The 72,089-nt window shown below is 44.9% G+C and overlaps 2 protein-coding genes across 2 annotated transcripts in view; one reads left to right on the top strand and one right to left on the bottom strand.

The window, feature by feature from the left end:
* The first annotated feature begins 24,965 nt into the window (after positions 1-24,965).
* LOC106566152 (protein phosphatase 1 regulatory subunit 1A) lies at positions 24,966-67,850 on the top strand. Its single transcript, XM_014134008.2, has 7 exons — positions 24,966-25,420; positions 39,549-39,609; positions 58,749-58,786; positions 59,345-59,408; positions 61,012-61,074; positions 62,941-63,102; positions 64,942-67,850. Exons 1-7 carry the CDS (start codon positions 25,340-25,342, stop codon positions 65,040-65,042), a joined length of 570 nt encoding a protein of 189 aa, XP_013989483.1. The 5' UTR covers positions 24,966-25,339; the 3' UTR covers positions 65,043-67,850.
* A 3,007-nt stretch (positions 67,851-70,857) lies between these two features.
* The window catches only part of LOC106566161 (calcium/calmodulin-dependent 3',5'-cyclic nucleotide phosphodiesterase 1B), a 26,921-nt gene continuing 25,689 nt past the window's right edge, over positions 70,858-72,089 (bottom strand). The window contains exon 14 of the mRNA XM_014134022.2: positions 70,858-71,504. Coding sequence (XP_013989497.2) covers positions 71,446-71,504 — 59 coding nt within the window. The 3' untranslated portion in view covers positions 70,858-71,445. The remainder of the gene's footprint in view (positions 71,505-72,089) is intronic.

Raw genomic sequence — 72,089 nt, 5'->3', positions numbered from 1 at the left:
GTGAAGGTTTTCACATAACAAAATGCAAATTCAACAAGTGCTGTGAAAACATGTCCTTTTCCTCACATGTGAAAAGGTGGTGTTAACATGTGAAGTCTATATTTAATACCTGTGAACATATGGTTTCACATGTGAACAGTTGACCTCAACTTGTGAAAACAGTTATTTCACATTTGAAAATGCAATTTCACATGTTGTTTTTGTAAGGGAAGAAATGAAATGGTATGGGGATTTTAAAGTACCGCTGTTCAGCTCAAATAGTGTGAAATCTTTAATCGTTGACAATATGATTACACTTGACATGATCACTTAGTACTGACTTCTCAATATGACCTCACTGGATTTGAACTCACAATCTCTGGATTTGAGATACATTGATCTTTCAGCTGCGCCACAAAGTCTGAAACCTAGGTGAAAAACCTGTCGATCTGCACTTGAGCACGGCACATTGCCCATTTAAGTCAATAAGAGCGTGTGCTAAATGACTAAAATGTAAAAAAAATATGTAAATATTATCGTTGCACTGCTATTTTAGTTATTAGTTAATCTGACTATTCTCTCATAATTTATTTAATTGACTTATTTCAGCAATTTTCTGTATAGTTGTCTAATGTTTGTGGGAAATATTATTCTGTTTTAATATTACTCCTGAATCACAATGATAAATATAATATTTTTTCTTGAACGTATTATACAAAGCTGAGATTTACTTTGAAGTGCTGAATGTAGGAACAGGCATAAAGGTGAAATGAGTCATAGACTTTGTTGAGTAGCAGTATGATGCCACGAACGTAGAGGTTGTGAGTTCTAATCCCAGATGAGCACTTGTTGAATAATAATTACTGTAAAAATAAACATACACTATATAGCTGTATCAGATATGCAAGTTGACAGCCCTGCAGCTATTTTGTTATGTTCCGGGGACATCCTAATGCCTCATTTTTGGTTTGCAGGGCATCATGTGAAAATGTGAAATTCACATGTGAAAGGTGATGTGATCACATGTGAAAATCTACATGTGAAATATCATCACATGCGAAGTGTTCCAAAAACATGTGATTTTCCACATGTGAAATCATGTGGTTTTTCCATAAAGGTTTGACATCAGTGGACATGTGATGGTTTGCTTGCAAGTGACATATGTTATGAAAAAAAATTGGTCGGAGCAGGGTGGGAGTTTTGGGGACTCAGGGAGTGTTCAGCTCCCCCAAATGAGAAGTTAGCAACAAAAGTTAAACTTTGAGTGGGGTCTCTAAATAATGCTAATTTAACCATTCTCTTATCTATTTAAAATGTAGTGGTAAATATGTTTTACAGTGGTAAATATGAAAATAAAACTTTCCAAATGAAACAAACACCCCCACCTCTCTGTCATGGCTTAAACCATTTATTTATATGTAGTGCTGTCCACTCAGTTGTATTTGGGACAAACCATTCCACCATATTTGGGACAAACCATTCCACCATATTTGGGACAAACCATTCCACCATATTTGGGACAAACCATTCCACCATATTTGGGACAAACCTTTCCACCATATTTGGGACAAACCATTCCACCATATTTGGGACAAACCATTCCACCATATTTGGGACAAACCATTCCACCATATTTGGGACAAACCATTCCACCATATTTGGGACAAACCTTTCCACCATATTTGGGACAAACCATTCCACCATATTTGGTACAAACCATTCCACCATATTTGGGACAAACCTTTCCACCATATTTGGGACAAACCATTCACTCAACAAAATCTAAACCTCAACAAAATCTTGTAATAAATAATGTGGAAATTGAGCAAGTTGAGGAGACTAAACTGCTAGAGTAACCCTGGATTGGTCCAAACATACTGATGCAATGGTACAGTAGCTAAGATTGGGATTAGTCTGTCTGTAATAAAGGGCTGATTTCTTGATATTGCTGTAAACAAAAGAATCCCTACAAGCCCTAATTTTGTCGCACCTGGACTACTGCCCAGTCATATGGTCAAGTGCCACAAAGAGGGATATAGGCAAATTACAGCTGGCCCAGAACAGAGCAGTATGGCTGGCCCTTAAATGTACACGGAAAGCTAACATCAATGACATGCATGTCAATCTCTCCTGGCTCAAAGTGGAGGAGAGATTGACTGCATTACTACTTGTCTTTGTGAGAGGTATTGACATGTTGAATGCACCGAGTTGTCTGTTTAAACTACTAGCACACAGCTCAGACACCCATTCATACCCCACAAGGCATGCCATCAGAGGTCTCTTCACAGTCCCCAAGTCCAGAACAGACTATGGGAGGTGCACAGTACTACATAGAGCCATGACTACATGGAACTCTATTCCACATCAAGTAACTCATGCAGCAGTAGAATCAGATTTAAAAAACAGATAAAAATACAGCTTATGGAACAGTGGGGACTGTGAAGAGACACACACACAGGTACAGACACACGCATACACACACAAATGCTAGCACACGCACTCTACACACGTACATTCTAATATTGTTGTATGGTGGTATTTTACATTTTGTATTGTAGATATGTAGTGGTGTAATAATGTTATATGATGTACTGTTTTATCTTTTGTTTTATGTGTAATGTAAGTGCCTTAATGTGTTTGGACCCCAGGAAGAGTAGCTGCTGCCTTGGCAGGAACTAATGGGGATCTATAATAAATCCCAGGAAGAGTAGCTGCTGCCTTGGCAGGAACTAATAGGGATCCATAATAAACCCCAGGAAGAGTAGCTGCTGCCTTGGCAGGAACTGATGGGGATCCTTAATAAACCCCAGGAAGAGTAGCTGCTGCCTTGACAGGAACTAATGGGGATCTATAATAAATCCCAGGAAGAGTAGCTGCTGCCTTGGCAGGAACTGATGGGGATCCTGTAACGACGGTTGAAAGGAGAGGACCAAGGTGCAGCGCGGTGAGTGTACATATTCTCTTTATTGGAAAGACGCCGAACAAAACAATAAACTCTACCCAACAAACCGTAAAGCTAAAGGTAATGTGCCTTAAACAAAGTCAACTTCCCACAACCCAAGGAGGGAAAAAGGGCTACCTAAGTATGGTTCCCAATCAGAGACAACGATAGACAGCTGTCCCTGATTGAGAACCATACCCGGCCAAAACATAGAAAATAAAGAACATAGAAAAAGGACATAGAATGCCCACCCTAGTCACACCCTGGCCTAACCAAAATAGAGAACAAAAACCTCTCTATGGCCAGGGCGTGACAAATCCCAAATAAATACAAATATAAAAATACAATTACAATCTGGACAGATGCAGGTAAATAAAAGTCACGTATCTTCTAATGAAGATAAAAAAAACTATCTTAATTCTGAAATGCCATATGACACTTAGAATACCATCAAACTTGATTTGCCCTAACAGAAAATGTGTATCAGACCTTACAAAAATATCCATTAATTATAATCCACACAATAATTCACATTTCCTGTCGCTGCAGGATTATTTTCCTGCTTTGATAAACTGGTCAAATTAAGATCTAACATCTGTATAGACTGTTTACATATCGTAGCTTCCACACAAAGAGGAGGAGGAGGAGGAGGAAGAGGAGGAGAGGGAGGTATGATCAAATTTCCCCTCTACCAGACAGGTTGTATAAACAAGGATTTTGAAATGAATTGGCCACACTGAGTTATTCTGCTAGTCTTTTCACCGATATTATTACAATTCCCATCAGGGAGCACAGGTTGCATATTAAAACAGTCTTTGGGACATCATTTTATGTTATTTTCCCCTTCATTTAATCCAACATCACTCAGTGTAGTAGATAAATACTTTCAACTATGTCTTGTAATACAGTTAAATTGCATTAGCATGAGGTGAAATGTAATTATAAAACTCATAAAACAATACAAAACAACGAGACAAGAGGTAATTAGCTTCATGAGTTTCATACCGGTTGCTACATTATATATTCAGTCCCTGAAAGGAACTAATATGCAATATCCCGCTGTGGAACACCCTCTTTCTCATTATGTCCACCGCATGTATATTTATCATGAATGTTTTTGAATGTCATAAATATTTAGTTAAGGCTGGTTTACTATACACTTACAAAAGCTTAAAGCAGTTTAAAGTACCCATTGATCCTGTATGAAGACTGATCCTTAGAAAACCTGAGACAGACATTGTCCTGCAGACCCATACAACTGTGTTTTTCTTTCTGTGGTGAAGGAGAGAGAGAGAGAAAAGGTGAAGGATGAGAGAGAATAGGGCTGCTAACGAAATAAAATGGGTTACCAAGGTAGAGAAAGTAAGAGAGAGAGAGACAGAGAGAGACAGCGAGAGAGAGAGACAGAGAAAGAGTGAAAGAGAGAGAGTGAGAGGGAGAGAGAGAGAACGAGTGAGAGAGGAGAGACAGAGACACAGAGATACAGAGCGCGAGAGAGAGAGAGAGAGAGAGAGTGAGAGATAGAGAGAGAAAATCTCTTAGTAAGACAAAAAATAATGGTGCTCCAAAAAAGGTCCAGTTGCCAGGACCATAAATACAAATTCCATCTAGACACCATTACCCTAAAACATACAAAACACTATACATACCTCGGTCTAAACATCAGCACCACAGGAAACATCCACAAGGCTATGAACGATCTGAGAGACAAGGCAAGAAGGGCCTTGTAATTCATCAAAAGGAACATAAAAATCGACATACCAATTAGGATCTGGCAAAAAATACTTCAATCAGTTATAGAACCCATTACCCTTTATGGGTGTCAGGTCTGGGGTCAGCTCACCAACCAAAAATTCACAACATGGTACAAACCCCAAATTGAGACTCTGAATTGCACAATTCTGCAAAAATATCCTCTGTGAACAACGTAAAACACCAAATAATGCATGCAGAGCAGAATTAGGCCGATACCCGCTAATGATCAAAAGCCAGGAAAGAGCCATTAAATTCTTCAACCACCTAAAAGGAAGCGATTCCCAAACCTTCCATAACAAAGCCATCACCTACAGAGAGATGAACCTGGAGAAGAGTCCACTAAGCAATCTGATCCTAGGGCTCTGTTCACAAACACAAACAGAGCCACCGAACAGCAACACAACTAGACCCAACCAAATTATGAGAAAACAAAAAGAGAATTACTTTGGAAAGAATTAACAAAAAAACAGAGCAAACTAGAATGCTATTTGGCCCTAAACAGAGAGTACACAGTGGCAGAATACCTGACCACTGTGACTGACCCCAAATTAAGGAAAGCTTTGACTATGTAGATTCAGTGAGCATAGCCTTAGAAACTGTAGAAACTGAGATTCACTTCCTAACCTCTTCCCAAATGTATGACCATATTAAAGACACATATTCCCTCAGATAACACAGAATTTGAAAACAAATCCAATTTTGATAAACTCCCATATCTACTGGGTGAAATACCCCAGTGTGCCATCACAGCAGCAAGATTTGTGACCTGTTGCCACAAGAAAAGGGCAACCAGTGAAGAACAAACACCATTGTAAATACAACCCATATTTATTTATTTTCCTATTTGCACATTGTTACAATACCATATATAGACATAATATGACATTTAAAATTAATCTATACCTTTGAAACTTTTGTGAGTGTAATGTTTACTGTTAATTTTATTTATTATCTATTTCACTTGCTTTGGCAATGTAAACATATGTTTCCCATGCCAATAAAGTCATTTGAATTGAATTGACTTGAGAAAGAGGAGAGAGAGAGAGAAACCTTTGTGAGTGCAATGTTCACTGTTCATGTCTAATTGTTTTTATGTTGTTTTGTGTCTCCTCACATTTGTTTATTGTTAATTTCACTTGCTTTGGCAATGTAAACATGGTTCCTAAGCCAATAAAGCCCCTTCAAATTGAATTAAGAGAGAGAGAGTGAGACAGAGAGAGAGAGAGAGAGAGAGAGAGAGAGAGACAGAGAGAGACAGAGAGAGAGAGACAGACTTCCTGTTGAGGAAAGGCTGTGCAACCACTGCACATCAGCAGAACCTGAGACGGAGCTGCATTTCCTGACAAAATGTCAAAAATATAAAACAATTAGAGAGTGTCATTTCCCCAAATGTGAAACCCTTATTCAAGGTTTCAAAGACCTCTCTGATGAGGATAGGCTACCCGTCCTGTTGGGGGAGGACGCAGAGAGCTGTGTGTTGGCAGCGCACTACATTGCTGCCTGCCATAAGTTGAGGGACAGTGTCTGACAGACCAATCAACCTGCACATGTACTCTACTGTATGATTATTGTTATTGTTGAATATATGGTTATTTTGACCCTTGGTTATTGTTGTTACTGTTGTCCCGTTGACAATTTTGATTCTCATTTTTATTTTATTTTTTATATTGTAAATATACAAAATAAGCTTTGGCAATATGTACATTGTTACGTCATGCCAATAAAGCAAATTGAATTGAATTGACAGACAGAGACAGAGACAGAGACAGAGACAGAGAGAGTGAGAGAGAGAGAGAGAGAGAGAGAGAGAGAGACAGAGAGAGAGAGAGAGACACAGAGAGAGAGAGAGAGAGAGAGAGAGAGAGAGAGAGAGAGAGAGAGAGAGAGAGAGAGAGAGAGAGAGAGACCAGGCTGAGTGACCACCGATTGGCAATAGAAACCGGCAGACATTTAACATTTACATTTAAGTCATTTAGCAGACGCTCTTATCCAGAGCGACTTACAAATTGGTGCATTCACCTTATAATATCCAGTGGAACAACCACTTTACAATAGTGCATCTAAATCTTTTAAGGGGGGGTTAGAAGGATTACTTTATCCTATCCCAGGTATTCCTTGAAGAGGTGGGGTTTCAGGTGTCTCCGGAAGGTGGTGATTGACTCCGCTGTCCTGGCGTCGTGAGGGAGCTTGTTCCACCATTGGGGTGCCAGAGCAGCGAACAGTTTTGACTGGGCTGAGCGGGAACTGTGCTTCCTCAGCGGTAGGGAGGCGAGCAGGCCAGAGGTGGATGAACGGAGTGCCCTTGTTTGGGTGTAGGGCCTGATCAGAGCCTGAAGGTACGGAGGTGCCGTTCCCCTCACAGCTCCGTAGGCAAGCACCATGGTCTTGTAGCGGATGCGAGCTTCGACTGGAAGCCAGTGGAGAGAGCGGAGGAGCGGGACGTGAGAGAACTTGGGAAGGTTGAACACCAGACGGGCTGCGGCGTTCTGGATGAGTTGTAGGGGTTTAATGGCACAGGCAGGGAGCCCAGCCAACAGCGAGTTGCAATAATCCAGACGGGAGATGACAAGTGCCTGGATTAGGACCTGCGCCGCTTCCTGTGTGAGGCAGGGTCGTACTCTGCGAATGTTGTAGAGCATGAACCTACAGGATCGGGTCACCGCCTTGATGTTGGTGGAGAACGACAGGGTGTTGTCCAGGGTCACGCCAAGGCTCTTAGCACTCTGGGAGGAGGACATAAGGGAGTTGTCAACCGTGATGGCGAGATCATGGAACGGGCAGTCCTTCCCCGGGAGGAAGAGCAGCTCCGTCTTGCCGAGGTTCAGCTTGAGGTGGTGATCCGTCATCCACACTGATATGTCTGCCAGACATGCAGAGATGCGATTCGCCACCTGGTTGTTAGAGGGGGGAAAGGAGAAGATTAATTGTGTGTCATCTGCATAGCAATGATATGAGAGACCATGTGAGGATATGACAGAGCCAAGTGACTTGGTGTATAGCGAGAATAGGAGTGGGCCAAGAACAGAGCCCTGGGGGACACCAGTGGTGAGAGCACGTGGTGCGGAGACAGATTCTCGCCACGCCACCTGGTAGGAGCAACCTGTCAGGTAGGACGCAATCCAAGCGTGGGCGGCGCCGGAGATGCCCAGCTCGGAGAGGGTGGAGAGGAGGATCTGATGGTTCACGGTATCAAAGGCAGCAGATAGGTCTAGAAGGATGAGAGCAGAGGAGAGAGAGTTAGCTTTAGCAGTGCGGAGAGCCTCCGTGACACAGAGAAGAGCAGTCTCAGTTGAATGCCCAGTCTTGAAACCTGACTGATTAGGATCAAGAAGGTCATTCTGAGAGAGATAGCAAGAGAGCTGGCCAAGGACGGAGCTGGCCAAGACATGGCTACCCAAAGAGGAGCGTGTATGTGGTCACTGCACGACAGGGGAGACAGAGACAGAGACAGAGACAGAGACAGAGAGAGAGAGAGAGAGAGCGACAGAGACAGAAAGAGAGAGAGAGACAGAGTGAGAGAGAGAGAGAGAGCGAGAGAGAGAGAGAGCAGAGAGAGAGAGAGAGAGAGAGAGAGAGAGAGAGCGAGAGAGAGAGCGAGAGAGAGAGAGAGAGAGAGACAGAGTGTGTGAGAGAGAGAGAGAGAGAGAGAGAGAGAGAGAGAGAGAGAGAGAGAGAGAGAGAGAGCTGTGGCTACATAATGAAATACAAACACCTCTGAATGTAGTTTTTAATGCAGCAAAACATGTTTTTGTTATCAGCAACCGCTCTCTACTCTCTGTTGTTGTGTTAGCCCCAGGGCGCAGCGCAAATGGCATCCTATTCCCTAAGGGCCCTCGTCAAAAGTAGTGTACTATATAGGGAATAGAGTGCCACATGGGACTCAGGCCCACTCTGAGCAGCTGTCACTGCTTTGATGACAAAGTCTTACTCCTCAGGAGGAATCCTGACCTGTTGTCACAGTGATAGCTCTTAATTCATTAGTTCTTTGAACCACCGCAAGGTACGACAAGAACAACAGTGTTCAAAATCGACATAAAATGCTTATGCTTTATTCCTGAACCAACATGCCCCAGTACCTCTGGAGAAACCTACACATTCACACAGACATTCTACCAAAGATACATTTCATTGACAGAGGGGTCATATTAGTGTGTAGCCCAAACTGTTTGGGCGATACAGACAGAAGTTAGAGGATGGGCTGTACTGACTTCAGCTGTGTCCCAAGACGCTTGTGGGGGTTGTAAGGCTTGTAGAACAAAATGGAGAACACCATCATGAGAGTCTCATCTTTCTCATCATAGGGGGGGTCATAATAGTTTGTAGGCCAAACCGTTTGGACACTACAGACACTTCCTCCTCCATGCTTCACGGTGGGGACCACACGCGTGGAGATCATCCGTTCACCTAGTCTTCATCTCACAAAGACACAACGTTTGCAACCAAAAATCTCAAATTTGGACTCATCAGACCAAGGGACAGATTTCCACCAGTCTAATGTCCATTGCTCGTGTTTCTTGGCCAAAGCAAGTCTCTTCTTCTGATTAGTGTTCATTACCGTGAAGGCCTGATTCTGGACTCTATCCGCACTGGACTCTAAACCCACACTGGACTCTAAACCCACACTGGACTCAATCAACACACTGGACTCTACACCCACACACTAGACTCTACACCCACACACTAGACTCTAACCACACACTTGACTCTAACCACACACTGGACTCTACCCACACACTGGACTCTACCCACACACCGGACTCTACAACCACACCGGACTCTACAACCACACTGGACTCTACCCACACACTGGACTCTACCCACACTGGACTCTAAACCCACACTGGACTCTACCCACACACTAGAATCTACACCCCCACACTGGACTCTACACCCACATTGGACTCTAAACCCACACTGGACTCTAAACCCACACTGGACTCAAAACCCACACTGGACTCTAAACCCACACTGGACTCTACACCCACACTGGACTCTACACCCACACTGGACTCTACACCCACACTGGACTCTATCCACACTGGACTCTATCCACACTGGACTCTATCCACACACTGGACTCTAAACCCACACTGGATTCTACAAACACACTGGACTCTACCCACACACTGGACTCTAAACCCACACTGGACTCTAAACCCACACACTAGACTCTACACCCACACACTGGAATCTACACCCACACACTGGACTCAATCCACACACTGGACTCAACCCACAAACTGGACTCTACCCAGACACTGGACTCTATGCACACACTGGACTAAACCCACACTGGACTCTACCCACACACTGGACTCTACGCCCACACTGGACTCTACCCACACACTAGACTCTACACCCAGACATAGGACTCTACACCCACACTGGACTCTACACCCACACTGGACTCTACCCACACACTAGAATCTACACACCCACACTGGACTCTACACCCACACTGGACTCTACCCACACATTGGACTCTACACCCAAACTGGACTCTACACCCACACTGGACTCTATACCCACACTGGACTCTACACCCACACACTGGACTCTACACCCACACACTGGACTCTACACTCACACACTGGACTCTACACACAGACATTGGACTCTACACCAACACTGGACTCCACACCCAAACTGGACTCTACACACACACTGGACTCTACACCCACATTGGACTCTACACCCACACACTGGACTCTACACACAGACATTGGACTCTACACCAACACTGGACTCCACACCCAAACTGGACTCTACACACACACTGGACTCTACACCCACATTGGACTCTACCCACACACTGGACTCTAAACCCACACTGGACTCTAAACCCACACACTAGACTCTACACCCACACACTGGAATCTACACCCACACACTGGACTCAATCCACACACTGGACTCAACCCACAAACTGGACTCTACCCAGACACTGGACTCTATGCACACACTGGACTAAACCCACACTGGACTCTACCCACACACTGGACTCTACGCCCACACTGGACTCTACCCACACACTAGACTCTACACCCAGACATAGGACTCTACACCCACACTGGACTCTACACCCACACTGGACTCTACCCACACACTAGAATCTACACACCCACACTGGACTCTACACCCACACTGGACTCTACCCACACATTGGACTCTACACCCACACTGGACTCTACACCCACACTGGACTCTATACCCACACTGGACTCTACACCCACACACTGGACTCTACACCCACACACTGGACTCTACACTCACACACTGGACTCTACACACAGACATTGGACTCTACACCAACACTGGACTCCACACCCAAACTGGACTCTACACACACACTGGACTCTACACCCACATTGGACTCTACACCCACACACTGGACTCTACACACAGACATTGGACTCTACACCAACACTGGACTCCACACCCAAACTGGACTCTACACACACACTGGACTCTACACCCACATTGGACTCTACACCCACACACTGGACTCTACACACAGACATTGGACTCTACACCAACACTGGACTCCAAACCCAAACTGGACTCTACACCCACACTGGACTCTACACCCACACTGGACTCTACCCAGTCACTGGACTCTACCCAGACACTGGACTCTACCCAGACACTGGACTCTAAACACACACTGGACTCTAAACACACACTGGACTCTACCCAGACACTGGACTCTACCCAGACACTGGACTCTACACACACACTGGACTCTACACCCACACACTGGACTCTACACCCACACACTGGACTCTACCCACACACTGGACTCTACACCCACACTGGACTCTAAACCCACACTGGACTCTACCCAGACAGTGGACTCTACACCCAAACTGGACTCTACACCCACACTGGATTCTACAAACACACTGGACTCTACCCACACACTAGAATCTACACCCCCACACTGGACTACACCCACACTGGCCTCTAAACCCACACTGGACTCTAAACCCACACTGGACTCTACACCCACACTGGCCTCTAAACCCACACTGGACTCTAAACCCACACTGGACTCTACACCCACACTCGCCTCTAAACCCACACTGGACTCTACCCACACACTAGAATCTACACCCCCACACTGGACTCTACACCCACACTGGCCACTAAACCCACACTGGACTCTACCCACACACTAGAATCTACACCCCCACACTGGACTCTACCCAGACACTGGACTCTAAACACACACTGGACTCTAAACACACACTGGACTCTACCCAGACACTGGACTCTACCCAGACACTGGACTCTACACACACACTGGACTCTACACCCACACACTGGACTCTACACCCACACACTGGACTCTACCCACACACTGGACTCTACACCCACACTGGACTCTAAACCCACACTGGACTCTACCCAGACATTGGACTCTACACCCAAACTGGACTCTACACCCACACTGGATTCTACAAACACACTGGACTCTACCCACACACTAGAATCTACACCCCCACACTGGACTCTACACCCACACTGGCCTCTAAACCCACACTGGACTCTAAACCCACACTGGACTCTACACCCACACTGGCCTCTAAACCCACACTGGACTCTAAACCCACACTGGACTCTACACCCACACTGGCCTCTAAACCCACACTGGACTCTACCCACACACTAGAATCTACACCCCCACACTGGACTCTACACCCACACTGGCCACTAAACCCACACTGGACTCTACCGACACACTAGAATCTACACCCCCACACTGGACTCTACACCCACACTGGACTCTATACCCACACTGGACTCTAAACCCACACTGGAATCTACCCAGACACTGGACTCTACCCAGACACTGGACTCTACACACACACTGGACTCTACATCCACACACTGGACTCTACACCCACACACTGGACTCTACCCACACACTGGACTCTAAACCCACACTGGACTCTAAACCCACACATTGGACTCTACCCAGACATTGGACTCTACACCCAAACTGGACTCTACACCCACACTGGATTCTACAAACACACTGGACTCTACCCACACACTAGAATCTACACCCCCACACTGGACTCTACACCCACACTGGCCTCTAAACCCACACTGGACTCTAAACCCACACTGGACTCTACACCCACACTGGCCTCTAAACCCACACTGGACTCTAAACCCACACTGGACTCTACACCCACACTGGCCTCTAAACCCACACTGGACTCTACCCACACACTAGAATCTACACCCCCACACTGGACTCTACACCCACACTGGCCTCTAAACCCACACTGGACTCTACCCACACACTAGAATCTACACCCCCACACTGGACTCTACACCCACACTGGACTCTATACCCACACTGGACTCTAAACCCACACTGGAATCTACCCAGACACTGGACTCAACCCACACACTGGACTCTACACACACACTGGACTCTACACCCACACACTGGACTCTACACCCACACACTGGACTCTACCCACACACTGGACTCTACACCCACACTGGACTCTAAACCCACACTGGACTCTACCCACACACTAGAATCTACACCCCCACACTGGACTCTACACCCACACTGGACTCTATACCCACACTGGACTCTAAACCCACACTGGACTCTATACACACACTGGACTCTACATCCACACACTGGACTCTACACCCACACACTGGACTCTACCCACACACTGGACTCTACACCCACACTGGACTCTAAACCCACACTGGACTCTACCCAGACATTGGACTCTACACCCAAACTGGACTCTACACCCACACTGGATTCTACAAACACACTGGACTCTACCCACACACTAGAATCTACACCCCCACACTGGACTCTACACCCACACTGGACTCTAAACCCACACTGGACTCTACACCCACACTGGCCTCTAAACCCACACTGGACTCTAAACCCACACTGGACTCTACACCCACACTGGCCTCTAAACCCACACTGGACTCTACCCACACACTAGAATCTACACCCCCACACTGGACTCTACACCCACACTGGCCTCTAAACCCACACTGGACTCTACCCACACACTAGAATCTACACCCCCACACTGGACTATACACCCACACTGGACTCTATACCCACACTGGACTCTAAACCCACACTGGAATCTACCCAGACACTGGACTCTACCCAGACACTGGACTCTACACACACACTGGACTCTACACCCACACACTGGACTCTACACCCACTCACTGGACTCTACCCACACACTGGACTCTACCCACACACTGGACTCTACACCCACACTGGACTCTAAACCCACACTGGACTCTACTCAGACATTGGACTCTACACCCAAACTGGACTCTACACCCACACTGGATTCTACAAACACACTGGACTCTACCCACACACTAGAATCTACACCCCCACACTGGACTCTACACCCACACTGGCCTCTAAACCCACACTGGACTCTAAACCCACACTGGACTCTACACCCACACTGGCCTCTAAACCCACACTGGACTCTAAACCCACACTGGACTCTACACCCACACTGGCCTCTAAACCCACACTGGACTCTACCCACACACTAGAATCTACACCCCCACACTGGACTCTACACCCACACTGGCCTCTAAACCCACACTGGACTCTACCCACACACTAGAATCTACACCCCCACACTGGACTCTACACCCACACTGGACTCTAAACCCACACTGGAATCTACACCCACACACTGAACTCAACCCACACACTGGACTCAACCCACAAACTGGACTCTACCCACACACTGGACTCTAAACCCACACTGGACTCTAAACCCACACTGGACTCTAAACCCACACTGGACTCTAAACCCACACATTGGACTCTACACCCACAATGGACTCTAAACCCACACTGGACTCTACCCACACACTGGACTCTACACAGACACTGGACTCTACACCCACACACTGGACTCTACACCCACACACTGGACTCTACACCCACACTGGACTCTGCCCACACACTGGACTCTAAACCCACACTGGACTCTACACCCAGACATTGGACCCTTCACCCACACTGGACTCTAAAAACACACTGGACTCTACACCCACACTGGCCTCTAAACCCACACTGGACTCTACCCACACACTAGAATCTACACCCCCACACTGGACTCTACACCCACACTGGCCTCTAAACCCACACTGGACTCTAAACCCACACTGGACTCTACTCACACCCTGGACTCTACCCAGACACTGGACTCTACCCAGACACTGGACTCTACCCAGACACTGGACTTTACACCCACATTGGACTTTAGACCCACACTGGACTCTACACCCACACACTGGACTCTACACCCACACACTGGACTCTAATCCCACACTGGACTCTACCCATACACTGGACTCTATAAACACACTGGACTAAACCCACACACTGGACTCTACCCACATACTGGACTCTACGCCCACACTGGACTCAACAACCACACTGGACTCTAAACACACACTGGACTCTACACACACACTGGACTCTACACCCACACACTGGACTCTACACCCACACACTGGACTCTACCCACACACTGGACTCTACACCCACACTGGACTCTAAACCCACAATGGACTCTACCCAGACATTGGACTCTACACCCAAACTGGACTCTACACCCACACTGGATTCTACAAACACACTGGACTCTACCCACACACTAGAATCTACACCCCCACACTGGACTCTACACCCACACTGGCCTCTAAACCCACACTGGACTCTAAACCCACACTGGACTCTAGACCCACACTGGACTCTAAACCCACACTGGACTCTACACCCACACTGGCCTCTAAACCCACACTGGACTCTACCCACACACTAGAATCTACACCCCCACACTGGACTCTACACCCACACTGGCCTCTAAACCCACACTGGACTCTACCCACACACTAGAATCTACACCCCCACACTGGACTCTACACCCACACTGGACTCTATACCCACACTGGACTCTAAACCCACACTGGAATCTACACCCACACACTGAACTCAACCCACACACGGGACTAAACCCACACTGGACTCTAAACCCACACTGGACTCTAAACCCACACATTGGACTCTGCACCCACAATGGACTCTAAACCCACACTGGACTCTAAACCCACACTGGACTCTACCCACACACTGGACTCTACACAGACACTGGACTCTACACCCACACTGGACTCTGCCCACACACTGGACTCTAAACCCACACTGGACTCTACCCACACACTAGACTCTACACCCAGACATTGGACCCTACACCCACACTGGACTCTAAAAACACACTGGACTCTACACCCACACTGGCCTCTAAACCCACACTGGACTCTACCCACACACTAGAATCGACACCCCCACACTGGACTCTACACCCACACTGGCCTCTAAACCCACACTGGACTCTAAACCCACACTGGACTCTACTCACACCCTGGACTCTACCCAGACACTGGACTCTACCCAGACACTGGACTCAACCCAGACACTGGACTTTACACCCACATTGGACTTTAGACCCACGCACTGGACTCTACACCCACACACTGGACTCTAATCCCACACTGGACTCTACCCATACACTGGACTCTATAAACACACTGGACTTAACCCACACACTGGACTCTACCCACATAATGGACTCTACGCCCACACTGGACTCAACAACCACACTGGACTCTAAACACACAATGGACTCTAAACACACACTGGACTCTACACACACACTGGACTCTACACCCACACACTGGACTCTACACCCACACACTGGACTCTACCCACACACTGGACTCTACACCCAAACTGGACTCTACACCCACACTGGATTCTACAAACACACTGGACTCTACCCACACACTAGAATCTACACCCCCACACTGGACTCTACACCCACACTGGCCTCTAAACCCACACTGGACTCTAAACCCACACTGGACTCTAAACCCACACTGGACTCTAAACCCACACTGGACTCTAAACCCACACTGTACTCTACACCCACACTGGCCTCTAAACCCACACTGGACTCTACCCACACACTAGAATCTACACCCCCACACTGGACTCTACACCCACACTGGCCTCTAAACCCACACTGGACTCTACCCACACACTAGAATCTACACCCCCACACTGGACTCTACACCCACACTGGACTCTATACCCACACTGGACTCTAAACCCACACTGGAATCTACACCCAAACACTGAACTCAACCCACACACGGGACTCAACCCACAAACTGGACTCTACCCACACCCTGGACTCTACCCAGACACTGGACTCTACCCAGACACGGACTCTACCCAGACACTGGACTTTACACCCACACTGGACTTTAGACCCACACTGGACTCTACACCCACACACTGGACTCTACACCCACACACTGGACTCTAATCCCACACTGGACTCTACCCATACACTGGATTCTATAAACACACTGGACTAAACCCACACACTGGACTCTACCCACATACTGGACTCTACGCCCACACTGGACTCAACAACCACACTGGACTCTAAACACACACTGGACTCTACACCCACACTGGACTCTACACCCACACTGGACTCACACCCACACACTGGACTCTACACCCACACACTGGACTCTACACCCACACACTGGACTCTACAACCAGACATTGGACTCTACACCAACACTGGACTCTACACCCACACTGGACTCTACACCCACACTGGACTCTACCCACACACTAGAATCTACACCCCCACACTGGACTCTACCCACACATTGGACTCTACAACCACACTGGACTCTAACCCCACACTGGACTCTATCCACACACTGGACTCTACCCAGACACTGGACTCTACCCAGACACTGGACTCTACACCCACACTGGCCTCTAAACCCACACTGGACTCTACCCACACACTAGAATCTACACCCCCACACTGGACTCTACACCCACACTGGACTTTAAACCCACACTGGACTCTAAACCCACACTGGACTCTACCCACACACTGGACTGTACCCACACACTGGACTCTACCCAGACACTGGACTCTACCCAGACACTGGACTTTACACCCACACTGGACTTTAGACCCACACTGGACTCTACACCCACACACTGGACTCTACACCCACACACTGGACTCTAATCCCACACTGGACTCTACCCATACACTGGACTCTATAAACACACTGGACTAAACCCACACACTGGACTCTACCCACACACTGGACTCTACGCCCACACTGGACTCAACAACCACACTGGACTCTAAACACACACTGGACTCTACCCACTCAAGACTCTACACCCAGACATTGGACTCTACACCCACACTGGACTCTACACCCACACTGGACTCTAAACACACACTGGACTCCTAAACCCACACTGGACTCTACACCCACACTGGACTCTACACCCACACTAGACTCTACACCCAGACATTGGACTCTACACCCACACTGGATTCTACACCCACACACTGGACTCTACACCCACACTGGACTCTACACCCACACACTGGACTCTACACCCACACACTGGACTCTACACCCACACTGGACTCTACCCACACTGGACTCTACCCACACTGGACTCTACACCCACACTAGACTCTACACCCAGACATTGGACTCTATACCCACACTGGACTCTAAACCCACACTGGACTCTACCCAGACACTGGACTCTACACCCCCACTAGACTCTACACCCAGACACTGGACTCTACACCCACACTGGACTCTAAACACACACTGGACTCTAAACCCACACTGGACTCTACACCCACACTGGACTCTACACCCACACTAGAATCTACACCCCCACACTGGACTCTACACCCACACTGGACTCTACATCCACACTGGACTCTAAACCCACACTGGACTCTACCCACACACTGGACTCTACCCAGACACTGGACTCTACCCAGACACTGGACTCTACCCACACACTGGACTCTACCCCCAGACATTGGACTCTACCCCCACACTGGACTCTACCCCCACACTGGACTCTAATCCCACACTGGACTCTACCCATACACTGGACTCTATAAACACACTGGACTTAACCCACACACTGGACTCTACCCACATAATGGACTCTACGCCCACACTGGACTCAACAACCACACTGGACTCTAAACACACAATGGACTCTAAACACACACTGGACTCTACACACACACTGGACTCTACACCCACACACTGGACTCTACACCCACACACTGGACTCTACCCACACACTGGACTCTACACCCAAACTGGACTCTACACCCACACTGGATTCTACAAACACACTGGACTCTACCCACACACTAGACTCTACACCCCCACACTGGACTCTACACCCACACTGGCCTCTAAACCCACACTGGACTCTAAACCCACACTGGACTCTAAACCCACACTGGACTCTAAACCCACACTGGACTCTAAACCCACACTGTACTCTACACCCACACTGGCCTCTAAACCCACACTGGACTCTACCCACACACTAGAATCTACACCCCCACACTGGACTCTACACCCACACTGGCCTCTAAACCCACACTGGACTCTACCCACACACTAGAATCTACACCCCCACACTGGACTCTACACCCACACTGGACTCTATACCCACACTGGACTCTAAACCCACACTGGAATCTACACCCAAACACTGAACTCAACCCACACACGGGACTCAACCCACAAACTGGACTCTACCCACACCCTGGACTCTACCCAGACACTGGACTCTACCCAGACACGGACTCTACCCAGACACTGGACTTTACACCCACACTGGACTTTAGACCCACACTGGACTCTACACCCACACACTGGACTCTACACCCACACACTGGACTCTAATCCCACACTGGACTCTACCCATACACTGGATTCTATAAACACACTGGACTAAACCCACACACTGGACTCTACCCACATACTGGACTCTACGCCCACACTGGACTCAACAACCACACTGGACTCTAAACACACACTGGACTCTACACCCACACTGGACTCTACACCCACACTGGACTCACACCCACACACTGGACTCTACACCCACACACTGGACTCTACACCCACACACTGGACTCTACAACCAGACATTGGACTCTACACCAACACTGGACTCTACACCCACACTGGACTCTACACCCACACTGGACTCTACCCACACACTAGAATCTACACCCCCACACTGGACTCTACCCACACATTGGACTCTACAACCACACTGGACTCTAACCCCACACTGGACTCTATCCACACACTGGACTCTACCCAGACACTGGACTCTACCCAGACACTGGACTCTACACCCACACTGGCCTCTAAACCCACACTGGACTCTACCCACACACTAGAATCTACACCCCCACACTGGACTCTACACCCACACTGGACTTTAAACCCACACTGGACTCTAAACCCACACTGGACTCTACCCACACACTGGACTGTACCCACACACTGGACTCTACCCAGACACTGGACTCTACCCAGACACTGGACTTTACACCCACACTGGACTTTAGACCCACACTGGACTCTACACCCACACACTGGACTCTACACCCACACACTGGACTCTAATCCCACACTGGACTCTACCCATACACTGGACTCTATAAACACACTGGACTAAACCCACACACTGGACTCTACCCACACACTGGACTCTACGCCCACACTGGACTCAACAACCACACTGGACTCTAAACACACACTGGACTCTACCCACTCAAGACTCTACACCCAGACATTGGACTCTACACCCACACTGGACTCTACACCCACACTGGACTCTAAACACACACTGGACTCTAAACCCACACTGGACTCTACACCCACACTGGACTCTACACCCACACTAGACTCTACACCCAGACATTGGACTCTACACCCACACTGGATTCTACACCCACACACTGGACTCTACACCCACACTGGACTCTACACCCACACACTGGACTCTACACCCACACACTGGACTCTACACCCACACTGGACTCTACCCACACTGGACTCTACCCACACTGGACTCTACACCCACACTAGACTCTACACCCAGACATTGGACTCTATACCCACACTGGACTCTAAACCCACACTGGACTCTACCCAGACACTGGACTCTACACCCCCACTAGACTCTACACCCAGACACTGGACTCTACACCCACACTGGACTCTAAACACACACTGGACTCTAAACCCACACTGGACTCTACACCCACACTGGACTCTACACCCACACTAGAATCTACACCCCCACACTGGACTCTACACCCACACTGGACTCTACATCCACACTGGACTCTAAACCCACACTGGACTCTACCCACACACTGGACTCTACCCAGACACTGGACTCTACCCAGACACTGGACTCTACCCACACACTGGACTCTACCCCCAGACATTGGACTCTACCCCCACACTGGACTCTACCCCCACACTGGACTCTACCCACACACTGGACTCTACCCCCAGACATTGGACTCTACCCCCACACTGGACTCCACCCCCACACTGGAGTCTACACACACACTGGACTCCACCCGCACACTCACACATAATTACACTGACATCCCAACACACACACACACACACTACATACGACCACACACAAACAACATGAACACACATGCATACTGATGTCACACCCACACTTTCACACTCACCACATGTGCTGCTGTTACTGTCTATTATCTATCCTTTATCCCTACCTACAGTATACTGCTGTTACTGTCTATTATCTATCCTTTACCCCTACCTACAGTATACTGCTGTTACTGTCTATTATCTATTCCTTACCCCTACTTACAGTATACTGCTGTTACTATCTATCTATCTATCCTTTACCCCTACCTACAGTATACTGCTGTTACTGTCTATTATCTATCCTTTACCCCTACCTACAGTATACTGCTGTTACTGTCTATTATCTATCCTTTACCCCTACCTACAGTATACTGCTGTTACTGTCTATTATCTATCCTGTTGTCTAGTCACTTTACCCCTACCTTCAGTATACTGCAGTTACTGTCTATTATCTATCCTTTACCCCTACCTACAGTATACTGCTGTTACTGTCTATTATCTATCCTTTACCCCTACCTACAGTATACTGCTGTTACTGTCTATTATCTATGCTGTTGCCTAGTCACTTTATCCCTACCTACAGTATACTGCTGTTACTGTCTATTATCTATCCTTTACCTCTACCTACAGTATACTGCTGATACTGTCTATTATCTATCCTTTACCCCTACCTACAGTATACTGCTGTTACTATCTATCTATCCTTTACCCCTACCTACAGTATACTGCTGTTACTGTCTATTATCTATCCTTTACCCCTACCTACAGTATACTGCTGTTACTGTCTATTATCTATTCCTTACCCCTACTTACAGTATACTGCTGTTACTATCTATCTATCTATCTTTCCTTTACCCCTACCTACAGTATACTGCTGTTACTGTCTATTATCTATCCTTTACCCCTACCTACAGTATACTGCTGTTACTGTCTATTATCTGTCCTTTACCCCTACCTACAGTATACTGCTGTTACTGTCTATTATCTATCCTTTACCCCTACCTACAGTATACTGCTGTTACTATCTATCTATCCATTACCCCTACCTACAGTATACTGATGCTACTGTCTATTATCTATCCTGTTGTCTAGTCACTTTATCCCTACCTATATGTACATATCTACCTCAATGACCTCGTACGCCTGCACATGGACTCGGTACCTGTACTGCCTGCGTAGAGCCATGTTATATTTTTACTCCTTATTGTTATTTATTCCTGATTCGATTTTTCATTTTACAACGAGAAACATGTCTCCGCGTTATCAGGTATTAGACCTTATGACTTTAGGGAATATCTGTCTGCTGACAGATCAATAATACTATGATGTGCTGTGAGGGATGGAGGCTATGCTGCAGGATGTGACTGATCAGAGTGGAGGCTATGCTGCAGGACGTGACTGATCAGAGTGGAGGCTATGCTGCAGGATGTGACTGATCAGAGTGGAGGCTATGCTGCAGGACGTGACTGATCAGAGTGGAGGCTATGCTGCAGGACGTGACTGATCAGAGTGGAGGCTATGCTGCAGGACACGCCTGATCAGAGTGGAGGCTATGCTGCAGGACGTGACTGATCAGAGTGGAGGCTATGCTGCAGGACGTGACTGATCAGAGTGGAGGCTATGCTGCAGGACGTGACTGATCAGAGTGGAGGCTATGCTGCAGGACATGACTGATCAGAGTGGAGGCTATGCTGCAGGACACGCCTGATCAGAGTGGAGGCTATGCTGCAGGACGTGACTGATCAGAGTGGAGGCTATGCTGCAGGACACGCCTGATCAGAGTGGAGGCTATGCTGCAGGACGTGACTGATCAGAGTGGAGGCTATGCTGCAGGACGTGACTGATCAGAGTGGAGGCTATGCTGCAGGACGTGACTGATCAGAGTGGAGGCTATGCTGCAGGACATGACTGATCAGAGTGGAGGCTATGCTGCAGGACGTGACTGATCAGAGTGGAGGCTATGCTGCAGGACGTGACTGATCAGATTGGAGGCTATGCTGCAGGACGTGACTGATCAGAGTGGAGGCTATGCTGCAGGACGTGACTGATCAGAGTGGAGGCTATGCTGCAGGACGTGACTGATCAGATTGGAGGCTATGCTGCAGGACATGACTGATCAGAGTGGAGGCTATGCTGCAGGACGTGACTGATCAGAGTGGAGGCTATGCTGCAGGACGTGACTGATCAGAGTGGAGGCTATGCTGCAGGACGTGATCTATACTCGGCCCTGTCTTAGGACGGTAAGTTGGTGGTTGGAGACATCCCTCTAGTGGTGTGGGGGCTGTGCTTTGGCAAAGTGGGTGGGGTTATATCCTGCCTGTTTGGCCCTGTCCGCGGGTATCATCGGATGGGGCCACAGTGTCTTCTGATCCCTCCTGTCTCAGCCTCCAGTATTTATGCTGCAGTAGTTTATGTGTCGGGGGGCTAGGGTCAGTCTGTTACATCTGGAGTATTTCTCTTGTCTTATCCGGTGTCCTGTGTGAATTTAAATATGCTCTCTCTAATTCTCTCTTTCTCTCTTTCTGTCTTTCTCTCGGAGGACCTGAGCCCTAGGACCATGCATCAGGACTACCTGGTATGATGACTCCTTGCTGTCCCCAGTCCACCTGGCCGTGCTGCTGCTCCAGTTTCAACTGTTCTGCCTGCGGCTATGGAACCCTGACCTGTTCACCGGACGTGCTTGTTGCACCCTCGACAACTACTGTGATTATTATTATTTGACCATGCTGGTCATTTATGAACATTTTAACATCTTGACCATGTTCTGTTATAATATCCACCCTGCACAGCCAGAAGAGGACTGGCCACCCCTCATAGCCTGGTTCCTCTCTAGGTTTCTTCCTAGGTTTTTGGCCTTTCTAGGGAGTTTTTCCTAGGGAGTTTTTCCTAGCCACCGTGCTTCTTTCACATGCATTGCTTGCTGTTTGGGGTTTTAGGCTGGGTTTCTGTACAGCACTTTGAGATATCAGCTGATGTACGAAGGGCTATATAAATACATTTGATTTGATTTTGATTTGATTTTGGATCAGAGTGGAGGCTATGCTGCAGGACGTGACGGATCAGAGTGGAGGCTATGCTGCAGGACGTGACTGCTCAGAGTGGAGGCTGTGCTGCAGGACGTGACTGATCAGAGTGAATACAGCAGAGACTCTATCTGTCACAGCTTAATTTTATCATGACTTACGATGATCTAGATATGATATCTAATCTGACATGATTTATCACAGTCTCATCACGACTGAAAACATCTCTGTCTAATGTCTTGGCTATAAATGTAAAAAAAAAATACATCATGTATAACATTATATGTGTTATATATATATATTATATATGTTGAGAGTGACATTTAGTGTTTTATATGTTATGCAGTTAAGTGGAAGTATGTAGTGTTTGAGTGTAATGTGTAGGTGTGTGACTTTAAAAATATCCCACCTTTTAAAATATGTTTACTAAGCCTGGTGGTGTGATGTATTTGGCTGCTTCTAGGAGTTAGGAGAGCCTATGCCTCCGGCATGGTTGGATTCTGCAGATAAGCCCCAGTGCACGACCAGCCAATAGAAAGAGAGAGAGTGGAGAGGGGGCGGGGTCGTGTAGAGGGAGCCAGACTCAGCAAATGAGAGAGAGAGAGAGAGAGAGAGAGAGAGAGAGAGAGAGAGAGAGAGAGAGAGAGCACAGTATGCCCTTGCCTCCCTCCTTCCTCTCTATTATAAAACTGAAAGGAGACTGAATAGAGAGGAACAGTAGAGCTGGATAACAAAGAAAGACACTGAAAAGAGTACGGCATAGAAAGGACAGGGAGAGAGAGAAAGTGGGTAAAATAACGGGACGTGTGTGAAGAGAGAAAAAGAGAGACAGACAGAGCTCAGTGTAGCAACATCACCACCTCTCTTCCATAGCTACCTTTACCCCCTCCCTCCCTCCGTCCTCCTTTCTGTACTCCATCTCCCTTGGTTCTCCCTCCTCCTTTCTGTACTCTGTCTCCCCTGGTTCTCTTCTTCTCTGTCTACTACTATTACCGCCAGCAGGACCATGGATACAGGAAGCCCCAGGAAAATCCAGTTCACCATGCCTCTCCTGGACTCTCACCTGGACCCAGAGGCTGCTGAACAGGTGAGAGAGAAGGCTGGGGAAGGGAGGGGAGGCAGGGAGGGCTGAGGAGGGGAGGACAGGGCAGGGGGGGGCAGGGATGGCTAAGGAAGGGGAGGAAGGGGGGGGGGCAGGGAGGGCTGGGGAGGGTGGTATAGGAGGCTTGGAGGGGGGGGGGGTCAGCGAGGACAGTCACACGGAGTGATGGTACAGGACCTTACACAAGCTGTTAGCTTTTCTAGGTGATACTTACGGGATCAAAGAGTTACAGTTTTACCAGTGCTATTGCACTCAGTCTCCAATCTGAAAAGGCAGGTTCGGCATGGTGAGGGGTCACAGGGTTATGGAACAGGACTTCACAGCCTCTCAATAGTGTCCGTTCTGAGCGCTGTAGAGACATTCAGTGTGTTGGGATCAATTAGTTATGACAGGGGACGTTGTAGCCCCTATAGAGCAGAGTCTCCATTCTGTACAGGGCAAGGGACCTTTCGAAAGCTTTTATTGTGTTTCTGGATCAAATAGTTGCAGTGATTTTCGTGCTATTGCAGTTGCAGACTCCATGGTATTAGGAATTGTTGTGTTACTGTTATGTGTGAAATTATATGTTGAATGTTCAAAGAACAGCTAACTTTTAAAGATTTTTTTCAAGTTTTGCTCTTTATTCAAATCAAATCAAATGTTATTGGTCACATACACATGGTTAGCAGATGTTATTGCGAAATGCTTCTAGATCCGACAGTGCAGCAGTATCTAACAGGTAATATCTAACAACTCCACAACTAAACCTAATACACACAATCTAGTAAAGGAATGGGATGAGAATATACAAGTGTATAATATATGGATGAGCAGTGACAGAGTGGCTAAGATGCAATACATAGTAAAGAATAGATAGATATTGAAGGATACAGTATACAGTATATACATGTGAGATGAGTAATGTGAGATTGGTAAAATTTATGAAAGTGACCAATGATATAACGTCTGTTGGTAGGCAACCACCTCTCTGTGCCAGTGGTGGCTGTTTAACAATCTGATCTCCTTTTCAATCTCTCTGTCCCAGCTTTAATGCACATGCACTGACCTCGCCTTCTGGATGGAAGCGGGGTAAACAGGTAGTGGCTCGGGTGGTTATTGTCCTTGATGATCTTTTTTTTTTGCCTTCTTGTGACATCGGTTGTTGTCGGGTGCTGTAGGTGTCCTGGAGGGCAGGTAGTTTTCCCCCCTGGTGATGTGTTGTGTAGACCGCACCATCCTCTGGAGAGCACACACCACTGGTACCAAGAGAGAACGGTTGGTTAACTGTCTCCCTGGACTATGTTGTCATCAGCTACAATACCGGTCAAAAGTTTTAAACATTGTAGAATAATAGTGAAGACATCAAAACTATGAAATAACACATATGAAATTATGTAGTAACCAAAATGTTAAACAAGTGTTAAACAAAATCAAAATATATTTGATATTTGAGATTCTTCAAATTAGCCACCATTTGCCTTGATGACAGATTTGCACACTCTTGGCATTCTCTCAGGCAACATCCAGACAGAGTCATCTGACTAGTTAAGTATTGAGCGAGTCAATGGTACTTCCTGCTTTAGTTTTTGCTTGTATGCGGGAATCAGGAGAATAGAGTTATGGTCAGACTTGCCAAGTGGAGGGCGAAGGAGAACTTTGTACACGTCTCTGTGTGTGGATTAAATTCCTCTGTTTGCACATGTAACATGCTGGTAGAAATGAGGTAAAACGGATTTAAGTTTCCCTGCATTAAAGTCCCCGGCCACTAAGAGCGCCGCCTCCGGATGAGCATTTTAAATGAATAGAATAGAAAATATTAGAATAGAATAGAAAATACTAGAATAGAACAGAAAATACTAGAATAGAAAATAATAGAACAGGAAATAATAGAATACAACAGAAAATAATAGAATAGAAAATAATAGAATAGAATAGAATAGAAAATACTAGAATAGAATAGAAAATAATAGAATAGAATAGAAAATATTAGAACAGGAAATAATAGAATAGAAAATACTAGAACAGGAAATAATAGAATAGAATAGAAAATACTAGAATAGAATAGAAAATAATAGAACAGAAAATACTAGAACAGGAAATAATAGAATAGAATAGAAAATACTAGAATAGAATAGAAAATAATAGAACAGGAAACACTAGAATAGAAAATAATAGAATAGAAATAATAGAATAGAATTTCAAATAATATAACTTAAAATAATAGAACAGAAAATAAAATAATAGAAAATAATAGAATAGAATATAAAATACTAGAATAGAATATAAAATACTAGAATAGAATATAAAATACTAGAATATAAAAAAATAGAATAGAAAATAGAATAGAATAGAAAATACTAGAATAGAATAGAAAATAATAGAATGTAATAGAATAGAATAACTAGATGGTCATTAGGGACACGGAAGTTAATACTGCATATTGGGGCTTTGGGTGCCTCACTGTCTGGAGAGGTTGTACTGTAGTGAAGAAGACATCCCATTTCTTCCATGTAATAAATATAACATGAATAACACAGATAGAGTGTATTCATTATGAATGAGAGAGAGGGATAACGAGAATAGAGTCAGAGCTACTCGACTTCATGCTGTCACAGAGAGTCAGATGGAGCTGCTGGGGCTTTACAGGGTGACAGCTATACAATAGTAGTAGTAATGTTAGGCAGTGGCGACCCGTCATTCAGGGCAGTATATCTATTATCTGTGGGGGTTGCCTGTTTTGTATGCTATTTTGGCGTTAATATTTGTCACATATCAGTTGGCAAACTATGTAAAAAAAAATAATCTAAAAATCTTTGAGTTAATAAAACCTCCATACAAACATGGTCTCTTTTTTGTTTTCTTGAGTAAGGCAGCTCCAAAATGCAGGTGCTGTCTGTGGTGGTGGGGCAGCCAGCGGAAAATAAGGGTTGCTAATGTTGCGCTGTGATTGGCTTAGTGTTCTGTCACTCATTGTGACACTACGTCACTGACAAATCTAAGGGTAGAGCTAGAAAATTCAAGGTTATTGGCCACAGATAAAATGATGTCAAATCACCTCATATCTACAGTAGCTTTGATTAGACTTTCAAAATCTTAGCTAGCTGTCATCATCATGAATTAAGTCGACAATCTACTGGCAAATCCTTTTTAATCCTTGTCATATGAAGAAAAATAATGAAGAGAAATTATAGATAAAACGCATTGGTGCTCATCGGCCATTGAACATAAACATTACACAACAACAATAAGTGGTTTGGAATGAATCAGTGGCTAACTGCAAGCATTGCAAGGTAATCATTAGCCTGCTATTCAGTGGAGTGGGTGTGCGGTCCCAATTCTCAGTTTAAAGGTCTCCTTTCCAAGCTTAAAATGATAAACATTCAACATTGGCCATGTTGCCAATCCAGCATGATTTCTTCCGCGCTCAAAACAACTGTTAACTCAGAACTGGAAAATCTGACTTCAATGAGTTCAAGACAACTGGGAAATCAGGAAAAAACAAGCTCTGACTGGGAAAATACGTTTTGAACGGTCATCCAACTCGGAATTGTAAGTCGGGAACTCTGGCCTCTTTCTACAGCTCTGGCCTGAAGATCACTGACGTCATCATGATTCGATCTTGTCTTTTTCCGAGTTCCCAGTTGTCTTGAAAGCAACACAAATCCAGAGAACGCCATATTTTTATGACAAAGTTTGATGACAAAATGTACCCACAAAGGACTGCCGGTCCACCTTCCTGGTCAAGTGAGCACAGCACAATAAGGTGAGTCCAAAACTGTATTGCATGCTGCTGTATAAATTATGTAATATGCCAGGGAGATACAGCGCATTCGGAAAGTTTTCAGACCACTTGACTTTTTCCACATTTTGTTTCGTTACAGTCTAAAATGGATCAAATCAAATAAATTCCTCATCAACCTACACACAATATCCCATTATGACAATGCGAAAACAGGTTTAATACATTTTTGCAAATGTATTAAATATAAAATACATAAATACCTTATTTACGTAAGTATTCAGAACCTTTGCTATGAGACTCGAAATTGAGCTTATCACAGGTGCACCCTGTTTATCATCCTTGAGATGTTTCTACAACTTCATTGGAGTCCAGCTGTGGTAAATTAAATGGACATGATTAGGAAAGGCACACACCTGTCTATATGAGGTCACACAGTTGACAGTGCATGTCAGAGCAAAAACCAAGCCATGAGGTCAAAGGAATTGTCCTTAGAGCTCCGAGACAGAATTCTGTCAAGGCACCGATCTGGGGAAAGGTACCAAAAAATGTGTGCAGCATTGAAGGTACCCAAGAACACAGTGGCCTCCATCATTCTTTAATGGAAGAAATTTCGAACCACCAAGACTCTTCCTAGAACTGGCCGCCCGGCCAAACTGATCAATCAAGGGGGAAGGGCCTTGGCCAGGGAGGTGACCGAGAACGTGATGGTCACTCTGACATAGCGCTCGAGTTTTTCTGTGGCGATGGGAGAACTTTCCAGAAAGACAACCATCTCTGCAACACTCCTCCACCAATCAGGCCATTATGGTAGAGTGGCCAGACGGAAGCCACTCCTCAGTAAAAGGCACATGACAGCCCGCTTGGAGTTTACCAAAAGGCACCTAAAGACTCTCAGACCATGAGAAACAAGAATCTCTGGTCTGATGAAACCAAGATTGAACTCTTTGGCCTGAATGCCAAGCGTCACGTCTGGAGGAAACCAGGCACCATCCCTACGATGAAGCATGGTGGTGGCAGGATGCTGTGGGGATGTTTTTCAGCAGTAGGGACTGGGAGACTGGTCAGGATGGAGGAAAAGATGAACGGAGCAAAGTGCAGAGAGATCCTTGATGAAAACCTGCACCAGAGCACTCTGGACCTTAGACTAGGATGAAGGTTACCCTTCCAAGAGGACAATTACCCTAAGCACACAGCCAAGACAATGCAGGAGGGGTTTCGGGACAAGTCTCTGAATGTCCTTGAGTGGCCCAGGCAGAGCCCGGACTTGAACCCGATTGTAGCATCATACTCAAGAAGACTCGAGGCTGTGATTGCTGCCTAAGGTAATTCAACAAATTACTGAGTGAAGGGTCTGAATACTTATGTAAATGTGATATTTCAGTTTAGTATTCTTTTTTATAAATTTGCAAACATTTCTAAAAAACAGTTTTTGCTTTGTCATTATGGGGTATTGGGCGTAGATTGATGAGGTAAAAAACGATTTAATCAATTTTAGAATAAGGCTGTAACATAACAAAATGCAGAAAAAGTCAAGGGGTCTGAATACTTTCTGAATGCACTGTATGTATACTTTAGCTAAGAAATTAATACTAAATATATGTTGTGTAGTAAGCTGTTAGTGGCCCATGTGCCTCACTCTAATAATTTGGTCTATTTTCTCATCTTAATTTCACCTACTGTTCTGACTTGTTAGTGCACATGTAGCCTGTAACCTGTTTTAAAGAAATGTAATAAACACATTTTGTAAGATCTTTCAATGTCTGTTTTCATGCCCCCTTCATTTATCCTATGGTTCTGACTTGGTGTACAGGGAGAACATTGTAAGAACGGCCCATGTTCTGAATTCTGTCGCTGTACATTTCAAAAGTGCTGAACAAATAGTTATATTGACTACGTCCATGCTAGCTCGCTCATTAATGTCTTCATTGAAATGAAGACATTTAATTGAAAGCGGGAAAAATCCATATATTAGCCGCGTCATTGTTTAAGCCGCGAGGTTCAAAGCCTGGGAAAAAAGTTGCGGCTTATAGTCCGGAATTTACGGTATGCTGATGATTCAACCACATACGCATCAGCAACCACAGCTAATGAAGTCACTGAAACCCCTTTTTTCACCTTTATTTATCTAGGCAAGTCAGTTAAGAACAAATTCTTATTTTCATTGACGACCTAGGAACAGTGGGTTAACTGCCTTGTTCAGGGGTTGAACGACAGATTTTTACCTTGTCAGCTCAGGGATTCGATCTTGCACTAGGCTCTGCCTGGCACCAGTCTGTTTTGGAATGGGTGGCCAGTAATAAACTGGTCCTGAACATCTCTAAAACTAAGAGCATTGTATTTGGTACAAATAATTCCTTAAGTGCTAGACCTCATCTGAATCTGGAAATGAATGGTGTGGCTGTTGAACAAGTTGAGGAGACTAAATTACTTGGCGTTACCTTAGATTGTAAACTGTCATGGTCAAAACATATAGATTCAATGGTTGCAAAGATGGGGAGAGGTCTAGCCATAATAAAGAGATGCTCTGCTTTTTTGACACCACACTCCAAAAAGCAAGTTCTGCAGGCTATGGTTTTGTCTAATCTTGATCATTGTCCAGTCGTGTGGTCCAGTGATGCAAGGAAAGACCTAGTTAAGCTGCAGCTGGCCCAGAACAGAGCGGCACATTTTGCTCTTAATTGTAATCAGAGGGCTGATATAAATACTATGCATGCCAGTCTCTCTTGGCTAAGAGTTGAGGAGAGACTGATTGCATCACTTCTTCTTTTTATAAGGAACATTAATGTGTTGAAAATCCCAAATTGTTTGCATAGTCAACTTACACACAGCTCTGACACACACACTTGTCCCACCAGACATGCCACCAGGGGTCTTTTCATAGTCCCCACATCCAGAACAAATTCAAGAAAATGTACAGTATTATATAGGGCCCTTATTGTATGGAACTTCCTTCCATCTCATATTGCTCAAATAAACAGCAAACCTGGTTTCAAAAAACAGATAAAGCAACACCTCACTGCACAACGCCTCTCCCCTATTTGACCTAGATAGTTTGTGTGTATGCATTGATATGTACAGTAGTGTGCCTTTTAAAAAATGTATGTAGTTCTGTCCTTGAGCTGTTCTTGTCTAATGATGTTCTGTATTATGTCATTCTGTGTTATGTTTCATGTTTTGTGTGAACCCCAGGAAGAGTAGCTGCTGCTTTTACAATAGCAAATGGGGATCCTAATAAAATACCAAAAATACCAAACTTTACCTCAGAGGCTAGCACAGAGCCAAGCAGAGCCTGGCTTGACTGGTGTGGGCATCACAGTATTTCAGTGTGGCCAAAGAGTGCTTGGGTGTTTAAGTAATTGAGTATTTCAGGGTTTCAGTGTTTAGGTATAAACCAGGCATCACAGCCTACTAAGGATTTTATTTTCTCTTAATCATTTCACAATCAGCTTTTACCAGTTGATGTAGACACAAATAAAATCATTTTTTTCAATACAATTTTTCTGAAATACGTGCATATGTTTGTCTCACTTCAGGACCAGACTTTTCCAGAGCAGATTGTGGATAAATACTTTTCAAATCATTATATCTGTATAATACTAAATACATGCATTTTTGGCTAATTCATTCAAATAAAATATTATGTAGAATAGAAAAAATGACAGAATATCAACAAATCCCCTATTGGAAAGTCTGGAGAATATATCTAAGGATAAGCACAGATCATTTGGTGAATGCAGATGCTTCTGAAGCTGAGAACAATTAGTTGGCATGCAGGAAGAGTCTGACTTTCAGGAAATGTCAGTTAAAGACAAGTACACTGAATTAAGACTACCAAGTGCCAAAAGCCTATTTCGAAGCAATCCATCTCTTCAAAATAGGTTTACTAAATGTAGTCCAGTATGTAACATTGTCTATGAAATGGGCTTTGAAATTCTGTGTAATTCAATGTAGTGAGCTTTGAAAAGATTGATGTATGTCTATTTTAAAGTTGTTAAAAATCATAAAATGCTATATGATGGTAGTATGATAATCTAAAGAAACATTTTCATAGTTTTTATGTGTACTTTTTAAAATACTAATATTAATGGACCAAAATACCAAAAAATCTCTACATTTATAAAAATGTAATTTCAGCCAGTGGTGCTGAAAAGTATTTCTGCATTTCATTTTGGGGTGTCTCAGTGTGGAGCAGCAGCGGAATTGCAGTGTTTCAGTGTTTCAGTGTCTGTTTCTGTTTTTCTGTGAGCCCTGTTGTACCTTGACAGTTTAATACTGTAGGTCAGGCTCTGGAGAGAAGCAGCATTCACTGTCCATCAAACTATCTTTCTAGGGGTGGAGTCCTGGAGATGGAGTCCTGGGGATGGGGTCCTGGGGGATTGAAGTTCTTGGGGTTGGAGTCCTGGGGGTTGGAGTCCTGTAGGTTAGAGCCCTGTGGGTTGGAGCCCTGGGGGATGGAGCCCCGGGGGTTGGAGCCCCGGGGGTTGGAGCCCTGGGGGATGGAGTCCTGGCGGGGTGGAGTTAAAATGATGAATTGCGGCATTTCTAGGTAATGTAACTCCACTTTGGTAGGCTTGAGTAAACGTCATCCACATTATTCTGCATTTTATAAGCTGATGTCTAGACATATCTTTGTCCCTAGCTGGGAGCATTGCTGTTAATTTCTAGTGCTTCTGGGAGGCAGTTTTGGACATTTCAGGTCAGAGATACTGTGTTGGCTAAAACAGCACTTGTCTGTCCTACATTTAAAAAGATTCTGGAAGCAAATCTGTTTTAATAAGTTTGTATGGTCTTATTACTGTAACTGAAATGCATGCAAATCCTCATGATCTATTCTTAGCTACTGCAATACTGAGAGAAGCCAGTACTTTACACAATAACCATATTACTAATATGTACAACAGATATCTATGTTTCCTTTGACTGAAATTATATTTCAACTGCATTTCCTGGTGCCCAGTAAAATATGGTTCTTGTTAATTGTAGGATACAGAAATATAGCCGCTGCAAATGTTATATAATCTAATGTTATTTTGATATCTATACAGATAGGAATGAAGGTAAACAACAGTAGTGATAGTGGTGGATGTGTCTGTAGACTAGCTGCAGACTGCAGACTAGCCTTCTCCTCTGACGAACCTCCCTGTTGGTTCACCGTGAATTTTAGAGTTGAATTTCAAATCAAATCAAGCTTTATTTGTCACATGTGGTAGACTTTACTGTGAAATGCTTACTTACAAGCCCTTAACCAACAGTGCAGTTCAATTAGAGTTAAGAAAATATTTACCAAATGAACTGAAGTAAAAAAATAATAAAAAGCACTGGCCACAGTGTCACGACTTCCGCGAAGTCAGCTCCTCTCCTGGTTCGGGCGGCATTCGGCGGTTGATGTCACCAGCTTTCTTGCCATCACTACTCCATTTTTCATTGTTCCATTTGTTTTGTCTTGTTCCCTGCACACCTGGTTTACATTCCCAATCCCACTGCATGTATTTATTCCTCTGTTCACCCCCATGTATTTGTGTGAATTTGTTTCGTGTTACGTGTTTGAGGTTACGCGCCAGGCTGGTGTTTATGATCCATGTTATTGCATGTGGTATGTTTGTTTGATATCATTAGCTTTTGTGACTGTGTTTTGCGCTCTGCACTTTTTCTATTGTGGCTGGAGGTTTTGACGCAGTTGCGTCCGTCTGCTGTTTTCTCCTGCCTCAATAAAGTGTGCGCCTGTTCACAACTCTCTGCTCTCCTGCACCTGACTTCGCTACCAGTACGCACCCAACACCTTGACACCCAGTGATATACTAGGCCTTACGCACTACCCTCTGTAGCACCTTACAGTCAGATGCCAAGCAGTTGCCATACCAGGCGGTGATGCAGCCGGTCAGGATGCTCTCGATGGTGCAGCTGTAGAACCTTTTGAGGATCTGAGGACCCACGCCAAATCTTTTCAGTCTCCTGAGGGGGAAAATGTTTTGTCGTGCCATCTTCATGACGGCCTTGGTGTGCTTGGAACATGATAGTTCGTTGGTGATGTGGACACCAAGGACCTTGAATCTCTCGACGCGCTCCACTACAGCCCTGTAGATGTTAATGGGGGCCTGTTCGGCCCGCCTTTTCCTGTAGTCCACGATCAGCTCCTTTGTCTTGCTCACATTGAGGGAGAGGTTGTTGTCCTGGCACCACACTGCCAGTTCTCTGACCTACTCCCTATAGGCTGTCTCATCATTGTCAGTGATCAGGCCTACCACTGTTCTGTCGTCAGCAACTTTAATGATGGTGTTGGAGTCGTGTTTGGCAATGCAGGTGTGGGCGAACAGGGAGTACAGGAGGGGACTAAGTATACACCCCTGAGGGGCCCCAGTGTTGAAGATCAGCGTGGCAGACCCTTACCACCTAGAGGCGGCCCGTTAGGAAGTACAGGATTCAGTTGCAGAGGGAGGTGTTCAGTCCCAGGGTCCTTATCTTAATGATGAGCTTCGTGGGCACTATGGTGTTGAACGCTGAGCTGTAGTCAATGAACAGCATTCTCACATAGGTGTTCCTTTTGTCCAGGTGAGAAAGGGCAGTGTGGAGTGCGATTGAGATTGCCCCATCTGTGGATCTGTTGGGGCGGTATGCGAATTGGAGTGGGTCTAGGGTGTCCGGTAGGATGCTGTTGACGTAAGCCATGACCAGCCTTTCAAAGCACTTCATGGCTACCGACGTGAGTGCCACGGGGCGGTAATCGTTTAGGCAGGTTACCTTCGCTTCCCTGGGCAAAGGGACTATGGTGGTCTGCTTGATACCACACCCTGGTAATCCGTCTGGCCCGCGGCTTTGTGAATGTTTACCTGTTTTAAGGTCTTGCTCACATTGGCTACCGAGAGCATTATCACACAGTCATCCAGAACAGCTGGTGTTCTCGTGCATGCTTCAGTGTAGTTTTCCTCAAAGCAAGCATAAAACAAATTTAACTCGTCTGGTAGGCTTGCGTCACTGCGCAGCTCGCGTCCGGGTTTCCCTTTTTACTCTGTAATAGTTTTCAAGCCCTGCCATATCTGACGAGCGTCAGAGCTGGTGTAGTAGTATTCAATCTTAATCCTGTATTGACGCTTTGCGTGTTTGGTGGTTCATCGGAGCGCATAGAGGGATTTCTTATAAGCGTACGGATTAGTGTCCCGCTCCTTGAAAGTGGAAGCTCTAGCCTTTAGCTCAATGTGATGTTGCCTGTAATCCATGGCTTCTGGTTGGGATATGTATAGTGGAGCGATGCATAGGGTGTTTGCCTTTCACGCTTGTGACCCGGGTTTGCTTCCTTGTTCTGCCATTCGCTACAGTATCCATAGCACAATGAGATTTAATTATAGGCTACTGTAAGTCTATTAGACTGTAACCCTGCTACTGAACAAACTCTGTGGTGCTAAACCAGCACTGTGCTACTGAACCAGCTCTCTGCTACTGAACCAGCTCTATAATACTGAACCAGCTCTATAATACTGAACCAGCTCTACAATACTGAACCAGCTCTATGCTACTGAACCAGCTCTGTGCTACTGAACCAGCTCTCTGCTACTGAACCAGCTCTATAATACTGAACCAGCTCTATGCTACTGAACCAGCTCTGTGCTACTGAACCAGCTCTGTGCTACTGAACCAGCTCTATAATACTGAACCAGCTCTGTGCTACTGAACCAGCTCTGTGCTACTGAACCAGCTCTGTGCTACTGAACCAGCTCTGTGCTACTGAACCAGCTCTATGCTACTGAACCAGCTCTATGCTACTGAACCAGCTCTGTGTTACTGAACCAGCTCTGTGTTACTGAACCAGCTCCGTGCTACTGAACCAGCTCTGTGCTACTGAACCAGTGGTGTGCTACTGAACCAGCGGTGTGCTACTGAACCAGCGGTGTGCTACTGAACCAGCGGTGTGCTACTGAACCAGCGGTGTGCTACTGAACCAGCGGTGTGCTACTGAACCAGCGGTGTGCTACTGAACCAGCTCTGTGCTACTGAACCAGCTCTGTGCTACTGAACCAGCGGTGTGCTACTGAACCAGCCGCGTGCTACTGAACCAGCTGTGTGCTACAGAACCAGCTGTGTGCTACAGAACCAGCTCTATGGTACTGAACCAACTCGATGATACTAAACCAACTCTATGATACTGAACCAACTCTATGATACTGAACCAACTCTATGATACTGAACCAGCTGTGTGCTACTGAACCAGCTGTGTGCTACTGAGCCAGCTCTATGATACTAAACCAACTCTATGGTACTGAACCAGCTCTATGGTACTGAACCAGCTCTATGATCCTAAACCAACGCTGTGCTACTGAACCAGCTGTGTGCTACTGAACCAGCTCTGTGCTACTGAACCAGCTCTATGGTACTGAACCAGCTCTATAATTCTAAACCAACTCTGTGCTACTGAACCAGCTGTGTGCTACAGAACCAGTTGTGTGCTACAGAACCAGCTTTATGATACTAAACCAACTTTGTGCTACTAAACCAGCTGTGTGCTACTGAACCAGCTCTGTGCTACTGTTCTGTTGTGCACCCCTGATCCTGAGCTTCATAGAGAAGAAGGATTTCTGTCAGGGCAGAAAAAGAGACGGAGGCAGGAAAGTCCCAAAAACCTCCCTATTCCCTTTATACTGCATGGGCCCTGGTCTGAAGTAGCGCACTACTAGCCTATGGGCTCTGGTCTAAAGTAGTGCACTACTACCCTATGTGCCCTGGTCTGAAGTAGCGCGCTACTGGCCGATGGGTCCTGGTCAAAAGTAGTGCCCTATATCGGGACTAGGGTGCAATTTGGGATGAGAACTGCTGGCCCTCAAAAGCCCATGAATAATTTGGATGATCCAAAGTTGAACAAGACCGCTGTTACAAGGACAGGTCTATGAATAGTTCTATGTGATGGTAGTAGAAAGATGTTAGTCCAGTCCTTGTTTCATACAATATAGAGCAATAGATGAAACATCCCAAGGCAGGCTGTAGATGGATGGTATTTTGTTATTTGGTGAAATTCAGACCAGACTGTATGAATCAGAGAGAGAAGCATTGACTGACATGAACTGGTTATACAGAAATGAAGGGTTGTATTATATTATTTCTATTGTTACTATGATCCATCAGAACAACTGAAGAACTGTATTTTTCCTGCGCATTGGAATTCTTCACATAAGCGACAGTAACATAATCTATGACTCTCCGTGCCCTTTCTCTCTGTAAGACAGGGCTCTTTTTGTTCTCCTTGTGGGAGTTATGATGAATGTGAAGGAGAGGGAGTTGGCAGCGAAGTGTGATGGACAGAGGCTCTGCATGGGTGTAACGGCCGTCGTCTGTAGAGGAAGGGGACCAAAGCGCGACATGTCGAGTGCTCATATTTAATTGTAAACGAGACACTTAGAACAAATCAAGAAAATGACAGCCAAACAGTTCTGTCAGGTATAACAAAACACTAAACAGAAATTAACTACCCACAAACCCCAAAGGAAAACAGGCTGCCTAAGTATGACTCCCAATCAGCGACAACGATGTACAGCTGTCCCTGATTGAGAGCCATAGCAGGCCAAAACAAAGAAATACAAAGCATAGAAAAAAGGACATAGAATGCCCACCCAAATCACACCCTGACCAAACCTAAATAGAGACATAAAAAAGGCTCTCTCATGGTCAGGGCGTGACAATGGGGAAGTGATGTGTGTGTATGTGTGTGTGTGTGTGTCTTCAATGAGATAATAATGACTAGTGAACAGAGTGTCGTCAAGGAGATAATATTGACGAGTTAAAACAGTGTGTCATCAAGGAGATAACATTGACTAGTCAGCCCCTATTAAAAGAACCTGTATCCAGTGCTCTTCACTGGGAAGGCAGAGCGAGACTTAGAATTAGAGAAGCTTTCTTTCACTGGATAATCTGTCTTTCACGGATCACGGAGGCTGTGTTTACACAGGAAGCCCAATATTTATGTTTCTAACTGTAGGCTTTATATAGCTCTGAGAAAAAGAGAAAAAGAAACAGGCATAAACTTTATATCTATATTTATATCTGGCCTCTAAAATAACCATCATATTGCTGTTCGATATCACTCTAGAACACTGCAGTACACTCATCAATAACACTGTGTGGGCTACAGGCTGTGAACACAAAGTAGACTAGGCTGTTATGGCAGAATGCAGCTTCTAGAAACAACAATAGGATTGGACTTCACATGATGCTCAGCCTTAGTCAGCAAGGCTGCCAGCTAGGCTACAGCTCAGAACTGCTGCCATGCGTGTGTGTCCAGTAACAATACACATCCCTGCAATACTGTTGTTGGAGTCTATTGAAAACACACAAACACATAACATATTCCCATTGGGGTTTCCTGGTATCTTACTGAATAATGATGGACGTTCTGTCTCCTCTCTCCAGATCAGAAGACGTCGGCCCACACCTGCTACTCTGGTAGCATCCAGTGACCAGTCTTCTCCAGGTAATTAAACTAGTCTTCTCCAGGTAATTAAACCGGTATTCTCCAGGTACTTAAACCGGTATTCTCCAGGTAATTAAACCAGTCTTCTCCAGGTAATTAAACCAGTCTTCTCCAGGTAATTAAACCGGTATTCTCCAGGTAATTAAACTAGTCTTCTCCAGGTAATTAAACCGGTATTCTCCAGGTAATTATACCAGTCTTCTCCAGGTAATTAAACCAGTCTTCTCCAGGTAATTAAACCGGTATTCTCCAGGTAATTAAACCGGTATTCTCCAGGTAATTAAACCAGTCTTCTCCAGGTAATTAAACCAGTCTTCTCCAGGTAATTAAACTAGTCTTCTCTAGGTAATTAAACCGGTATTCTCCAGGTAATTAAACCGGTATTCTCCAGGTAATTATACCAGTCTTCTCCAGGTAATTAAACCAGTCTTCTCCAGGTAATTAAACCAGTCTTCTCCAGGTAATTAAACCGGTATTCTCCAGGTAATTAAACCGGTATTCTCCAGGTAATTAAACCAGTCTTCTCCAGGTAATTAAACTAGTCTTCTCTAGGTAATTAAACCGGTATTCTCCAGGTAATTAAAACGGTCTTCTCCAGGTAATTAAACCGGTATTCTCCAGGTAATTAAACCAGTCTTCTCCAGGTAATTAAACCGGTATTCTCCAGGTAATTAAACTAGTCTTCTCCAGGTAATTAAACCGGTATTCTCCAGGTAATTAAACCGGTATTCTCCAGATAATTAAACCGGTATTCTCCAGGTAATTAAACCGGTATTCTCCAGGTAATTAAACCGGTCTTCTCCAGGTAATTAAACCGGTCTTCTCCAGGTAATTAAACTAGTCTTCTCCAGGTAATTAAACCAGTCTTCTCCAGGTAATTAAACCGGTCTTCTCCAGGTAATTAAACCAGTCTTCTCCAGGTAATTAAACCAGTCTTCTCCAGGTAATTAAACTAGTCTTCTCCAGGTAATTAAACCGGTATTCTCCAGGTAATTAAAACGGTCTTCTCCAGGTAATTAAACCGGTATTCTCCAGGTAATTAAACCAGTCTTCTCCAGGTAATTAAACCGGTATTCTCCAGGTAATTAAACTAGTCTTCTCCAGGTAATTAAACCGGTATTCTCCAGGTAATTAAACCGGTATTCTCCAGATAATTAAACCGGTATTCTCCAGGTAATTAAACCGGTATTCTCCAGGTAATTAAACCAGTCTTCTCCAGGTAATTAAACCGGTCTTCTCCAGGTAATTAAACTAGTCTTCTCCAGGTAATTAAACCAGTCTTCTCCAGGTAATTAAACCGGTCTTCTCCAGGTAATTAAACCAGTCTTCTCCAGGTAATTAAACCGGTATTCTCCAGGTAATTAAACCAGTCTTCTCCAGGTAATTAAATCGGTATTCTCCAGGTAATTAAACCGGTCTTCTCCAGGTAATTAAACCGGTATTCTCCAGGTAATTAAACCGGTATTCTCCAGGTAATTAAACCGGTATTCTCCAGGTAATTAAACCAGTCTTCTCCAGGTAATTAAACCGGTATTCTCCAGGTAATTAAACCGGCCTTCTCCAGGTAATTAAACCGGCCTTCTCCAGGTAATTAAACCAGTCTTCTCCAGGTAATTAAACCGGTATTCTCCAGGTAATTAAACCAGTCTTCTCCAGGTAATTAAACCAGTCTTCTCCAGGTAATTAAACCGGTATTCTCCGGGTAATTAAACTGGTCTTCTCCAGGTAATTAAACCGGTATTCTCCAGGTAATTAAACCGGTATTCTCCAGGTAATTAAACCAGTCTTCTCCGGGTAATTAAACCAGTCTTCTCCAGGTAATTAAACCGTTATTCTCCAGGTAATTAAACCGGTATTCTCCAGGTAATTAAACTAGTCTTCTCCAGGTAATTAAACCGGTCTTCTCCAGGTAATTAAACTAGTCTTCTCCAGGTAATTAAACTAGTCTTCTCCAGGTAATTAAACCAGTCTTCTCCAGGTAATTAAACTAGTCTTCTCCACGTAATTAAACTAGTCTTCTCCAGGTAATTAAACCGGTCTTCTCCAGGTAATTAAACCGGTCTTCTCCAGGTAATTAAACCGGTCTTCTCCAGGTAATTAAACCGGTCTTCTCCAGGTAATTAAACTAGTCTTCTCCAGGTAATTAAACCGGTCTTCTCCAGGTAATTAAACCGGTCTTCTCCAGGTAATTAAACCAGTCTTCTCCAGGTAATTAAACCAGTCTTCTCCAGGTAATTAAACCAGTCCTTCCAGCTACTGGTCTGGATCTCTAACCTTTAGGTTACCTGCCCAATTACACAACTATCTCATTGATAATGTATTATAATGCAGTTGTATTATACATTCCATGCCCTCCTACCTCACGCACACTAAGTAACATGAGATGTCCAGGTTGCCATGGTTAGATCTGCGTCATACATACATATGTACACCGTGTCATTTCCATATTAATAATAAACTGAAGCTTCCTGTTCTTTCTAACTATAGAAACTACAATTTAACTCCCCTGCCCAATCCAGCGGTAGTCTCTCTGTTATTTCTAGCTATAGGAACTATCTCTCCAGCCCCATTCTCCCAGGCCTCTGTCTGTCCTTCTCTAATTCTACGATCTAATCTCTCCAGCCCCATTCTCCCGGGCCTCTGTCTGTCCTTCTCTAATTCTACGATCTAATCTCTCCAGCCCCATTCTCCCGGGCCTCTGTCTGTCCTTCTCTAATTCTAGGATCTAAACTCCCCAGCCCCATTCTCTCCAGCTTTCCTGGGGATGTGTGATGATAGGGGACTCCATACTTTGTATGACAGTGTTTTGGCACTGCTCCTCCTCTTCCCACTTTGTCTCTCTCCTCTCCTCTCTGCTCTCAAATCAAATCAAACTTTATTTGTTACATGCGCCGAATACAACAAGTGTAGACTTTAGCGTGGAATGCTTACTTACAAGCCCTTAACCAACAGTGCAGTTCAAGAAGAAGAAAATATTTAGCAAGAAGGCTAAAATAAAAAGTAACAGAATAAGAATAACAATAACGAGGCTATATACAGGGGGCACCGGTACCGAGTCAGTGTGCAGGGGTACAGGCTAGTTGAGGTAATCTATACATGTAGGTGGGGGCAAAGTGACTATGCATAGTGTCGTGTCTTTGGCTATGCCGGATTAAGTGATATGACATGCTAACCTATAAATTCTTTCTCTAATTAATATTACCTGATTAAGCTAATCATGTAAATGTAATTAACTAGAAAGTCGGGGCACCACGGAAGAACGTTTATAGAGCCGTTATCTTCCGAATAAACTCTTAAAATACTTAGTAATACTTTACATCGGTAGCAGTCACTATTAACCCTTATCTTATTTTCAGTCTCATAATGAAAGTTGTAAATTCTTGGCTATCTTCACGAACCCTGGCTAACAAGTTGAATCAGCAATACAAAATTGGGTTTAATTATTTATTTACTAAATACCTAACTAATCACACAGAATTACAAATACACAGAATACAATGATGTCATACAGAATTCACCCCTGGTGAACGGAACCTGTATGAAAGCTGGTTACACAAAGGAAAGGGGGTTGGGCTTGAATGAAAGAGCGGGAAGATTTAGGAACAAAGAAACAGCAGCTATGCTATCGTAAATACATTATCTTATGCATTCTAAATTACCGCCCATTTGGAAAAGGAAAATGCTATAAATATTTACTCTGAGCTGCGCTTCGGTAGATTGGTCGTAGATGCTGGCCGGGTTGGCCAACAGATCTTCCTGTTACTCGGAAGAATGTCTCTGGTGGTAAATTGGATACGTGGTGGTATCTTCGTCCGTCTGTTAGACTGGATCCGTCGTCCGTCCTTTCCTAGCCCACGTAAGCAGCGGCCGCTGCTAACTCAACGGCTAGGAAGTAGCACTTCTGTAGTGAATAAGCTCAAAGTTCATACCAGTTCATACCATAGCTCACGCCGAGGTTGGCTTAGTTGACATGTGTGTCCTTCTAACGTAGACGCTGCAGACCTCCCGTACTGGAACAACTGGTTATCTTTTCGTCAAAGGCTTATATAGTGGAGAGGGGGAGGGAGGTGTTTCATCGTTTATAACCCCTGTCTCTTCACAGGGTTGGGCCACTGATCGAGCAGGGCACTTTCCTTATGAAAACCCAATTCTCTCATTTGGAAGCTAAAATTACATTTAATCTGCTAACAAACAATTTCCATATCAAACATTTCAATTGCATAACAATTCCATGTGACTCTGATAACTAGAGGGTGGATACTTTCCCAGGTACAGTTTATGTCGTCTAGTCATCAATCATAATGTCTCAGATGACAACTGAAATGAAATCCATACTCATTACGTTATCAAGCATATTTCCAACTGGTTTTATTAACAAAATATGGTTCCTTTCCCCATTTGTTTGATGTTCCCAGACTCTCTATATTTAACACAGGCTATTCAAGTCCTTCAGTAGATTCAGAGAGGGGAAGGGAGAAAGGTATTTATGGGGGGGGGTCATAAACCTTACCCACAGGCCAACGTCATGACAGTCCCCCCATGTTGGGTTCAATCTTGCGATTAACCTGCATGTTATAAACCAACATAAAAATGAACGTGAGTTGTCCTGGTTGTGGATCATCGTTGTGGTCCCCATCTGGCGGTCGACCCGGGTAGGGTGTCTGCAAATGAAGAAGTCCGCTCCAAGGCTGGGCAGCAGATGTCCAGTTGGTGGTTGCTATTGCAGTCCCCCCTCTGGTGGTCGACCCGGGTAGGGTCTCTGCAAATGAAGAAGTCCTTTCCATGGCTCGGCAGCGGATGTCCGGATTGGGATCGCCGTTCCGGACCCGTCGTCTGGTCGTCCAGACTGGAATATCTGGGCAGTAACTTAGGCAGATGTTAACAACGAACACACACTCATGCAATATATCATTACATTTCCTTCCAAATGAGCGGCGTTGTGGCACTAACTGATGGTTGTATGGGGGAGTTGTTTATGGCTCTATCACTTTCTATGTGCCAAAGAAAATAAACAAAATTAATGAAAGCATAAACAAAACAAAATATAGTTATGCCACCTTAATCATCTAATTGGACTGTATTCTATCTACGTCCATGGTCTTTGCAAAATGACCCTATCATGGCATTGTCTAATGACATATTTAGGGCTTTCCTAATTTGCGGGGTGGCGCTTAGGGTACTATCCTAAGTTGACAACTATATGATAAGTCTACAGCTGTAAGGCACTAGTTTTGGGCAGTCTACAGGATGACCTATGGACTTCTGGTTAGAAAACTGGTGAGTGCTGTAGAGTCAAAGGCCTAGAAGTAAATGTTCAACTTTACTAAGGCTGGTATTTTGCTTGGACCCTTAAGTGATCCTAGCATAAATCCTAATTGGATGTTCCGTTGTGCATGTGCGTTTATGCTTACACAATCGCGCATGTCAAGGGAAGAAAACCAAGTATCCTGGCAGATTACAACTTGTTCAGAATGAGTCTGACGTAGTCAGGTAATTTTCAGGTCAATGCCTGGAGGTCAGTCAGAATTGGTGTCAAGGGAGTCTGTAGTAGTTTTCTACAAGTCACTGTGTCTTCCACTATTGTAGTGGCAGTAGGTATGAAGTCAATATCATAGCTATGTTATCCACGGAGGAGCTAACCTCACGACGGAAGTACTCTAAGTATTAGACCAGTCGTACGTGGTGTGATCATGGTTCATGACTTCTAATAATTTTATATTTATTAGTGGCATGTGTTAACCATTGGAAGAGTGCAATGGAGATTCCCTTCCCCGTGTTGCACTCTAAGTGACTCCTATGTCGCTATTATCAATAGCAATTTAACTTGTGAGGTTACTAATCCTCTTACTGAGTGTTGCTGGATTGACTGTGGTATTGGTACTGGTATTCAAGGGGTCCAGTTGTCCTACCGATTTATTCTGAAATATTATCTACCGGAACACATGATTGGAGCATATTACTAGTTGTATTGTAGTTGAACCTACACATGGCAAGGAATGATTATTGTTGCCATTTGTTTTGGAGGTGGACAAGTCCATTGGACTTCCTTTACGACCAGTGTGGTACACCTCAGTACTAACTTAGACGTGTTCTAAGATAATCCCCGTCTAGGGGCCTGTCTGCTCCTCACTGTTCTCATAGGGGAGTTTACAACTAGATTTGATTTATGCTCTGGCGGCCTCGTACGGTGTTGTCCGTAGTCTCGACCCCCCCACCGGCCTCGATAAGGCTCATCATGGGTCTGGGCTACTATTCCCCCCCTTTGTGTCTCGGGACCCCCCCACCAGCGGGTGGTGTTGGTGTCCGAGGCGCAAACGAAAAGGTCGGACCCTATGTACGAGTTGTCAGTGGCCGCGTTATTATGAGAATGGCTGTAACCTTTCAACCAAATCTCCTGGTGTTTGTGCTTCAACACCCTCAGTGGCTGTCGAGGTCTGTCAGTCACCACCGCGTCCGCGTGTGGCAACCTCTTCAGTACCTGCAAACTGAGACGAGGATATCGGTCTGTGATATCGCAAAGTGTTTCACCAGTGGGAGTCATCGGGTCAGTTGCTGGACTGACGCCATTAGTGTCATTGTAAGGGGTGACAGTGCCCAACAAAGCGGAAGGTGTATCATCGGAAGCAGAGTGTACTCTGCGCATCAATGTTTTTCTTGCTGAGACGGCCGCAGTGCTTGCGGAAGTGTCCAAAGGGCAAGAGAAGTTAATCTCAACTACCGTATTGCACAACTGCAAGGAGGAGGGAAGTTGCTCATTCACAGAGACAGCTGGCTCGAAATCATGAAAAGAATGGTCAATCAGATTGGCTGATGGAATGTGTCGAGATATCGTAATATCTCCTTGGATCGGATTCTGCACCAAGAGGTTTCTAAACGTCTTTTCCCAAAGGGGTGCTTTCGACAGATACCCCTCGTGAAGGACTGCGTTGCAGCTAGCGTTAGGGGAAGACAGTGTGGTCAGTGGAGAAGGCACTGTGGCCTGTGAACATACCTGGTTGGTTTTCCAATCCATCAATGGGAGTAACCGATCCATCAAGTCTGCTCCAAGTAGCAGGGGTACAGTTTCGAGGCTGGTAACATACACAGGGTGAACGAGCGATACGTCCTGGAAGTGTAGTTTCAGCATGACTCTCAATGTGAGAGGCGAGGTAGTCTGAGTGACCCCTCGAAGTTTAGTGTCGCGTCGTTCCACTTTTAACCAACGTTTAGTTGGCTTCAAAGCCCTTTTTAGATCATCAAACAATGTTTGAGAGATGAGTGATATTGTCGCACCCGAATCAATTAGCGCATGACAAGCTAAGCAGTCCTCCAGGACTGTTTCCAGGTATGGCCGTTTAGATTCGTGGTTAGCGGACATATTCCCCACAAAGTGGAGTGGTCGTTCGCAACGACATGATGTGCCATGTCTGTTCAAGATGGAAGCAGATTGACTTTTCCGATTTTGAGTGGGCTTGGCTTTAACGAAGCGTTTGACCTTTTTCTTCGCACCTTTTGTATCAGAGTCTATAGACAGAGCCCGGGGGCTTGTTTCTCGATCAAGCGGGCCCTGGATAGGGTCTTGAATGAGAGCGGGAGAAATTTGAACGTTAACGTCCTTGCTATGGGTGTTAATTCCTGCGGACCTGGTGTCCGGTAATTCCCCCGTCTAGTCCTTGTGACTTATCTTTTACCCTTTTCTCAAATTGTTCTCGCTTAAGTTCTTCCCATAGTGGGACTTCTGGAGAACATTGGTCTACGTTTTGATCGTCCTTCAACCCTTTGTTACCCTTGTGCTCTGACACTTTGTGTGGGTTGGGTGCAGGAACGTAGCGAACAGGCCGATTGTAGCGGTAGTCGTTTTGAAGGCGACGTACTTTACAGTTATTTCGACCGTGGCGGTTATTGGAATCATGGTTTCGTGGTAGAAACTGTTGTGGTGCGTCATCTCTCGACGCTCCAATACCTGATAATGCACCCTCTAACTGGAGTGAGTGCTCCTGGTCAAACTTCAAAACCGAGTGGTCAGGGCTCTTAGCGTTGTGAGCTTTTGATGCCTCAAAAGCTGTGCTTGCAAGCTCTCTGAGTTGTAAGATAGGCAAGCCAACGTGGGCTGCAGGGCCCAAGTAGGTAATGCAGGTGGGATACATGTTCGACAGAAACATTTGTTTGAATGGTAACAGCTCTTCCATTCCTGTTTCAGTGAGTAGGCCAAAGTAAGCTGAACGAAGCCTATAATAGAAAGCTTGTGGGTGTTCGTTCCGAGCTTGTTTGACCGTGTTAGCCAGTGAGCTATCGTGTTTGCGAGTCGCAGAACCACTGAATTCTAATTTCAAAGCTGTGGCAAGTTTAGCGTAGTCATTTAGCACGTGTTGCTGTTGTAGGCGAATGAACCTCGTCACGTGTATATTCGACGTTCGCTTCAACAGGTAAACCCTGTCAGAACCCGTAGCATTCGGGTAGCCACCCAACGAGTCCTCTATGTCAGCTAGGAACGTCTCAGTATCGTTTGGCTGACCTGGAACGGGGTCAAAGGTGGGGAAATTCTTGACGAGTTTGTCAAGGTATTCCGCGCCAAGCGGGCGGAGAGGGTTGGCTTCATCCTGTGGAGAGATTGGGGCCGAAAGGCCAAGAGGAGAAGCCAAACTTTGGCTTTGTTGGCCAGGAGGCTCCATATTACTCAGTGCCGAATGGCCAAGAGGAGAAGACTGAGGGACACATGATGGAGGCAATGTCTGAAACCTATCGTCTTCACTCCTTTGAGTACCGGACTCCGGTTGCTTGGATGGGTAGTCATGCTGTAGAGCGTGACCATTCTGGACTTCCTCCAGATGGTACCTAAGGGTGGTCTTCTGCTGCATTGCAGAGTCCACTTGAGCGCTTAGAGTACCAATTTTGGACACGTGAGTGTCACACCTGCTCCTGTCGGTCTCAAACTTATCTGTCACGGTTTGCAGATAGAGGTCTCGAGTACGGAGCGAGAGATTCAGTGATGAGATTTCCTCTGCTTGCTTAGAAATCAATATTTCCATCCTCATCACCTGAGTTCTCTCATCATTCATTTGGTCAGCGACTTCAATAAGTTCTGCTGATTTGTCACCCTACTTTGTCATTGTGTTCATCAACTGATTGTCTTTGGTCTGCAGAATTTGGAGTAGAACATTGTTACCTTGAGTAACGTTCAACAAAACTGCCTGCATGTTATCAAATTGCGCGTTCCTGTTTGTAGATAACTCGACAGATTTATCTAGTTTGGCGTGGACTACATCGCATTTAGTTTTGGCTAAATCGAGTTGTTCCTGCAGATGACGATTTTGTTGGAGAGTTTGTGCTCGTTCATCGTCATAAGTATTTGCAGTTACTTTTAATTGTTCCGATTTCAAACGCAGTTCCTCGACTAGCAGAATGTTTTCATTTCCCGCTTTTGTCAATAGTTGCTCAGTTCTCTCCACCTGTGCCCTCATGTTAGCCATGTCTTGCACGTGCTTCAGCTGTGCACTGTGGTATTGGACCGATGCCAACCTTTGATGGCGATACATAAGTGCTAAAGTGGAGAGAACAGTCATAAAGCCTGTGTTTGATGGTTGATTTTGGAGAGCGTTCACAATTTCGGCTGTTGTTTTTCTAATGGCATAATTAGGGTTGGTATCACTGCTGAGGTCAGAGATCAATCCTTTTATGGGTGGAGGTTCACTAATTAGCGGAGGAGTGGTGATCACCTCCTTTGGTAGCTTGCACATTATTAGAAAAATTTAGAGGAAAAATGTTCCTATTTTTTTTTCAATGTTTGGGTTTGGAATTCATTGGAAGCTGCAAAGACAAGTTTAATCTATTTATAGATGTTGACGAACCATCAGTACTGTACCAGTAATGTGGAAGTTGGACGTGAATGAATTTGCAAAAGCAAATTGAATTAATTAATCAATGCCAATGATTAATCCTACCTGGGTAGGCTATCTGGGTATTAAACTTGAATTAACCTGAGGTTGCTTCATCCAGGTTAATATGGGAAGTTTAAAAGTGTCTCATTTGATTGCAAGAACATTAAGGTATGTTCAACAATTTAACTTATTAAATTGAATGAGATGATAATCCATACAATCTCCATTGATTGGCTATCATAAGTGTAAACAGTAGATCAAATGTTGGGAACACTCCCCACTATGGTACACTTCTTCCTTGGGCCGAAGCCACATGGGATTCCTGCTGGGGCGGGACTTCTGTCAGTACTGGATTACTGAATGGGTTTTGCAAAAACCAAATTTTACTGATTGATCAATTTTAATGATAAATCAAACCTGTATAGGCTATTTGGGATTTAAACTTTAATTAACCTGAGAGGTTTATTCATCTAGGTTAATGTGGAAAAAGATTACAATGTCTCATTTAGAAAACTCATCAATTTGGATATTATTTAAACTTGAGAATGTAAATCTGGCAATTTCACATATTAGTTCAATTGAAAAAGACATCGATATCCGTCTGGATATCACGAGTAACGACTTGAGTGTCACCTGACTAATTATTTGAAGGAAAGTACTGGTGACTTCTTCAGAGGTCCCTGCTGGCACACACTGAAATCAAACGGAAGTCCCCAGGTACAGTTTGTCGTCCTGTCATCAATCATAATGTCTCAGATGACAACTGAAATGAAATCCATACTCATTACGTTATCAAGCATATTTCCAACTGGTTTTATTAACAAAATATGGTTCCTTTCCCCATTTCTTTGATGTTCCCAGACTCTCTATATTTAACACAGGCTATTCAAGTCCTTCAGTAGATTCAGAGAGGGGAAGGGAGAAAGGTATTTATGGGGGGGGTCATAAACCTTACCCACAGGCCAAAGTCATGACAATAGGTAACAAACAAACAGCGAGTAGCAGCAGTGTACGGGGGGGGGGGTAAATGTAAATTGACAGGTGGTGATTTTTATGAATTGTTCAGCAGTCTAACGGCTTGGGTGTAGAAGCTGTTGAGGAGCCTTTTGGTCCTAGACTTGGCGCTCCGGTACCACTTGTTGTGTGGTAGCAGAGAAAACAGTCTATAACTTGGGTGACTGGAGTCTCTGACAATTTTCTGGGCTGTCCTCTGACACTGCCTATTATATAGGTCCTGGATGGCATGAAGCTTGGCCCCAGTGATGTACTGGGCCGATCGCACTACCCTCTGTAGCGGCTTACGGTCAGATGCCGAGCAGTTGCCATACCAGGCGGTACCTTTTGAGGATCTGGGGACCCATGCCAAATCCTTTCGGTCTCCTGAGGGGGAAAAGGTGTTGTCGTGCCCTCTTCACACCTGTCTTGGTGTGTTTGGACCATGATAGTTCGTTGGTGATGTGGACACAAAGGATCTTGACCCGCTCCACTACAGCCCCGTTGATGTTAATGGGGGCCTGTTTGGCCCACCTTTTCCTGTAGCCCCGATCAGCTCCTTTGTCTTGCTCACATTGAGGGAGAGGTTGTTGTCCTGGCACCACACTGCCAGTTCTCTGACCTCCTCCCTATAGGCCGTCTCATCGTTGTTGGTAATCAGGCCTACCACTGTTCTGTCGTCAGCAAACTTAATGAAGGTGTTGGAGTCATGTTTTGCCCGCAGTCGTAGGTGAACAGGGAGTACAGGAGGGGACTAAGTACACACCCTTGAGGGGCCCCAGTGTTAAGGATCAGCGTGGCAGATGTGTTGTTGCCTACTCTTACCACCTGGGGGCGGCCTGTCAGGAAGTCCAGGATCCAGTTGCAGAGGGAGGTGTTTAGTCCCAGAGTCCTTAGCTTAGTAATGAGCTTCGTGGGCACTATGTTGTTGAACGCTGAGCTGTAGTCAATGAACAGCGTTCTCACATTGGTGTTCCTTTTGTCCAGGTGAGAAAGGGCAGTGTGGAGTGCGATTGAGATTGCCTCATCTGTGGATCTGTTGGGGCGGTATGTGAATTGGAGTGGGTCTAGGGGGTCTGGGAGTATGCTGTTGATGTGAGCCATGACCAGCCTTTCAAAGCACTTCATGGCTACCGACGTGAGTGCCACGGAGCGGTAATCATTTAGGCAGGTTACCTTCGCTTCCTTGGGAACAGGGACTATGGTGGTCTGCTTGAAACATGCAGGAATTAAAGACTCGGTCAGGGAGAGGTTGAAAATGTCAGTGAAGACACTTGACAGTTGGTCCGCACATGCTTTGAGTACACGTCCTGGTAATCCGTCTGGCCCAGCGTCTTTGTGAATGTTGACCTGTTTAAAGGTTTTGTTCACATCGGATACTGAGAGCGTAATCTGGTAGGTTTGCGTCACTGGGCTGCTCATGGCTGGGTTTACCTTTGTAGTCCGTAATAGTTTTCAAGCCCTGCCACATCCGACGAACGTGAGAGCCGGTGTAGTAGGATTCAATTTTAATCATGTATTGACGCTTTGCTTGTTTGATGGTTCGTCTGAGGGCATAGCGTTTCTTAAAAACGTCCGGATTAGTCTCCCGCTCCTTGAAAGCGGCAGCTCTAGCCTTTAGCTCAATGCGGATGTTGCCTGTAATCCATGGCTTCTGGTAGGGATATGTACGTACAGTCACTGTGGGGCCGACGTCATCGATGCACTTATTGATGAAGCCGATGACTGAGGTGATGTATTCCTCAATGCCATTGGATGAATCCCAGAACATATTCCAGTCTGTGCTAGCAAACAGTCCTGTAGTGTAGCATCCACGTCATCTGACCACTTCCGTATTGAACGAGTCACTGGTACTTCCTGCTTTAGTTTTTGCTTCTAAGTAGGAATCAGGAGGATAGAATTATGGTCAGATTTGCCAAATGGAGGGCGGGGGAGAGCTTTGTGTGTGGAGCAAAGGTGGTCTAGGATTTTTTTCCCCCTGGTTGCACATGCTGGTAAAAATTTGGTAAAACTGATTTAAGTTTGCCTGCATTAAAGTCCCTGGCCACTAGGAGCGCCGCTTCTGGGTGAGCATTGTCTTCTTTGCTTAGGGCCTTATAGAGTTGGTTGAGAGCGGTCTTAGTGCCAGCTTCATTCTGTGGTGGTAAATAGATGGCTACGAATAATATAGATGAGAACTCTCTTGGTAGATAGTGTGGTCTACAGCTTATCATAAGGTACTTTACCTCAGGTGAGCAATACCTCGAGACTTCTTTAATATTAGACATCGCACACAAGCTGTTATTGACAAATAGACACACACCCCACCCCTCGTCTTACCAGAGGTAGCATCTCTGTTCTGCCGGTGCAGGAAAATCCCGCTAGCTCTATATTGTCAGTTTCTTCGTTCAGCCACGTCTCGGCGAAACACAAGATGTTACAGTTTTTAATGTCCCGTTGGTAGGATAATCTTAATATTATGTCATCAATTGTATTTTCTAACGATTGCACGTTAGCAAGAAGAATGGAAGGCATTGGGAGTTTACTCGCTCGCCTCCGGATTCTCAGATGGATCCCCGATCTGCGTTCCCTTTTCCGGCATCTTCTCTTCACGCAAAAGGTGTGGATCTGGGCCTGTTCCAGGGAAAGCAGGATGTCCTTCTCGTCAGAATCGTTAAAGGATAAAGTTTATTCTAGTCCGCGGTGAGAAATCGCTTTTCTGATGTCCAGAAGTTTTTTTTCGGTGATAAGAGACGGTAGCAGCAACATTATGTACACGATAAGTAAAAAAATAAGTTACACAAAAGGTTAAAAAAGTAATCCAAAAAAATTGCACAATTGTTTGCGAGAATATAAAACGTCAGGCACGTTCTTCAGAGCCATCTCTCATTGTCTCTCTCTTTTTGTCTCTCTTTTTGTCTCTCTCTCTGTCTCTCTGTGTGTCTCTCTTTCTCTCAATTCAATGGGCTTCATTGGCATGGGAAAAATATGTTTACATTGCCAAAGGAAGTGAAATAGATAATAAACAGTAAACATTACACTCACACAAATTTGAAAGGAATAGAGACATTTCAAATGTCATATTATGTATATTTACAGTGTTTTAAAGATGTGCAAATAGTTAAAGTGAAAATAAACTAACATAAATATGGTATTATTGTATTATATTGTATTATATATAATATTGTATTATTGTATTATATTGTATTATATATAATATTGTATTATTGTATTATATTGTATTATATATAATATTGTATTATTGTATTATATTGTATTATATATAATATTGTATTACAATGGTGTTTGTTTTCATGGTTGCCCTTTTCTTGTGGCAACAGGTCACAATTATTGCTGCTGTGATGTCACACTGTGGTATTTCACCCAGTTGGAGTTAATCAAAATTGGATTGGTTTTCAAATTCTTTGTGGGTCTATCTTTCTCTCTCCTCCCTGTGGGATACCTCCCTCTCTCTTTCTCTCTCTCTCTCTCTCTCTCTCTCTCTCTCTCTTCTTCCTGTGGGATACCTCACTCTCTCCTCTTATCTCTCTCTCATCTCTCTCCTCCCTGTGGGATACCTCCCTCTCTCCTTTCATCTCTCTCTCATCTCTCTCTCCTCCCTGTGGGATACCTCCTTCTCTCCTCTCATCTCTCTCTCTCCTCCCTGTGGGATACCTCCCTCCCTCTCTCCTCTCATCTCTCTCTCTCCTCCCTGTGGGATACCTCCCTCCCTCCTCTTTCTCTATCTCTCTATCCCTATCTCTCACTCTCTCTCTCTCTCTCTCTCTTTCCTCTCTGTATGATACCTCCTCTCTCCCTCTCTCACTCGCTCACTCTCTCTCGCTCTCTCTCACTCTCAATTCAAAGGGCTTCATTGGCATGGGAAACACATGTTTACATTGCCAAAGCAAATGGAATAGGCAAAGAACAAAAGTGAAATAAACAAGTACATTTTTTTTAAACATTACACTCACAAAAGTTTTAAAATAATATAGATACTTCAAATGTTATATTATTGGCTATGTAACAATATGCATGTAGTTGAATTATGAAATGGAAAATAAATATATTGTAGGATGTATTGGCAGTGTTGTTTGTGCTCCACTGCCCTTTTGTCATGGCAACGGGCCACACATCTTGCTGCTATGATTACATGCTGTGGTATTTCGCCCTAACAGATATGGGAGTTTATAAATGTTTGATTTGTTTTCAATTTCTTTGTGGGTCTGTGTGATCTGTGGGAAATATGTGTCTCTAATATGGTCATACATTTGTCAGGAGGTTAGGAAGTGTATCTCAGTTTCCACCTCATATTGTGGGCAGTGTGTACATAGGCTGTTTTCTCTCGAGAGCCAGGTCTGCCTACGGCGGCCTTTTTCAATAGCAAGACTATGATTACTGAGTCCATACAGAGTCAAGGATTTTCTTAGAAGGCCCTACTTGCCTTGTCTCTCAGATCGTTCACAGCCTTGTGGAAGTTACCTATGGTGTTAATGTTTAGGTCGAGGTAGGGCAACAGTGTCTAGATAGAATTTGTATATTATTTTTGTCTTACTGAGATTTACTGTCAGGGCCCAAGTCTGACAGAATCTGTGCAGAAGATCTAGGTGCTGCTGTAGGACCTCCTTGGTTGGGGACAGAAACACCAGATAATCTGCAAACAGTCAGATCTTTGAGTCCAGTAAGGTGAGGCTGGGTGCTGCAGACTGCTCTAGTGCCCTTGCTCAGGACATTGTTTTCACTGAGGAAATGTTGGAGGCTGCTGTTGATGATACTGCAAAGGATTTTTCTGAGATTGCTGTTGACGTATATTCCACGGTATTTATTGGGGTCAAATTCGGCTCCACTTTTGGTGATTGGGGTGATCAGGCCTTGGTTCCAAATATTAGGGAAGATGCCTCTCTCTCTCTCTCTCTCTCTCTCTTTTCTCTCTCTCTCTCTCTCTCTCCCTCTTCCACCTGTGGGATACCATCCTCTCTCCTCTCCCTCTCCCCCTCTCTCTCTCCCTCTCTCTGGCAGGAAGTTTGGTCCCAGTGATGTACTGGGCCGTTCGCACTACCCTCTGTAGCGCCTTACAGTCAGATGCCGAGCAGTTGCCATACCAGGTGGTGATGCAACCGGTCAGGATGCTCTCGATGGTGCAGCTGTAGAACCTTTTGAAGATCTGAGGCCAAATCTTTTCAGTCTCCTAATGGGAAAAAGTTTTTGTCGTGCCCTCTTCACGACTGTCTTGGTATGTTTGGACCATGATAGTTCGTTGGTGATGTGGACACATTTTGTACACTAAGTGTATTTCTCACATTATGGTGTTGATGTGTAAGTTATATTATGTGTTGAGTCTGGTATCACCCTTGATCTCCGAATGAGTAAACACCCCCATCCCTCTCTCCCCGTAAGTACTTGATCTCTGAACCCCCTCACCCTTTACCACATCTCCCCCTCACCCTCTCCCACACCTCCCCCTCCATAGTGCATGGTAGATCAAAGAGAGGGTGGCTTGAGAGTGGAAGAAAGAGAGAGAGAGAGATTAAGGTGTGGAGAAAATTGATTATAGAGAGAAATATTTAGAAAAAGGAGAGAGCAGGGAACGAGGGGTGGATGAAAAGATTTAGAAGAAAGGAAAGTGTGCAGAGATTCTGGATGATGAAGAGAGGGGTAAGAGAGAGAGAGAGAGAGAGAGAGAGAGTAGCAGCAGTGTACCATAACATACCGATGTGCATTATTTAAAACCCTGCAGATTACTCTGCCCTGCTTCACAATCTAGCTCATCTCTCTACTTCATACAGGCTGTCACACGCTGACTGGCAGAATGACAGGCAGCAGCAGCCACACAGAGAGACACACACACAGCTCTCTCCTCTGACATCTGTATCAAAGTGAGCTGTAGCTGGCTGCCTGTTGTGAGTGTAATGTTAGCTGTTAATTTTTTATTGTTTATTGTCACTTGCTTTGGCAGAGAGAGAGAGAGAGAGAGAGAGAGACAGTCAATTCAACTAAATATATAGTTATGAACACGTCCTGATTACATTGGGGTTAGTTATTCATTGTAGTGATAGGAAGGGATCATTTGAGCCTAGTTGTTATAATGAGCTGACTTCAGAAATTCAGATGCCTAATATTAACAAACGGACGATTTGACAGACAAAAAAACAATCAGACTGATAGGCAGACAAGTAGATGGAGAGTCTCAGCTGGCCCTTAATGTTAGATAGGACTGTATCCTTCTGTTAGATAGGACTGTATCCTTCTGTTAGATAGGACTGTATCCCTGTGTTAGATTCGTTATAGAACCCATTGCAATTTATGGTGTGAGGTCTGGGGTCCGCTCACCAACCAAGAATTCACAAGATGGGAAGCGATTCCCGAACCTTCCATAACAAAGCCATCATTCACAGGGAAATGAACCTAGAGAAGTGTCCCCTCAGCAAGCTGGTCCTGGGGCTCTGCGGAGTCTGTTTGTGTTTGTGAACAGAGCCCCAGAACTGTTGCTGGCTGCCTGTTGTGAGCGTAATGTTTACTGTTCATCTTTTATTGTTTATTTGACTTCTGTTTATTATCTATTTCACTTGCTTTGGCAACGTTAACATATGTTTCCTATGCCAATAAAGCCCCTTAAATTGAATTGTGAGAGAGAGAGAGAGAGAGAGAGAGAGAGAGAGAGAGAGAGAGAGAGAGAGAGAGAGAGAGAGAGAGAGAGAGAGAGAGAGAGAGAGAGAGAAGCACTTACTGTCCTTGCTTTGAAACAGAACCTTCTAGACCCAACGATTGGAACTTGCTAAAATATTAACGTGTGATGCATCATCACAAAAACAATGTGCTAAAAAATCTACTGTGTGTTTATGAGAGAACGTGTTCCTGTTTTCCATTCAGTTGATATTAAAGCCTGCTTGAGTTGGTATTTGGTGCAGGGAAGAGTGATGAAACAGATACAAGCACATCACAGGCGTGTTGAATAGCCGTTCAAATTTCATATGCAGACACACACTCAGACATACACTTACACGCGTACACACACACACACACACACACACACACACACACACACACACACACACACACACACACACACTGAACTGTGGTGGTGTCTAGGGATGTTAGGTTGCTAGGCAACAAGATGGTGGTGTCCTAGAAAAAAGTTATGCATGGAATTCTGGGATGGCTGTGGGATGCGGGATGGGTTCAACACACACACACACACACACACACACACACACAACACACACACACACACACACACACACACACACACACACACTGCTGTATTTATCACGGTTAATGGTTTACTACAAGTTAGCCTAATCTACCGTTCTTTTCCGATTTCACCTCCTCAGTATCACTACACATGTTAACATGGTATCAATCAGAACTGACATGGAATCTATTGTACCAATTATGCAAACTTGGGTTCAAATCCTATTTGAGATATTTCAACTGCAAGATGGGCAGTGTTTGCACTTTTGTGACAATAGTATTGGTTCATCGTATCTGGCGAACTCAAATCAAGCCCATATGAAGTATTTTGAATTATTTTAAAGAGTATGAAAACCCAGATCTTTCAGTCATTAGTGTAGTGTTGATGTTAATGTTAGCAGTGTCCAGTGGAAGGTCTGGTGGGGTCGTTACACCATCTGGTCTGACTGGCACAAGGTCAGCTTACATCTCCCAGTCCCTCTCTGTCTGAGCTCTGGGAACATGGGCCTCAAAACATGTAGTCTGGTAGAGTTAAAGGACTATATACTGGAACACAGCTGTAGTCTGGTAGAGTTATAGGACTATATACTGGAACACAGCTGTAGTCTGGTAGAGTTATAGGACTATATACTGGAACACAGCTGTAGTCTGGAAGAGTTATAGGACTATATACTGGAACACAGCTGTAGTCTGGTAGAGTTATAGGACTATATACTGGAACACAGCTGTAGTCTGGTAGAGTTATAGGACTATATACTGGAACACAGCTGTAGTCTGGAAGAGTTATAGGACTATATACTGGAACACAGCTGTAGTCTGGTAGAGTTATAGGACTATATACTGGAACACAGCTGTAGTCTGGAAGAGTTATAGGACTATATACTGGAACACAGCTGTAGTCTGGTAGAGTTATAGGACTATATACTGGAACACAGCTGTAGTCTGGTAGAGTTATAGGACTATATACTGGAACACAGCTGTAGTCTGGTAGAGTTATAGGACTATATACTGGAACACAGCTGTGTGTGGGTGTATGTTCATTGTTTAGTCAATAATCTTGCTGTTGTCTCTCACAGTTTATTTCTCATTTTATCTCTTTTTTTTTCTTCTCTGCTACAGAAATAGATGAAGACCGTCTTCCGAACCAGCTATACAAGGTAATTAACTGTGTCCTTTGTATGGAATGTGTTAACGGAGAAATAATTAGTAACTAAAAACCATTGGTGGTTCAAAAGCACTGCATCACAGTGCTGAGGTGTCACTACAGCCTGGGGTTCGATCCGGCTGTGACCGGGAACCCCAAAGGACGACGGACTCACAATTGGCCCAGCGCCGTCCGGTGTAGGGGAGGGTTTGGCTGGTGGGACTTTCCTTGGCTGATTGTGCTGTAGCGACTCCTTGTGACAGAGCCTGGCGCCTGCAAGCTGATTCCGTTTGTCAGTTGAATGGTGGTGCGGCTGAAATCCGGGTTAACAGAGCAGTGTGATAAAAAACAAGTAGCCGGCCAGGAGGGTCACGTTTCAGAGGACACTTGACTCGACCTTCGCCTGTCCTGAGCCCATTGAGAAGTAGCAGAGATGAGCCGAGGGACCTAATTTGGGGACAAAACGGGCTAAAACAATATGGTTGTGGGCCATACCACCTTGAACACATCTGTTCAGGGTCGGGCATTGTTATCTGACTACATGGCTCACCTTACTGATCTCTGTTGACAGGCCGCCTTGTTGAACTCTCCCAGGCAGAGGAGGAAGGGAGCAAGAGCCACGCCCACTATGAAAGGTAAGATAAAATAGCTTAGAAATGTAGAGAAGGTGACACATCAAGTGTGCATCAACATAATGTCATTTCAGACAGGCTCCTTTATACAATAAACACGGGACTTTCTTCAATGTAATAATCTGTTAGTCTGCCCAAAAATGTTTTAATTGTTTCCTCAGTGTGGCACTCTCTTCAGTTCCCGAAATAATAAAACAAATCAACCTTTTAAGGGAGTGGCTACTGATAGTTTCTCTGAGGAGACGGTGTCCAAGATCCACGTTATATATTCAGATTCAGTTCCCACTCTATTCCAAAACGGAACATAAAACTCCTTCAGCTGGAACCAAAATATCCTTCTCCTTCTGCAGAACAATCCTTTCTGAAACCTTTGTTCTGAGACTAGTTTGATAGTTTCTTTGAGACCAGAGCGTATATTCAACGCCCACACACCATAACATGGGCTGAGTCACTCATTGCAAGCAGATTGAACTGTAATGAGTGTGGTTAAGAAGGCTGTGCTGGTTGATTAGAGCTAATGAAAAGTACTGCTGATGCTCTTCACCTATCTAACCGTGTTATGACTTCATAATACCATTTATTAGAACTATGACACATGATTTGTCAACATTGACTTTGACTCCTGCACCTGTAATTGTATATTCCTCCGTCACTCCACTATCCCCTCCCTCCCTCCCTCCCTCCACTATCCCCTCCCTCCCTCCTTCCTCGCCTCTCTCACTCCCTCCCTCCACTATCCCCACTCCCTCCCTCCCTCCCTCCACTATCCCCACTCCCTCCCTCCCTCCTCGCCTCCCTCCCTCCCTCCTCGCCTCCCTCCCTCCTCGCCTCTCTCCCTCCCTCCCTCCACTATCCCCGCCTCCCTCCCTCCCTCCTCGCCTCCCTCCCTCCCTCCCCGCCTCCCTCCCTCCACTATCCCCACTCCCTCCCTCCTCGCCTCCCTCCCTCCTCGCCTCCCTCCCTTCCTCCTCGCCTCTCTCCCTCCCTCCACTATCCCCCGCCTCCCTCCCTTTCCTCGCCTCCCTCCCTCCCTCCCTCCACTATCCCCACTCCCTCCCTCCCTCCATCTCCCCCCCTCCCTCCCTCCTCCCTCCCTCCCTCCCTCCCTCCTCGCCTCCCCCTCCCTCCCTCCCCCCCTCCCTCCCTCCTCGCCTCCCTCCCTCCCTCCCCCTCCCTCCCTCCACTATCCCCACTCCCTCCCTCCTCGCCTCCCTCCCTCCTCGCCTCCCTCCCTTCCTCCTCGCCTCTCTCCCTCCCTCCACTATCCCCGCCTCCCTCCCTTTCCTCGCCTCCCTCCCTCCCTCCTCGCCTCCCTCCCTCCACTATCCCCCCCTCCCTCCCTCCCTCCCTCCCTCCCTCCCTCCTCACCTCTCTCCCTCCCTCCACTATCCCCGCCTCCCTCCCTTTCCTCGCCTCCCTCCCTCCCTCCCCCTCCCTCCCTCCCTCCCTCCCTCCCTCCCTCCCTCCTCGCCTCCCTCCCTCCCTCCCTCCTCGCCTCCCTCCCTCCCTCCTCGCCTCTCTCCCTCCCTCCCTCCACTATCCCCACTCCCTCCCTCCCTCCACTATCCCTCCCTCCCTCCCTCCTCACCTCTCTCCCTCCCTACAGAGTTACAGTTCATGGTAGACCACCAGTTGTATAAACAGCAGCAGCAGCAGCAGCAGGGTGGAGGTGAGATGAGATTGTTTCCTAGGTTCCTTTCCTTTTTCTTTTCCCTGGCCAATGTGCTTTCCTTTCTGCATTACTTGTTCTTTAGGGAGATAGGCTCCATTACTGTTCAGCTCTTACACTCCTACTTACACTTATGGAAATTGGCCTCTATGGATAGGGCTAAATGTAAATGTTCCCCACAGAAGAACTATAAAAAAATCATATGGTAGCAATTGAAAGAGTTTGGATATTATGGGACAATTATTAGACCAAAGTTGAGGCCATAACAGATCACCTGACACAAGACTGAATCCAAAACATTACACTGTTGATTTGATGTGCATTTTATATTTACTGTACTTTTTCACAGCGTTTGTTGATAACGACATCTGAAAACACTCTGGATGCATTCAGTAACGTCATTTTAATACACTTTTAGGACTCAAGGAAGTGACTTCTCCTTCACTTTTTTTAAATTTAGCTCTCTTAGCTTTGCTATTGAGGGGCGGCAGGTAGCCTAGTTGTTAGAGCGTTGGGCCAGTAACCGAAAGGTTGCTCGGATCTAATCCGTATGGTAGTATGGCAGTAGGTTCCTGTGTGTATCAAGAATGGTCCACCACGCACTTAAACTGAAATTAGACGAAGTATTAGAATTTTACCAACCACAAAATGGCGGAGCGATTTCACCATATTGCATCTTTAAGTGCCTTTGAACTGGGTATGGTAGTACCCAGGCACACGGGTTTGAGTGTGTCCAGAACTGCAACGCTGCTGGGTTTTTCCCATGTGTACCAAGAATGGTCCACCACCCAAAGGACATCCAGCCAACTTGACACAACTGTAGGAAACATTGGAGTCAACATTGGGCAGCATCCCTGTGGAACGCTTTCAACACCTTGTAGAGTCCATGCCCTGACGAATTGAGGCTGTTCTGAGGGCAAAAGGGGAGGTGAAACTTAATATTAGGAAAGTGTTGTTAATGTTTTGTACACTCAGTGTAAATTGCAATCTAGGTCAAGTGGGCATCATTTGAAAGATTATTCTATTACCAATATGGCTAGCTAAGTTATAAAATACAATCTTAGAGTGTTAGGCTTTGAAAAGTCCCTTCAGACAAACAGATTGGAAATGTGGGTGCACGTAGAAGGGAGACATGAGTGCATTCAGGTGTGTGTGTTCCTTGGCTAGTTTTCTTCACAATTTGAGGAACACAGGCTCGTTGTGTTCAGGACAACCCAGGCTATAACACATGTCATCCTTGTAACTGTACATCAAACACAGTGATCATGACCATTGATACTGTGAATGACATGAGTCTTATGAGATGGAAATGGGATGTGCACATTTGGACTCACGGGTGTTTGGTTTGCTTGTACGACATCAACGCTGTATTTATTATAATCCTCAACTTCTCGTCTTTCAGAACACATGAACTACTCTCAATTTACAGTATTTTCCCTCCCTCATACAACAACAAATGTTCAAAAGTATCCCAATTAGTGGGAGGGATGGGGAGCATCTTCATGTGGCGCGATGCTCAAATTTCTAATGGCTGTCCGTCAAAACCTATCCAGCGCTATGAGGAGGTGAACCTGAGCTCTGACGTCATGTATAGCATGCTACTGTAATGTCACCGCGTTCCAATTTAGGCATGAATCTGTCATTTTCAACCCGTATACAGGGTGACGGGCTGTGAGTGGAAAGGGCTATGCACCTGGTGACGTAAAAAAACTGCTGTTATAAAAATGGCTTTCTGAAATACATTTGCCTGATTGACTGAATGATTGATTGATTGCACAGAAATGTGTTTTTTCACAAGCTCCATATATATATATATATAACACAATATATAGGTGTAGAAGATGAACGTATATGATAATATTCCAGGTGATGAGTGTTCCTCAGAGAGCTGTCTGTCTGACAGACCCAGCCCGGACGCTCTGCCCAACGGGGAGGAGGAGGAGGAGCTACCGGAGGATGAGGAGGCCTGGGGAACCGAGGACAAGGTCACTGCAGAGGCCTTCGAGAAGCTGCGCTGCCAGATGGAGGGTAAGGATGGAGGAATGGGATAAAGGGAGAGAGAGATATGGAGAGATAGGGAGAGAGATGTAGAGAAAGATAGGAGATATAGGGAGATAGACATAGTGTGTAGAGAGAGAGTAAAAGGTAGGTAATAAATGGGAAAATTACATGCAGTCCTGGCAACAGTGCTCACCTCCTACCTTGCCAACTGCTTTAAATTCAGCAGTAAAATAAACCCTTGAGTCGTCCCTGCTGAGTCTGGATGGAGTCAGATCTACTAGATAGAGTTGTCCCTGCTGAGTCTGGATGGAGTCAGATCTACTAGATAGAGTCGTCCCTGCTGAGTCTGGATGGAGTCAGATCTACTAGATAGAGTCGTCCCTGCTGAGTCTAGAACTCATGGTGTAGGAGGTGGATACAGTCAGACAGGATGGAACTCATGGTGTAGGAGGTGGATACAGTCAGACAGGATGGAACTCATGGTGTAGGAGGTGGATACAGTCAGACAGGATGGAACTCATGGTGTAGGAGGTGGATACAGTCAGACAGGATGAAACTCATGGTGTAGGAGGTGGATACAGCCAGACAGGATGGAACTCATGGTGTAGAAGGTGGATACAGCCAGACAGGATGGAACTCATGGTGTAGGAGGTGGATACAGCCAGACAGGATGGAACTCATGGTGTAGGAGGTGGATACAGCCAGACAGGATGGAACCCATGGTGTAGGAGGTGGATACAGTCAGACAGGATGGAACTCATGGTGTAGGAGGTGGATAAAGCCAGACAGGATGGAACTCATGGTGTAGGAGGTGGATACAGTCAGACAGGATGGAACTCATAGTGTAGGGGCTGGGCTCAGTCAGACAGGATGGAACTCATGGTGTAAGGGCTGGATACAGTCAGACAGGATGGAACTCAGTGTAGGGGCTGGGCTCAGTCAGACAGGATGGAACTCATAGTGTAGGGGCTGGGCTCAGTCAGACAGGATGGAACTCATGGTTTAAGGGCTGGATACAGTCAGACAGGATGGAACTCATAGTGTAGGGGCTGGGCTCAGTCAGACAGGATGGAACTCATAGTGTAGGGGCTGGGCTCAGTCAGACAGGATGGAACTCATGGTGTAAGGGCTGGATACAGTCAGACAGGATGGAACTCATAGTGTAGGGGCTGGATACAGTCAGACAGGGTGGAACTCATAGTGTAGGGGCTGGGCTCAGTCAGACAGGATGGAACTCATAGTGTAGGGGCTGGGCTCAGTCAGACAGGATAGAGTCTACCTTCCTCCTGCATGTCTGGTGTACAGGTCAGACAGGTCAGACAGGTCAGACATACTACTCTGCTGGACTACCCTGATCTCACCTTTACTATTCCAGCTAGTATATTTTTAGATTTGACACCAATGTTGCCGTACCAGCAAATCAAAGAAAATTAAACTTAAAAAATAATTGTCATCAAAGTCCTGTCTTCCTGGAACAAAGTTTATGCTGGCCCTTCTTACGCAACATGTCAGTGTTACACTCAAAGTGAAATTTATAATCAATTACTGTTTCAAGATACTTGGAATCTACAGTGTCTACCAGCTGGCCCTTGATGACAGTGTTCTGAGGGGTAAAGCGTTGATGCCTGAATTCAAATCTGTCATAAGAATGCACTGTCACAGCAACGGACAACATCATCAACAACAGGGCCATGGACAGTTTCATCAGCATTAAGGAGACTAACTGTTACAGAGTCGTCCGCAATCTTCAGGAACCAGCTATTCATCAGTGTGCAGGAAATATACGAGTACTAAGTGGACAAATATCTAGCCTTATCTTACTGATCGATCTCTCTCTCTCTCTCTCTTCCTGTGTGTGTGCGTAAGTGTCCAATATGTCAGCTGCAGACACAACAGCTGCGTCCACAACGAGTCCACTGGCAGAGAAGAAAATGAACAAACCCAGCCAAGCAAAACAAGACAAGTAAAACAGCCTACACAGCAATCTGGCATGCATCCTAAGTGGCACCCTATTCCCTAGCTATGAAGTGTACTCCTTTTGATCAGAGTAGTGCTCTATATAGGGAATAGGGTGCCACTTGGAACGCATATCCTGATGTTCAATAAGTAACTTAGACAGACAGATGACAGACAATGACTGACCATCCTTTTGACAGACAGACTTACGGCTGAATTCAATATGTATCACAGAGGTATCGCGGAAGATCCGCATAAAAATGCAAATTCATTGGTATAAAATACTACTTTAGAGTTTTTGGAGGTATCTGTACTTTACTTTACTATATATATTTTTGACAACTTTTACTTTTACTCCACTACATTGCTAAAGAAAATCATGTACTTTTTACTCCATACCTTTTCCCTGACACCTGGAAGTACTCGTTACATTTTCAATGCTTAGCAGGACAGGAAAATGGTCCAATTTACACACTTATTAAGAAAACATCCCAGGTCATCCCTACTGCTTCTGATCTGGCGGACTCACTAAACACAAATGCTTTGTTTGTAAATGATGTTCGAGCGTTGGAGTGTGCCCCTGGCTATCTGTAAAAAAATATATACATATATATTATTGTGCTGTCTGGTTAGCTTAATATAAGGAATGTGAAATAATTTATATTTTAGCAATTACATTTACTTTTGATACTTAAGTATATTTAAAACCAAATACTTTTAGACTTTTACTTAAGTAGTATTTTACTGGGTGACTTTCACTTTTACTTGAGTCATTTTCTATTAAGGTATTTTTACTTCTACTCAAGTATGACAATTGGGTACATTGTTCACCACTGTGTAAAGGTAATTTCTGATTGAGCCAACATGTGCAGTGTTTACCGTGAATGCAGTCTCTGCGACCACGGGAACATTGCCTTTAATTATCAATGGTTGTCAAGTCTGCTCCCGCTCTCCCTCTCTGGCACTCGACGACGCCAGGCTACCCATTATTACGCACACCTGTCACCATCATTACGCGCATCAGCGCTCATTGGACTCACCTGGACTCCATCACTTTGTTGATTGCCCCTTCTATATCTGTCTGTTCCTCAGTTTGTTCCCCATGTCAGCATTATTAATGTCGTTATTTTTTCCCGTCCAGACGCGGGTCCGTGTTCTGTTTCATGTCCGTTGTTTATTAAATGTGCACTCCCTGTACTTGCTTCTCGTCTCCCAGCGTCTGTCCTTACAATGGTGCTATAAAGCAGATCTTCATCGCTACGGATGGAATAGAACCCCTTCTGTAGCTACGGAGCTATCAGGGTATCTGTCTGGCCGGGCCTTATACCATGCAGGTGGAAACAACAATGTGGCTACTACTTACATTAGGTCCAAAATGCTACAGTACCAGTCAAACGTTTTGACACACCTACTCATTCCAGGGTTTTTCTTTATTTTAACTATTTTCTAGACTGTAGAATAATAGTGAAGACATCAAAACTATGAAATAACACATATGGAATCATGTAGTAACCAAAAAAAGTGTTAAACAAAATCTAAATATATTTTATATTTGAGATTCTTCAAAAGTAGCCACCCTTTGCCTTGACAGCTTTGCATTCTCTTGGCAAACCCTGGAATGAGTAAAACATTCTGTAATATGAAGTTTCAAACCAGGACAGGATATACGTACTTGGCTATATTTCATGCAAAGTGTTGTTTTTTTTGTATACACAAACTGTAGCAGCCTACCACTCCCATGTCTAATATGCCTCCTGCATAAAACTCATGAATCCAAATATTGTTAATTGTTATTGTTGTAATTTTTTATTGGTTTATGAATTGTTAATTACTATAATTAAGATATTTATAAGATTGCTTTGCTGTTTTAGACATTCTGTCCTGGACTCTTGAAAAACAAGCAGTAGTCTTGGTTGGCTAACAGAGATCCTAAACAACAACAACATAACAGGATATCTATTTTTATGAGTCACGGGGCAGTCAGAAGTTGCCTCACAAATGACAAAAGTAGTGCGCTATATAGGGAATAGGGTACCATTTGTGATGCATCCAGGGAATCATCTCTGATACAATTTGGAACTGAGATCAGTCTCTGTCCATGTGAATCTCTAAAGTCTAAAATGACAGATAAGGGACCTTTCATTGGACAGAAAGACTCTGGCTGAACTTTGACCTTCTAAACTAAAACAACATTGACTACTGACATACCACTCATGCACGGCACGACTTGTACTGTACACCCCCTTAGTACTGTGCTAAACACAGTACATACATCTAACCACAGTTTTTTTGTTCAGTACTTAATGTGTATACAATAACAACGTCCAGAAATGTACGGAACTCATTTCATCTTTAGAAATTATATTTATTTTCTACAGGATTGATCCCATACTCTGATATGGCATTAGGCCTATGATTGGGTGACATTTTAAACTACAGATGTAGGATTTTAAGTTGATCACCCTGTTGCAGGAGATCTTTCCTGCATTGCAGGACATGTAATAATTGTAGAGTATTTGAGGTTTCAAAAGGCTTCTGAAGTTTGTAATTTCCACTTTGAGATTTTAGACTTGATTTTTCCTCACGAAAGTGTATCAACCCCTACAAAAAAATGACAATTAATTATATTTATAATAATTCACATTTAGCAAACAGGCTTAAATGAAGATTCTACACCTGTATTGAGCTGTTGACAGCTACTGTTCAGTGTCATCATGTCCTTTTGTTTAGAGACTGGATCTTTATTCCATGTTCTATATGTATAGTACACAGCAAATGAACCACGTGCAAATTAAAGATGTCTACAGAATTATAATGTCTACAGAGAGATTGGTTTTCCAATTATTTAGCACTGAACACTAATGAACACATTTCTTAACAATTTTTGATGGAAACATACATTATACTGTATTTATTTTATTTTCTCAGTTATAAATGATGGTATATAATACAAATGAATCTATATCAGCATTTTGGGTCAACTTTATTTGTTTGAATTGATAATGATTACATGTGTAATCTAATGGCTCTATTCAATCTGTATCTCCGAGATTCAACGTTACAGCGTGATTGAAATTCAAAGGCAATGTTCCCACGTTAGGGGAGACTGCATTCAACCAGAAACGCTGCATACGGTATGTCGGCTTAATCAGGAATTACCTTTACATTTCTATCCGCAATCTGTAATGCTTCAGCGATGCAGATGGAATAGAGCCCTAAAATTATTTATTTGATACAATAAAGTGTCGATGTTAAAGAAGTGTCTGTTTTACTTTTTTTTTAAAACATCCATATTAACTGTATAAATTGTTCTTATCAGTAAGAACCACCAATAGCAGGCCTTAATACAGTAAGAACCACCAATAGGAGGCCTTAATACAGTAAGAACCACCAATAGGAGGCCTTAATACAGTAAGAACCACCAATAGCAGGCCTTAATACAGTAAGAACCACCAATAGCAGGCCTTAATACAGTAAGAACCACCAATAGGAGGCCTTAATACAGTAAGAACCACCAATAGCAGGCCTTAATACAGTAAGAACCACCAATAGCAGGCCTTAATACAGTAAGAACCACCAATAGGAGGCCTTAATACAGTAAGAACCACCAATAGGAGGCCTTAATACAGTAAGAACCACCAATAGGAGGCCTTAATACAGTAAGAACCACCAATAGGAGGCCTTAATACAGTAAGAACCACCAATAGGAGGCCTTAATACAGTAAGAACCACCAATAGCAGGCCTTAATACAGTAAGAACCACCAATAGGAGGCCTTAATACAGTAAGAACCACCAATAGCAGGCCTTAATACAGTAAGAACCACCAATAGCAGGCCTTAATACAGTAAGAACCACCAATAGCAGGCCTTAATACAGTAAGAACCACCAATAGCAGGCCTTAATACAGTAAGAACCACCAATAGCAGGCCTTAATACAGTAAGAACCACCAATAGCAGGCCTTAATACAGTAAGAACCACCAATAGCAGGCCTTAATACAGTAAGAACCACCAATAGCAGGCCTTAATACAGTAAGAACCACCAATAGCAGGCCTTAATACAGTAAGAACCACCAATAGCAGGCCTTAATACAGTAAGAACCACCAATAGCAGGCCTTAATACAGTAAGAACCACCAATAGGAGGCCTTAATACAGTAAGAACCACCAATAGGAGGCCTTAATACAGTAAGAACCACCAATAGCAGGCCTTAATACAGTAAGAACCACCAATAGGAGGCCTTAATACAGTAAGAACCACCAATAGGAGGCCTTAATACAGTAAGAACCACCAATAGCAGGCCTTAATACAGTAAGAACCACCAATAGCAGGCCTTAATACAGTAAGAACCACCAATAGGAGGCCTTAATACAGTAAGAACCACCAATAGCAGGCCAAGAAGGTGTTGGTCTCAACTGGAACCCTATTCCCTTTAAAGTGTACTAATTTGACCGTGACCCATGAGGCTCTGGTCAAAAGTAGTGCACTATAAAGGGAATAGGGTGCCATGTGGTAATGCAATAGGGTGCCATTTTGGACACACACAATATAGCTGTGACATTAGTGTTGCGTCACTGACCTATAGTGTTGAGTAAGGTTGACTTGTATTACAACCCTAAAATAGACCGTTCAGCTTATCAATTATTCAATAGACGTAGAGCTATGAGCATAAAACACATAAATATTTCAAAACGTGACTGGTTATCACCAAAGTATTTCATAATAGCACTGTAGCCCTGTTCAGTTTTTCCCCCTTTTACTGGAGGACCAGTGAACTGGACTCTGCTGAAGGACTGGCCTGATATCTCAGCCTGGTCCCAGATCTGCAGTGATTCAACCAACTCCTCTGACTGTTACTGTTTGTCATGCCCTTGACGTACAGTGTCCATATCAGGACGGCCTCAGAATCACAACATTCAAGATACAAATCTGGCACAGTATGTTAGTCCTGGTCTGCTAGTCAGAGGAGTTGACTAATGATCCGGGACAATGGCTACTAACATACAGTGTATTCAGTATAGTTTACACTTCAAATTCTTTGGACAGCAGATGAAGAATCAGATGAAGAATCACTTTTTTGTTTTTACATTTCATGTGAATATTAAAATGGTACATCCAAATCTCCTCAGTGGAATGGTAGAATATAAAGCAGTAGAAACTCTTTATCTTGTTGTACTTCTGTACTTTACATCTCCCATCAACAACAACAGTCACAACATATCTCCAGAATTGTACTACCCTCTAACATTGCCCATATTACATTTAACATACATGTTACCCATGCTACCCATATTACCCCTGCTACCAATGTTACCCATGTTACCCATGTTACCCATGTTACCCCTGTTACCCATGTTACCCATGTTACCCATGCTACCCATATTACCCCTGCTACCAATGTTACCAATGTTACCCATGTTACCCATGTTACCCCTGTTACCAATGTTACCCATGTTACCCCTGTTACCCATGTTACCCCTGCTACCCATGTTACCCCTGTTACCCATGTTACCCATGTTACCCCTGCTACCCATGTTACCCATATTACCCCTGCTACCAATGTTACCCATGTTACCCATGTTACCCATGTTACCCCTGTTACCCATGTTACCCATGTTACCCCTGTTACCCATGTTACCCCTGCTACCCATGTTACCCCTGCTACCCATGTTACCCATGTTACCCATGTTACCCCTGCTACCCATGTTACCCATGTTACCCATGTTACCCCTGCTACCCATGTTACCCATGTTACCCATGTTACCCCTGCTACCCATGTTACCCCTGTTACCCATGTTACCCCTGCTACCCATGTTACCCCTGTTACCCCTGCTACCCATGTTACCCATGTTACCCATGTTACCCCTGCTACCCATGTTACCCCTGCTACCCATGTTACCCCTGTTAACCCTGTTACCCATGTTACCCCTGCTACCCATGTTACCCCTGCTACCCATGTTACCCCTGCTACCCATGTTACCCCTATTAACTCTGTTACCCCTGCTACCCATTGTTACCCCTGCTACCCATGTTACCCATTAACTCTGTTACCCCTGCTACCCATGTTACCCCTGCCACCCATGTTACCCATGTTACCCCTGCTACCCATGTTACCCCTATTAACTCTGTTACCCCTGCTACCCATTGTTAACCCTGCTACCCATGTTACCCCTGTTACCCCTGCTACCCCTGCTACCCATGTTACACACATGTTCTTTGTTCAGTTTCTTCATCAATGTTTTCCTAACTGGTTAAACAATGTGTTTGGGTACAAACATATTCGGTAATTAGCAAATAACATGACCAGCATGTTTATTTCAATCCTCATTATTAAATGACTAAGGTTTCCACATGGTTTCCATAGGCATCGTACTACATGAGAGGGCCATTTCTACTGTTGAGCATCGTTACAACGTTAGAACAGTTCATCTTCACCAGTCGGCGGCTCCTTCGTCACGTTCTGATCCAAGATTCCTGAGAGGGGAAAGCAATGGAATATAGCAATATGATTGAGCTACAGAGGACTGGAAGAAGAACCGTGTCTAAATCTGTTTATTTCTCTACTACCTCCTCAAGCTTTATGGAGATGAAAGAGAAACACTCCCTGCATCCCAAATTGGACCCTATTTCCATATGTAGTGCACTACTTTTGATCAGGGCACATAAGGCTCTGATCAAAGCTATTGCACTACATAGGGAATAGGGTGCCATTTCGGACATACACATGGAATATTTATAAGGCCATGACAAAACCCCAAGAGGCTTAATTAATTAAACCAACCCTGGACCCCAATCATGAAATGGTAGTTTAATTGGCTAGGCTTGCAGTGGGCAATCACGCCCTGCCAGGGATGGTGTAGTCACGCCCTGCCAGGGGTGGTGTAGTCACGCCCTGCCAGGGGTGGTGTAGTCACGCCCTGCCAGGGATGGTGTAGTCACGCCCTACCAGGGGTGGTGTAGTCACGCCCTACCAGGGGTGGTGTAGTCACGCCCTGCCAGGGATGGTGTGGTCACGCCCTGCCAGGGGTGGTGTAGTCACGCCCTGCCAGGGATGGTGTA

Source organism: Salmo salar, chromosome ssa12 (genome assembly GCF_905237065.1).
Source record: "Salmo salar chromosome ssa12, Ssal_v3.1, whole genome shotgun sequence".
NCBI classification, from domain to species: domain Eukaryota; kingdom Metazoa; phylum Chordata; class Actinopteri; order Salmoniformes; family Salmonidae; genus Salmo; species Salmo salar.
The sequence above is the reverse complement of the archived record's forward strand: the minus strand, read 5'-3'. Positions and strand labels throughout refer to the sequence as shown.

What these genes read in the sequence shown, in the direction of transcription:
- LOC106566152 (XM_014134008.2), top strand. Translation starts at nt 25,340, where the DNA reads ATGGATACAGGAAGCCCCAGGAAAATCCAGTTCACCATGCCTCTCCTG. An exon ending in CAGTGACCAGTCTTCTCCAG is followed by an intron (nt 39,610 to 58,748) that starts GTAATTAAACTA and finishes TCTCTGCTACAG; the next exon opens with AAATAGATGAAGACCGTCTT. An exon ending in AGCCACGCCCACTATGAAAG is followed by an intron (nt 59,409 to 61,011) that starts GTAAGATAAAAT and finishes CCCTCCCTACAG; the next exon opens with AGTTACAGTTCATGGTAGAC.